Below are 67688 nucleotides of genomic sequence, written 5' to 3' on the forward strand. Positions count from 1 at the left end.
TAAATTATCACTTTGACTTGAATATTCCACGTATATTCATGCAAAGCGAAGCCAGCACTTACCAGACTAGTGACAGTGTAGAATTGGCATGTCATATTGAGAAGAGTATCTGCCTTCAGATGATCATCGTAGGCATAGGCTTGTGAAATGACATCATATAGCTGAAGTAAGTGGATAAAGACTGTAAGTGAAAGTGAAATCGCACTACCTTCTTCCGACTTTCCCTTCCCAAGGACTCACTCGAGTAAATTCAATCGCAAAGATGCGTCGGTGATAGGGCTCTTGCAGCAAGACACTGGCGATCAGTCGAGACGCCGTCTTTCGAACACCTTGAGGAGTAAGAGAAGGCAATCAAGTAAGCGGGGACAATGACTCGAGGATCCACAAGAAGGCTGTTAACATTAGATTGTTATAAGCTTGAGCGAAAAGCTACTGGCAGGTGATGCAAGGTAGCGCTTTGATGTAACCGGAATGAAATATGAAACGCCCTGAGTGTCCGTAAAAGACAGGACAAAAGTAGGTAGTTACGAACCCAGACTTGAATGACATTGACCACAGATTTCGACATATTTATTTTACTGGATGTGTGTATAAACGCTGTTGAATGATTACATGCGAGTCACACACACTGGTATTAAAATGGTTCTGCAGCCCCACGAAAATATTTAAGCTCAATCGGCTCCCACAAAAACACTCGATAGTATCATCAGATAAATCAAACAGCTTGTAGTCCAAAATGCCAGTGACTAACATCATCTTCTGAACTGATAACAAAATTATGCTTGAAGTTGCAGCGGGATGATTTTACCTCGATAAGAGAGAGTTAGCCGATGGAAGATGTGCCAGAGGAGGCTGTTCGGCAGCATCATTTCAGAGGGTGGGAGGATGAAGGAAGCAGAACGCGAGGCTTCCGTACTGGTTAAGAAGCGACCGAGGAGAGCATTGCAGACGAGGGGGCGCAGTGGCAGCACGCGGATAGCCAGCCGCTCAAGCCAGCGTAGGACAGATACAAAGAAGTTCTCCATCGCGTACACGCCCTGCTCCATTACGGCCGCACGCAGAGGACGTACCAGGTGGCGTGACCCCGGAGATTGCTGAAATGCGTTCGGGTAAACCGCTTAGAACATCTAGTAACTGCCCTCTAAAATGTATCTCGATGCCCCGACTGCACATGAAGCAATGTCTTACAACGTTACCGCACCAGTGACATTGGAACCATACATACGTAATTTATAATATACTGAGATTCTCAGAGAAAGAAATCACATGCTTAGGGTTAAGTCTCCCACTGATTCACAAACTAGTTTAAAAGGGGCGAGAAATTTCACCCAGTGATTAAAAGATTAAAAACAAAACAGATGACGGGAATTTTACCATTAACTAGGTTTGTAAGAACTCACCGAAACTCTTGCGGCCTTCTGAGCTGCGGCCTGGAGCGTGAGGTTGGTGAGGAGCGATGTTCTACCGTCACGATTAACAATGATGGCAAAGAGAGTGGCCTGCTTTGAGGTACAGCCATCCACACGTCGGACAATCCTGATGACCTAGGAGTTTACAAGGGAAGGAGTTTTGATTTAACGTTCTTAAAGCGGTGTCTCAGGTCTACCAAATGACTCACATCCTCATAGTTGTGAAATTCATTGTTGTAAAGCACTACAATGTACTGCTTGCTCGAGACCGAAGAGGCAGATTCGGCGGCAGAGGAGGCAGTAATGTCAAACAGAGCAGGATGGAGGCTGTGAGCTCTAGCGAGCTGATCCAAACACCTTTGCTCCATGCTGTGAGCATCGCAGACTCGGGGACACGTGCGGGGAAAGCTACGCAGGCCTAATTGAGTGGCGTCCCATTCGATGGCGGTATTGGAAAGATGATTCAAACCAGGTGGCCAATTGTTATCCTCACTAGGTTTATCAAATTCCTGCTCCACCTCTTTCGTGTCACTGGGGACAGTACTTAATGGCAAACAATCAGTACGAGCTGAGCCCTACCGAGATATACGAGAAAGAAGTCCTAGGAATAAAGCTCACAATGAGAAAGTATAGACTTATATCGCAAATACTGGCCCACCTGAAGGAGCTGAAAGAGCACAAGGGAAGCACTGTTAATGAGGGGTTGAAGGAGGTAGTCACAGCGGCGCACTAGATCTTCGGGAAGTTTGGAGAGAACGGATTGCACGCGCTTCATCTCGAAACTTTGCTCATCGGCGACAGTGCGTAAGACACTCACGTTCGAGGCAGAGGCCTCATCGCCTTCCCCCGAGTGAATTCGACACCAGGCGCCACTTGTCCACGCCTCTTCGTCTCCACAGTCGCAGTAGCCACCACCCGATGCATGCATCTGAATGGTGGTGGGAAGGAAAACCACTTATACGAGATCCATCTTCAGACGCCTCAGCCAACATTATTCATACAAGAGATCATAGTTGTAACAAAATCGAACTATTTCGAGAACGAAGCCATTGAGACTATAGATAAAAATGAGACCCTGTGGTCCTTAATTTTAGCTATAGTGCAAAGGAGGGAATGAGAACCACCAAAAATTCCTTCAGTTGCATTATTTTATTGAACACATAAAGTGTGCAAACGTATGCGAAATCCTATGCACTTCCATCCTAAGTCTATCGCTTCTTTATACATAATGACTGCGACTTTGACAGGCATGAAAATGGACGTGTGCGTGTGCACTTACAAGATAGAAATACAACAAGATGAATTCAAGGGTATCAAATGTGGACTTGTGCAATCAACGTCAATTTCTAGTTGCATCAACATCAGTAAAAAGATTTTGAAAAGTACGACAAGCAGTTTTGAAATAAGCTCACGTTTGGTCGGGAGAAATGGGAACCAAAGACAAAATAACGGTGTGGATAAATCGCATTCCTAGGATGCACTCTAACATCCGACCCTAAGAGACTAATGTCGTGGCGTACCAAGCAGGTAGGCATGCACGTGACCGAAATGCAAAATTCCGGGAAGAAGTCAAGCACACCAGGCAACGCATTCAAATAATCCCAACAATCGAAGATGAATTGAAACGAGAGATCCATATGAACTGGTCAAATGTGCTGGGTAGTACTAACCATCGAGAAAAAACAAACAGTCAAGTTGGAAACACAAAAGCGACTTATTTTAATAGTAAAACTGATACTTTGATAAGAATTTTGAACGTGATTCAGTGATTGGAATTTCAAACCAGTAAGTCAGTTCAAAGTGCACACATTTAGGTGATCTCGGGAGCTCGTGTGTAGTAAAACGCACTTTTTCATATAAAATGGAACCCTATGCCGTAAACAACATTCACTGGTCTTCTGTCAAATCAAGCGAATTTATATAACCTCATTTGTTAAAAACGGAAATTATTTTATAAAGCAAACACCCACAAAAACAAAGATAGCAAATGCCACGAAAGTTATTGCGATACAGAAGAGCAAGAAAGTGAAGCAAAATACCTACCTTGTACCTATGCTTGGCGTGAATACTGGCGAAAAAGCAAGAGCGACAGAAAGCACAGGTTGCATCTGTTGAACAATCCCTAGACAGAATAATGCGGATAAAGGCAAAAACGAATTCGTTTCGTGTGAAAGGATGCCGGGTCTTTTATAGAGACATTTAATGATTGCGTAGAGGTAGTTGGCAAGGTACTACCAGCACCAAGAAAGAAATCACTTATTGAGGAGTAAACAACAAGGTAACAGTAAGGGAATGGAAGGCTTACTTGCAGCGAAATGTCGGTTCCTGTTCCTCAAAGATTCGACCACATGGTGTTCTCACCTTGGGGCATACAGCAGAAAGCCTCTCGGCAAGTCGATCCAAAGTATCATGTCTGCTCGTCGACGGTTTTGGCGCTGATAAAGATCCCGAGACTGAGGCATTGACGTCTCCGCCGGAGTTGGCAATAAAAGCGTTGGCCAGAAAAGCCTCAAAATCAGCAAAGATGGACTCTAAAAGGTGGTTGTATTCCACCAATTCCGCCTCGCTAGAAGTCTCATTGATTGACTGACTGCTGAGAGAGACAGCTGCGTCCTCGGCGGTGGCGACTTTTGGAAGGCAGGTAGTGTAGGCGGCCGACTTGACGGCTGCATAAAGCACATCTTCAAAACTCTTCTGGTCTGATACCGCGAAAGCTTGTTCTAACAGCTTCAAAAGTAAGCAATAAAAATAATCCACTTAGAAATGGTCAGTTTCTAGAGGCTTTCCATCAGGTAAAAAATGTTGGCGTCTATGAATTAAGTGCACAATAATACAGTAATTGTATATTTCCACAATTGACGCCTTAATCCAAATATTTTACAAATAGAATTGCTTTTCTTACACCAAACTTTAGATGTGGAAATAGGAGCAAGTTGAAGAAGACAAAACACTTCAAAATAAAAACTTTTATGTCCGATAAAGGCCAAGCAAAACTATGTTTAACAAAATGCAGATTATTCTGACTAGAAAGGTCCCACAAAAGGCGTATTAGCACCAGCAGAATCAAAGGAAGCGACGTGCCGCAAAAAGAGAAATATTCAGGGCTGATAAGCAATCATATGACTAATATAAACACCTCTGGCGCGACTATCACGAGAGCAAAGTGCCAAATTATTAGGTAAACTCGCCTCCAACACAGATCCCTGCCGGCTCATCACCTTACACTCTGACTTATGTGCAACCAAATTATACACCAAACAACTTCGTTCTCAATGGCTAATTTTTGGGGAATTTTAAGTCATTGTTCGTAAGAGAAGTATGTGTTCATATGAACACCGGAAAGTATACATTTGCCAACTAATTTACTTAGAGAATAAAAATTCATCATGCAGATGCAGCTAAAGAGTGCAAATATCCAAAAAATGTGTAAGCAGTTAAAACATTTACTGTGTGCATGGCATAATAAATACATACAAGAAAAAGAGGGCAAAATCAAAATTGCATTTCTTGCTACTTTAAGAATGTGAAGATATACTGGTTTTGGTTTGATGATTTAATTTTAAAAACTAAGTAGTTGTTAATTAAGGCAATTTTAATTGCTTGAGTAAACTAAGTATTACTCAAATGGCGAGTGAAATCCAAACGGTATTCACAGATCTTGAACATGCTTTGCTCTAACATTTGTAGCCATTTAACAAACTTCAAAGTGTCTTATCAAGGCTTAGTCCGTAGGGCTGAAGCCGCAGCTCCCTGAAACTTCCCTGAAGGCGAAAGAAGTCATAATATTCGGTCAGGATATACATGCTTGACATACAGAAGGCATTCGGGCTGCTGGCATGCTCCGAAGGCCAGCTCAACCCACGTTGCAATATAATAAATTCGAAAGTGGCTCTTCACTAAAACCGAGAGTTAAACAACCACCGCATTACATAGCCCCTCTCCTCTTTTGAGCGTCGTCCCTGGCATCCCTTTGGTCAACCCCCCGCGTCATCCATCACAATTTATTTGGTGCTGTGAGGAACCAACCACCAGCCAGCCCTTCCAGTCATCAAATTTTTTTCTATAAAGTCGGGTAAATCAAACACGCATTACACTAGGTTCATGATGGTGGATATTGTGCAATAGGTTTTGCCCTTATCTCTTCCTCCATGACCTTCGTGCCCTTAAGTAGATGAGTTGGATGAGGACAGGCTTTATTAAGTAGTGATTTAAAGAGGTATAAATTTTGCAAGTCAAGCGCATTCCTGACCTTTTCCCTCTTCGAGAGCTGATGTCGTTCGACCTAGCTCGAGACACGCCCTTAATGCCCGCCTCTTGCCTAAAAGGCACCTTAAAACAAACGCTTGTTACACTAACTTAAAACAAGCCTAACTCGGATTTCCTCCTGACATCTTACTATACCATACCAGTAAGAAAGCTGGATTTCTAATTCACAAAAGTGTTAGTAGGCTGTTGGCTATAGATTAAGGAATTCCTGCAGCTAGTCATATAAATGATCAAGGCAACGGAATACTACATAGTACGCCTCCTTATTAGTGCCGTCCTCGACGCTTCTCCAAATTACTGCTCCTGTTTGGCTACCACGACATCGTTGATAACTTATAAAGCACTCAATAGACCGCAATGGTGCTTAGTGATTTTGCAGAATAGCATGAAGATATTTGCTCTTAATGTCGATGCTACCTCTCTCGCGAACTGCACCAAAGGGTATTCGCTGGCTACATACTACTCAAGGTTAAACCATGCACTTCAGCTAGCACTAGTGGCCATGTGCTGAAAAACTGACCTAAATTTTGAGCCTTTTGACATGAGGGATGAGTTAAAGCTATCAAAAATTATGTACCAAGTCAATCTTGCCAGACTGTTATTGCTTTAATGTCTCTTAAAATGTAGCCTAAATTTTTCAGCTGCTAGGTTATGCAAGGCTTACTGTCTGTTTATGTACGATTATGTGGGTAAGGAGCACAGGTCCGTAGTGGATACCTTCAAATCTTTTAAGTCCTTTAATGCTTTAGCGGTTAATTGTCTTTTTGCTGGGCGCAAGATCACACTAAATATGTAAAGCTAAAAGCAAATCAACCCTTTAGTTAGGGATTTTGTTGATACTGCCAGCTGCAATGGATTATTCGTGTAATAGCAGAGTTCGTATCACCTTAGAAATTCGGATTAAGTCAAACCACTGTGACGCCTTAGTCTTTTCTGCAGTTATGCTGAACTTTACCTATTTGGGATATGATTTTATTAATGTGAAGTTGAACTATGAACTAGTAAGGGTGACCAAAAACAAGACTACTTGAGCGAAGTCCATGTTATGTACACTAAAGGATCCCCGAGAAAATATGTATTTCAAAAAACATAGCAGAACTGCATAAAGTCAATTTATACTGGTATTTGAGGGCATTCTAGGAAATGCATTGCAGTGATTTCCTTCCAAGTGGTAATATTTTCCCCGCATACAGTTCAGTGACCATATGAAGTGAAGGATTGTGTAATACTCATATTGTCTTAATTTTCCTCTCAGAGAGTAGGCGAGCAGACTAATCGAACCTCGTAACTGAGGAGCGGTCAACATCTCACAACCCAGAGGAAAGTTGCATATATAAACCTTCCCAAACTTGTACCCACTCCCCCCATTTACTTTACACAATAAAAATGTCTAAACGAAATCAGCCTTAGTGTTGTAAGATTGTGAGGGTCAGGGAAGAAGACATTCTACAATACTCGTCCTACACTTGCTTTGCTTGAGGGTAGAAGTCACTTTCAATATGTATACTATCACTCTCCAAATATTGGATATTTGGTACCCAAAAAATTATTTAAACTTTTGAAGCATCCTTAGAGAAGTTAGGGAGAAGCCCAGTCCGGCATTTGAAGAATTTTCTCGAAAAATGTTTTTTCTACTTATGTATATCCTTTAATCGATTACAATTTCTTGTTTTGTTAAACTTCGGCAAAAGTTATTTCGCAGTGCTGAGGGTTAGTCGCTGTTGAGCCGTGATGCAGGCTGCGGGCGATTCGGATGGCCTCGGCCATGGGTCTCGTGGTTCTCTGGTCGAGTCTGCTGATTCTGGTACAAATTGATCTATCGTTCATGGTGTGTTTCAAGTTGTATTAGGGGTTGACAGGCAGTCGGAGGATGTGTCGTCCACATTCGCTCCTAAAATTATCCAGTTCGTGAACGAGCCCGCATTAGACCGCCCCGACGGCAGCCTTGAAAGCAGGATACTGCGGCAAATTGAGTTCTACTTCTCCGATGCAAATATATTGAAAGATCAGTTCCTCCTGAAATCTGTCAAAACCAATAAAGAGGGTTGGGTGAAGCTGTCTACAATTGCCGGATTTAGGCGCGTTCAATCACTAACGAAGGACGAAGATACGATTCAAAGGGCTTTAAAAAACTCAACCCAAGTAGAAGTTTCTGAAGACGGTAGTAAATATGCAAGTTTATGCCATATTAGGTACACGTATAAGACGTAGGCATCCACTTCCGGAATGGGACAAATCTATCTACTCAAGAACTATACTCATAACGCGCTTTAAGGAGAAGGACATTATAACTGTGTTTTCCGTTGGTGAATTTTTCGAGGTATGATCATTTTTTTACCCTATTAAATAGTCGATGAATTTAAACGTCAAACTTGTGCGCATCATCGATCCCGGTAAAACCATACCACCAGATCTAATCAAGTCGGCATCACTTATTGGTTTTCTTGGTAAGGAAAGGTGTGCTGTCGTCGAATTTGATTCACGGGAATCGGCTTTGAGGGCTCTCGGTGTTACAAAGAGTGCCTGGCCGTATTCTTACTGTACTTCCCTGCGTAAGTGTTCCATTCGCTTCAAGGATTTTAGTAGAGCGCAGACTAAAACCATCTGAACCATTAAAATCGAGGGAAAATCTCAAGAAAGACGCTGTGTAAGCTTCTTTTTCCCTGTCTAGCGTTATATAACTCATTTTCTGATGCACTTTATCGCCTTGTAGCTCACGACCGGATTTGTCTGCGCGACCTCAAATATCGTTGGCTTCTGGTGTGTATAACAACGTGAAAGTCGAACTTATCCGTGATCCGAGGGCACCACCAAACGAAAATAGCGTTGGTTTTGAACCGAACTGGCGCGAGACGCTGCGCCTCCAACGGCTGAGCATGGCGGACCATAATGAGGACTCTTCCCACTCCAATTCCGTCTCTTCAGATGAATTCTTTACGCCTCAGGCACCCTCTCCTAGAACTCAAATTAACCCTTCTGCTGTGCCCCCTGCATCCTCGCCCGCCCAACCTGCTTCACAACTTATGCTCCTTGATGAAGCCATCGTCTCCGTGATTCCAACTGTTGGCGGTGGCTCAGGATAAAGATGGCCTTTTTGTGGACATATACTTGTCACATCCTTCCATTCGTTTTAGATTACTGTGCTGTTTGCATGTACGTGCAGATGTTCAGAAAAGCAAACTTTTATTCGGTTCATGCACAACTCATTTTCACTACATGTAAGGGTAGGGTACCAATTTGGATATTCACGCGCAATTGGGGCACTTGCTTCTTTTGGTTTTGCGTTTCGACTTGCTCTGTATGCGCTAGTTTGTCCCATATTTCACTTTTTAATGATGCAATGGCTCATATGCGGAATGCATCCTTGCTCAAAAGGTAGTGGAATTTTCGGCCAATTCCATGCGTCTCCTTCTCGACAATAATTATGTTCGGCTTTTTGGTATAGTGCGCCCAACTCTTTTGTGGTATGTATTCTAGAGTATTATGATTCGGTGCGTTCGGATTCGATAGGAGTATATCAGACGGCAATTCTATCTCTCGACTTGTCAGCACTGGCAGGTCTACGCACCTTAGCTCTGCGTGCTGAGCAGCACTGCTCCAAGCATAGCTTAAAATCTTGAGGCTTGAATCCCCTGATGAGTGACGACCCGATTAAAGTGCGGCTGATTCTCTTTACCCGTGCACTGCCCATAGAATGACCAACCCGAGCTTGCACTTATACTATTAAGTTTCTTAATAAAAGTTGCCAGATTGAAACTCGTAAGGTTCCGATTGGTGTAAAGTAGATCCCGTCTTCTCCAGTCAAAGTGTCTGCTTTATCTGCACGCAGTTGCTAAGAGGCAAATTTCGGTGGCTAAGTTTTTACTGAACTGTGCAGAAAATTTCAAGATCATAAAGATAGTGTACACCTCATGGGGTGTAGTCTTTTGAATTTACTGCAGGTGGGTAAGAGCCACCGCTACCAACTGAGGTTTGGGTGCTCCAGCGCAATCTAGGTATCGACAAAACCTTATTCTCTTTCGCTCTCTGTTCGCATAAGGATTGAAGAAACCCTTCTCGCACAAAAGCCGTATTGCGATCGGTATTTTGCGAGTTTTCCTACAGATACCTGGTAGATTCCCTCAAAGAGATGGTCACTGCACTAATATCAATGTTTTCAGGTCTGGTTTGTGAAACCATCACAAAGTGAACACTGTAAAGTGACGAACCGTGACGACTGATTGGTGCAATTCCACCTCATCTAGTCAGTAGGTTGGATACTTATTCGTCCTTCGGTTAGAATACTTCATCTATAACTGTACCGCTAGCATCAGCTGCCCGGATACATGCTTGGGCCGCTGGATCAAATCCAGTAGGCGGCAGAACTGGCGCAGGGAAAAAAATTGGCTTCGGTTCTTCTACAATTTCACAGTGCTTTTTCTTTGGTTGTAAATGTTGGGTCGTTATTCAGCCGGTTTATGCGACAGACCTGCAGTATTGGCAAAAGCTTTAGTAAGCAACCAAACCTATAAGTGTGTGAGGTGCCCTCTGACTAGTTGGCGTTGACTATTTCCTGGCTTGCTATGTGCAGTCCTCTGTCTCAGCTATTTAATTTGACGAAATGGTGTGCAGTAGTAATTTTTTAAATCTATCTTAAAACTGGCATCTTCTTGTAGTAGATATAAAATAATCAAATCTCTTACTTTATTTGTGCATGTATTTATAGAAAATTAGTATGTTGTCTAAATGCCTTAACGGTGTTTCGGAAGTAGTCCATTGACAACCTTTTACAAAAGCCATCGAGATCATACTGCGTTGCAGAGCCCCAAAGGTGCCTATTGAAAGGGCTAAAGTCTGCTGAATAGCAATCGGGGTCATCTTCCTTATCCCATTCGGGCATCTCTACTTACCAAAATCGCTGTTGGGGAAGTAAGGTTGAGAAACACTTTGATCCACGTCAATAATTTATCCAATCCTTGAAAACGGGTGGAAAAAGGGTATCATCAATTGTTACAATCTTTTATTTGCTGTGCTTTACGTACAGTAGAGCGTTCCCCTCCATTCTTTATCACGGTGGGTTTTATGCTATCGTTCGTAAATATGTCACCTCTATTAATGATGTGTGGGGGGGAAAAAAAACACAAGCCTTGGCGATTTCTGGATCAGTTTAGTCCCATCAATATTTATAATGTGTTTGACGATAATTGTTCTTCTAGACCCAGAAACTGCCTAAGGAGATGCATTAGCAAACGAAGTCAAGGGCTCTGAGAACTCTTCACCTTTATTTGAGTTGATTTTAGTTAGATGGCAAACAAGCTGCTAACAGGTACTCCAAGGCCTTGAATAGGTTATTACAGAGACATTCAACAGTTGACTTCAGTAGAAAATGCCCAACAACGTGTCTACTGTCCTGATAAGTAAGGTCCAGAATAGCCTCAGTTACGTCGCACACAAGGATATTCACAGAGCGCGTTTTTTATCAGCGTAAAATCACTTCCATATTTCAAGTCATTTACTCATCTGTTCTGCAGAAAAAGGTGCGCTGGTTCGTGATACTACAGTGGTTTTCGATAAAAGAATATAGAAGCCTTGAAATTTTACAGTAAATAAATAGCAACCACTTTTAAGGGAAATAAACATGGATCTCATGTTGGTTTGCCTATTGACCATGGCAAGATTTAAAAACTATTGAGATACTAGTTTGAATCATAAAGTCATAAACGGGGAATAGGTACCTGGTGTCTGCATTAGGTATTTTGTGCTTAAAGATAAGTCTAGATAGTGACAAGAAGGGAAAAAGGCGTACTGATGCTCTCTGGGTGCTTTAGACGCAAACCTTTTGGGCTTCACTCGACCTTTGATTTTGGTGGGGGAAAGCTCGGGATAACATTCGCCCCTAATGCAAGATGCGGAAGTAATTTAACTTTTTATAAGACCGCTTAAAGTCATTTAATATAGCTATGTTAACTGCTAGTAAAATTAGCAAAAACCATTGGAAAAGTGAGTGCAAGCAGTCTGGATCCTCGCCATCAATGCAAATCATGTGACATACTTAAGCCATCTAAAGCTGTTAATGCCTTGTTTGTGCGCTTCTATATAATTATAGCATAAGTAGTTGTTTTGACTTAGTTATTTCTTCCTATTTCCATGCACTTTTACGAATTTTTCTTTTATGAATCCTCTATTTTAAAGATTTTACCTAATAGTAGCTTAAATTGCTAAAGACCTATTTTAAAAATTCATCTATGACCGGATACTGTCGTTTTCTAAATTTTAAAAAAATCGTGTGAGCTGCCGAAGGGCTGGCCTCTTGTTTAGTTACATCTTTGATGACCGGGTGGTCTAAAACTGGATTGACATGGTATGTCGTTCACTTTCCTAGTAAAAGATGCTGTAGCCGCAAAACGAGCATATTGAGTTGCATCGTAAACGCCATGGTTACAGACTCGACTACTTTGAGAGAAAGTAGGTCCCTCTCTGACGTATATTTTTACAAGAAAATACTGTCATGCACACGCCAAATTTTTGAATGTTAGCGGGCCTATTTGTTATATTGTTGTTTAAAGAGTATTAATTCTATTTAAAGACGGAAGAAAGAGGCTCGCGAGCCTCACGAGAGAGCGCAAAAGGCGAGAAAATTGCGTGGCCTGAAGGCAAAGATTGCAAATAAGGAACGCTTTAAGGAGAAGGTTCAAATGAGGAAAACGATTCGCATGCATGAAATGAGAAATGTAAAGCAGAAGGCAGGCGAAGCAGGTGGACTGGGCGAAAAGCCTGTATTTTTGCTTGATCGCGAAGAGCAAAATATATCTAAGGTCCTTTCAAATACAGTCAAGCAAAAACGTGCTGAGAAGGCTGTAAGTCTCATTTGCCCTATGATTTATGCCTCTATCGACGGACTTCTTGCATTTCTGAATTTTGCTCAGTTTTTGCGCTCATACCTACCTGTAGGGCAAATGGCAAGTTCCCTTGCCGAAGGTTCGCACGGTGTCAGAAGCTGAGGCATTCAGGGTGGTGAAATCGGGGAAATCAAAACGGAAGGCTTGGAAGCGTATGGTGACCAAGATGTGTTACGTTGGTGACAATTTTACAAGAAAGCCACCGAAGTTTGAACGTTTTATCCGTCCCATGGCGTTACGTGCCAAGCGAGCCAACGTTACCCATCCCGAATTGAAATCCACCTTTTGTTTGCCCATCATTGGCGTAAAAAAGAATCCCAGTTCTCCTTTATACACGAGTCTTGGGGTGATAACGAAGGGAACCATCATCGAGGCAAGTGAGACGGAACACTCTTGCCGTGAGGAACTTCCGATCAGATTGCTAATCTGCTATTTACTGTACGTTCCAGGTGAATGTGAGCGACCTTGGTTTGGTAACTCCTGGTGGCAAGGTCGTGTGGGGCAAATACGCTCAAGTGACGAACAATCCCGAGAACGAGGGCTGCGTGAATGCGGTTCTTATCGTCTGAATTAATGCCAACCCTTCTCATATCTGTACAGACGCTTCCCTGAACACAGGATCCAGCAACATAATCGAGCCTTCCATTGCCCAAACGTCTCAGGTGGCGTGGCCATTCGCCAGGAATAATGATTCTTGTTTGATGTCTGTGACCCTGAGATGCCAAATGACCCAAGGGTGGGACCTGCTGGATGGTTGCTATTTGAGCTAGTCGAGCGGCCGGTGCCGTGGGCGACAATCATGCTGCGACTTTAGACCACCTAAGTACGGGGTTCTTCTCTGTCTTTGGTTCATGCTCGAACTAGATTCGAAAGAAGGTTCTGAGGTTTACTAATCCGTGATGTTCTTCGAAGAATGTCGATCAGAGGCCGATGCACTCTAACTAAGCGGGATCTGTTGTTGACAAGTAGGCAGAAAGAGGCGTCGATCAGCTTTGTACAAATTTTATTTAGAACATTCAGGGAAGCCTACTTTGAGGACATGTGTCTCATGAGTAAAGTGGTGAACCTCTCGTACTTCTTGACATCTTGGGCCAGTTCTGCGACGTATTTGAGTGTCTAGAACTCATGAAAGAATTTCGGATCTACATTCTGATTGTCAGAAGCCTTAACCACTAATTTCTGGTCCTTGTGCCGATATTTGGTAACTAATCTAAACTGATAGTTGAAAATGAGCCAATCAAAGCGCCACCTACTCCCATGGGGTCCTTACTGTAAAGCATTTCCGCGTCCTTCGCGAAATCCTCCCAAGTGGCATACAACGTCATCCTAGCCTTTTAATCCAAAGAGGCCGTTTCCGAAAAAGGCTGCACCCGAACGGTATGCCTGGGACATAAACCAGCCAATCAGGGCTTCCATACCCATGGCCTATCGACGATGCTTGATAAATCCACACAGATTGTTAAAATGCATAAATATGACAATTTATTTGATTGGCTCAGAAAAATTCAGAATCAGTTGCAGTGGGGGACGTCAAGGGATAAAGAAAATCGCTGTGGGTAGCAGTTGTACTTATTAATCAACAATGTACATAAGTAACAACACCGATCAAACAATACAGTTCTACGATACAGACGTGGGTACACTAGCCAACTAACTATTCTTTTTTGCACAGATTATTGAACGAGGTTTGCGGCAAAAATTAGACATGTAGATGAGGCTAATGCAGTGAAAAACACAACAGATAAGCCTTCGTTCCAAATTTTACTAGGGACTTAGGCATGTAGTTTGACACATGAAATAGACCCAAACCAGTAAAAAATTTAATCGGTACTTTTCAGACTGAGCGTGTAATACAATGGTTTATCTCTCGGTATTGGCGGTATTGCTCTGTGCTGAACATACATTTGCTCTGTCAAGTTATTACGTCTTCTTTTGTTTTGGAGGAAGTATTTAAACTTTACAAGCGCAATTGTTTGACTTTTCACCTTAAAAATAATTCGGGAGAATTGTCAAAATTATGAATTAAGAAGTAGGGCTAATTTAAGCTGTTTTCAAGTGCCGCATGTAAAAATGGTTAATATAGGCATGCGATGTTATTTTTTTGGCCCGAAAATAAGCTTTAGGAATTCAATGGTAAATTATGTTACGCTCCTAATCTTCTTTTTGTAATGTGCGAATTAAGTGCCTAGGTGCGCACAGCCAAACTGTAATAAAACTGATCTGTGCTTTTTTGTAAAATTTATGGTTGTTTACTATTTTAAAAAAATTGTTTTGTTGGAAATGTTCGATTGGCTTTGTTATAATGCGTTACTCACGTCACAGCACTTTTGTCTTCGCGGTGTTGGGGTGTTTTGCAGTGCGATGATAGAAGTCGCTAACACGACCCCAACCAGCTTACCTCCCCTGTATGATGATGTTTTTCCTGCACTACCACCTGCAGGGACGTCTCAGAGACCCGTTGCTGAGGGACTTACCCCATATAAACCTGCTGATTCTATAGAGGTACTTAATATATGCCTGTCTGACATTTAGGTTGTTAAAATACCTCTTGACGAGAGGAGGTATCAATCGACGGACGAGTCCGTATTGTCAGAGCAGTCACGCGTCTGTGCTGCCATAGGGAAAAGTCTCGGAGTTAAAATTGAATTAACAAACTCAAAGAACAACTCTCTAAATGTCCTCATTTCGGGTCCTGCAGCGCAAGTTGCGAAGGCCAAACTGATGGTAATTCAGGATTTGCAGCAACAGGTGTGTGCATTATTATTGGCTTGACAATGGCTGTTCGCACTTAGGCGCAAAGGGTAGTTAAAATCCCACCTGAATTCCATCGATTTCTCATCGGTTTTGGCGGTCAGAGAAAACGGGAGCTCGAATCTAGCACGCTTACCAAAATATGCGTACCTCCTCCATCTTCGAAATCAAGTGAAGTTGTGATCGTTGGTTCTCCTGACAAACTTAATGATGCGGAGCGAGAAATTCTTCGTATTGTTGAATATCAATCTCAACACGCTGAAGAAAAATTGGCCATACCCAAGGTTTACCACCCATTTATTTGTGGGCCGTAAGCACAGTATCTACGTTGATTCCCCCACTTTATCGGTTGTTTTAAATTGTTAATCCACTTTGTCGTTCATTCCTATGCTTTTATTTCCTATAGTTTTAACCGCACCTTAAATGAAATTATGGAGAAGACGGGTACAAAAATATCTATTCCGTTACTAAAGAAGCCTGGCTGTGAAATTAAGGTGTCAGGAAAAAAAAGTGAAGTCGCAAAAGCGGTTTCCGAAATCAATAATATTTATAAGGCTCGTGAGGAGCGCTGCACCACAATCCCCTGTTTGGTACAACGTGACAAGCATCGCCTTGTTATTGGACATCGTAGAAGTGGTCTGCAGGAGATTTTCGACAAAACAGGTGTTGTAGTCGAACCTTCAGAAGATCCCGAGAGTGAGGAGTTCATACTTCGCGGCTACCCCGAAGACCTTGGACTGGCCACGACCTTGATTTTTAAGCGTGCCTCCAGTTCTACTACCGAAGGAATTGTCGCTCCTCAGCGTCTTCACAAGCTTCTGATTGGAAAGAAAGGAAACGCTTTGGCCTCTATTCTAGACGGTTATGCGGCTGTAGGTCCAATATTGATTCATTGGCTTTTCATATTTTAAGTAGCTTCTTTTGTGCTGTCGGTAAAGCTGATTTTTGGTGTAGGTTCGGGTCGAGTTCCCAAATGGTGAGGACAAGATAACGGTCGAAGGACCTCCAGAAGAGGTTTCAGTAGTTGTTGATCGCCTAAACACACGGGTCGCTGAGCTTACTGCCTCACACCATTTGGATTTCGTAAAGGTGGATCCTAAATACCATTCTAAGCTGCTGGGAAACGGGCCCGATAGTTTAAGTCGGTACATTCGATCCCATCACTTGAGTGTTTGGTTTCCAACTGCTGCAGATTGCGGAAAGGCAGCGAATGAGTTCAACATCTTTATTGAGGGTGAACAGCACTCTGTTGAAATTGTGAAGGAGGAGATCAGTAAACTTGTTAGGAAGTGGGTAAGCAATCATCTTGCTGCGATATTGCATTGTTGAGATATTTTTGCGTTTTAAGGTGCGATATCGGGTTATCATTCCCTTATTATCAGTACTAATGATACCTGCTTTGCGCTGTCTGGATTAAGAATATTTTTGTTGGAAAAGTATTGGTGTTTTTTAGGAGAACGAGAAGATTAAAGATGTGATAGTCGAACCTCGTATTCAAAATTTGTTGCGATCTGGTAATCCTCCTCCGATTCGTCCGATTGAAGAGGCTTTCCCAGAAGTTGAAATTCGGTGGCCTCAGCAAGCTGGTGGTGGGAAGAAACGTCACGGTACATCCACCAGTAATGCGACTTCTACCACCACCGACTACGTGTTGCAGCTCTGCGGGGTCCGAGATAAAGTCGATTCTGCTGCAGAGAAATTGAACAAACTGGTGAAGCAAATCACAGAGGAAAATTATGAACAGGAGGTGAAATTTGCTTGTTGATTTTATGTCACTTCTTCCTTCTTGTCTGTCCAAATGCCAATTACTCTCTTTATAGTTTCGTATTTTCAAGGACTGCTTACCGCGCATTTTGGGCGCAACAATTGTCAATCTCCTGAAAGAGACGCGGACTCGCATCCACTATTTTCCTCCGTCTGATGATGGTTCCCAGCCCGTTAGTATTATCGGTCGTCAAGAAGGCGTTGATGCTGCCGTCACACGCCTTGAAAAATTACAGAAGTCCATGGTACTGATAGTGATGGCATAGCTGACTCTAATTTCGTCATCCATTTTTCGTTGCTATTAGCATTTCCGCTTCGTCTGAGGCTTTTTGTAGTCGCATTACCCGTCAAATCGGTTTTTCATTCTTATTGTTGCTTTTTTAGGCAAACATACAAGAAACCGTCATTACTCTACCCACACTGATGCTTTCTAAACAGCCTGGAGACTCGACCACTCCCGGAGCTCGTCTGCGATCCATCCGTGAGCAATGCGAGGGTGTTCAACTGAAGACGGATCCCGCCCACCCTCGTCAGCTGACCATTTCGGGCCCACCGGAGGCTTTGGAAAAGACCAAAGCTCTTATCGATTCAATGTGCGCGAAGATGCTCGAACGCTGTACTGAGGTATTTTTCATAGTTGTCATTGTTTTCCACTCATTCGTACATGTGTACTTTCTAAATTTACTCGTATTTTGTAGTCGGTGGTATTCGCGAACCCAAAGTTTCACGGCCAGTTGATCGGTCGTGGTGGTGCCACGTTGAAGAAGTTCCGTGAAAAACACAACGTTGAGGTGCTCTTCCCGGATCGTTTAGAGGGCGATCCCACCCGTGCCTCTGCGATCCACATCATTGGTGAGAAGGAAGCCGTGGTGAAGGCGGTAGAAGATTTGGAAAAGACCGTAAAGAACATGGTAATGGTCTTGATGTTTTGCAGTCCCAGTGTTCAATTTGGAATTCCCCCAGCAATTCACTCATTTGCATTGATCTTTTTTCCCATTTCGAATATCTTATTCATATTTTTTTGCCGTGAGGCTATTCATTCTGAGCAGCCATTTACTCTATTAAAACGATGTGGTCATAAGTAGTTACATCGTGAATGTTAGTGTTATCCGAGTTAACCTGAATTTCAACTTTCAGGAGGACGAAACGGATGTTACCGTAAAATGTGAACCCTCTGTTGTTAATGATCTTTGGATCTATCGAAGCGCTTTTCACTACCCGGAATTGGATCGTGTTAAAGTTATCTTCCCGAAATCATCCAACTCCCCCTTTAGTCGTCGCGTTGATCAGAGTGGGAATGGACATCCACCTTCTAGCGAGAATGTAGATACCACAATTCGTATTTTCGGTCCAAAGGGCTGTGTTGAGGTAAAGCTAGTCTTTTCGGATCATTTTGGATTTAGTTTACTTGCCTTTGTCATTTGTTATGATTTATTAATTCTACTCGTAGGATGCACAGCAGTGTATAATGGGTATGATCGAAGACATCAAGAACCAAACGGTGGTCAAACACCCGGTTACTGAGGTTGACCATTTCCAGGTTCTCAGTCGACTTCGTTCAACTATTCCTGATATCCAGAAGCATCATAAAGTCTTGATCAGCTTACAGCTTAATAGAGGTAATTTCATTTATCCTCGATTTACTCATTTATAAGTTCTAACTTAGTTTGGAATACAAGCTTAGGTCGTTTTTGCATCACTGCATAGACGGTTTCCGAGAGGGTGAAGGTGAACGGCTCCTACACGGCCATATTGTTCTCACCGGCACTGCAGAGAGAATTGCTAATGTTTTGAAGAATGAAATTCTTTCACTGCTGCCAGTCTCGCAGGAGGTTGCTTTTCCACGCGAGTTCTACGGCAAACTCTTTATGGTTGAACAACCTCCACAACAACAACAACAACAACAGCTTTCCACTCGCCGAGGACAGAGGGCTCCTCAACGCGGTGGTGGACACCTTCAGCACGAAAGTTCTCGCACCAACATTTTACCTAATCATCAGCCCGAAAATGGGGAAATATCTCCCAAGACAAGATTGAATGCTCTTCGAAGCAAATTCAATGTATATCTGCCTTCTGCTCGTTTTGACTCGGTTTTGCCCTGGTATACGTTTAACAGTCATCGCCTTTTGCTTCGGTAGGTTTCCATTAGCGTTCCGCCAAGGATTCCGCGAGGTGCCGATCGGATCATCATTCGTGGCATTCCAGATGCTGTTGAAGCCTGTAAAGCTGAGTTGGCTGCTCTTGAGGCTCAGCTGCAAGCCGAGAAGGCCGACTGGGAGGCACGAAACTACGAGGATATCCTGAACATTGAGGAGCGTTACCTAAGCCGGATCATATCTGGGGAAAAGGAGCGGCTGTTGAGGCAGTATGGTGTGGCCATCTTCACGCGTGGTCGTCCCGCTGCCACTACTACCACCGCCTCTTCAGGTGCTACGTCTACGCTGATAGGTTCGGAAACAACCACTGGTGGAGATGTGCCAGCAGAGGGACCTAGTACCTCCAACAACTTGGTGGACGGGGGGCGCTATGCTGGTTACCGTCTTGTAAGCTCTGTTAATATCCCTCTGATACTCCAAGGCTACAAGGAGAAAGTCAAGTCGGCTCGTGGTGAGCTGGAAAAATTGCTGGAAAAGTTTTCTTCTTTCACGTGCATTGAGCTTCACATTCCTTCGGAGGTGAGCGTTTACCCCTTTCTACGTTCTCTCTTTAAATACTAGCTTCCTCTCTATAATGCTTTCTTTCTCGATCAGGCTCACGCGCGTTTGATTGGATCCCGCCACTATAACATTCGTCGTTTGGAGGAGTTGTACGATGTTGATGTGGAGTTCCCACCCCGTGGAGCTAACGGAGAAGCAGCTGAGGTCGTCCTCGTCATGGGCTATCCTGATAACGTAGATGAAGCTTGCAATGAATTGATCAACAAAGCCAATGATATTGTAAGTGTTTTCTTAAATGGATAACCGGCTTTTTGTCTAGTGTGCTCAAATCCAGGGCTCCAACGTTTCACAAAAGGCGGACCCTCGAGGTTCACCCAGTCAGGGTGATTTTATGGTGGTCGGTGCTCCTTGGGAATGCAGCCGCAATAGCCCTCCTTCATCCGATTAACTTAATTCTTCCCTTTCATTTCCACGGCCTTTCCCTTCATTTCCTGCCATTATGTGTATTCATTTCCTCTTGTTTGGATTATGATATTAAAAATCGTTCTCAGGCATTAATAGATGGTTGATACAGCTGCACCTGTTGACGTCTTTCTCGCCGGTTTACCTCATCTCCATTCCTTCCTTTCCTCCCCAATTTTCCCCTCTAGTAGCCTCGCAGTTTGAGTTCTCCCTACTGCAGTTTTTGCTATGGGCACATTTGTGTTCACTTCGTCGTTTAGTCTCATGGTTTCAACCATGATCAGCCGACAGATTTCCAGGACCTTTTCCCACCCCCACTCATCGAGCAATGATGTGCCTTTATCTCTTGCTGCCCTCGTCACTCGCCAGCTGGAACTCTTTTGGTTCCCCATATTCTTAATACAATTGACCATTTGTGTAATGCTATTGCTTTTACAAATGAGCGGTGCATTTGCTCACCTAACAGGAAAGTGTTTTGTTAGTGAATTTAGGTGTTTCAAAGACTTCCAAGGGGAAGGTATGTTAAAATTTTTTGAGGTGGTTAGCAGTCATCCCTGAGCTTGACTGGTGAGTCAGTCACCTTTGTAGCTGAGATTGTCTGTGTGGCTTTGGCGTTGTTTTTCTCGTTGATGGTTCGCGCTCTGTCGTAGCCACGACTTCACTTGTGTGTACGATCAGTGAGGTTCTTTTGGATCTGTATTGACGCGATTGGTTTAGAAAGCTGCCATCGTATCTACGAGGAAGATAGTTTTGTGGATGAAGGTACATGACTGTAAGAATGGCAGCTGAAAATGTTGGAAGGAAGCTGAATTTGAGCGTAGATTTGCATCAACACATGCCTCCCGGCTTCGGGTCCGTACGGCGACTTTTCGCATCAGGTGGTCACTGGTAGTGGTGGTGGTTAAAAACTCACAGCTGTAGGAAACTGACGTAGTTCGGTTTGAATTAGTTGGGAAGTTGCGGAAATTTGGATTCTTTTCGGTCCTTGCACGGTTGCACCCGCGCTTTCAGAGCAATATGCGACACCTCAATTCCCTTGCCGAAGTCTATGCATGACACGGTTGTTTAAAGGAGGAAGAATTACCTTGAAAGGGGAGACGAACAATTGATGTTATTTTAGGACAATGAGTTGTGTTGGTGGATTTTTGTGTGGGAGCCTGGTAGTGAATATGCTAGAGGACTTGGAAATTTGTAGGATAGTCTGGTTTGTCAGTGAAATTTTTTGGTCGGTACGGAGGATTGTTTCCTTCATAGTAAAGTCATGCATAGGATGCGTCGACCTCCTTCTCTGTCTGTGCAATAGCGTCGAACTCTTCTGGTGAGAAGTGGTGGGTTTAGTTCACTTGAAGGCGCTTCCATTCTTGGTTATACTCATCGAAGCTAGTTTTTTTTTCTGTTTTTGATTAACTTGCAGGAAGCTACGCGGTTGAACGTTAGATTTGCTATCGCATGAATAAATCTAGGGTAGATACAACGTCTTAGGCTCGGAACTTTGGACTTTTTAGATTATCAACGACGATCAAAAGGGCTGAGGCTTGGTGAATAAACAAATTGCTACTCGGGATGTGCTCACGCCTAGATGGAATCCTGTTCACGGAAATGCTGATATACACTCCCCAGCGTCTTCATAGGTTATCCAAGTAGGCACTCCAAATATGAATGCCTCGATCAACTGGAGTTTGACATGCAAAGGGGTTTCGCATTGAATAAATGCTTTGAGGTGATGGATGTGTCAATCCTCTGGTAGTTCCCGTTGAACTTACGGCTTACCGTGTCATTTGAAGACTACCTCAAAGGGCAGAGGTGTTATAAGCACAATAATTAACTATTGTGCTTTGAACCTTTCCCACCTGGGAAATGTTACATTTCATTCTGTTAGGGAAATTAAATTTCGCAGTTTAGTAGCAAAGGTTGGCAGTGTTTTCAGCAGTCATTCACATAGAACGGTTGTACAGTCTATCTACAGCCGATCCCTCCTGACTTCCATCCCAAGGAAGAGATCCCTTGGTTAAATAGGGTTAGTAATAATTCATGGCGCATACATCATCAAACCCATCCTACACTACCTGGTAAAAGATAACGACAGGTCTGTTGCTGTGATGCATTTCTCGAAGGAGCCAAAGGTCAAACTGCCCTAATTTTACTGTAGCTCGCTTTGAACACCAAATATTGCGTTTACGCCTCTACTGAGCGTATCAAGTGCTGATTGGTCAAGCATTTCCCTTGACCAATGTGTTCTGGGGCCGTTACCATTTTTACTTAGGTTGATACATTATGAAGAAAACCGAGCAATGCTTTCACCGCTGTTTACTCTTGTTTTTCAGTCCCTGTACTTTTGGAATGGGGACAAGCTGTCGTCCGTGCAAAATGTAACGCCTAAGTTGACACATGAGAGAACTGACAGCGTCAGTGAGTGGCCTCAGATGCAAAACAAGTTTAGAGTAGATGATCGGATCGGATACTCCTCCCTGCTCCAGGAATGTAAATTAAGCAGTACGGAATGCGTCTCATCTTTCGAAATCCGAATTAGGATCGCCAAACAAGTTGGAGGCCAAATGAATAAACACTTTTGTTCTCAGATTTTGTCAGCTGTGAGGGGATGTAGTGAAAACATCATGGCTCTTTAGTTGTTAATAAGATCATGAAGTACAGATAATTGAAGCTCCCCTGGGTGGCTTTAACTCCGTTTGAATTTTTTTAATTTAAAAAACGCAAATCTAAAGAAAAGTGGACTTCGGTACTGTTGATATGAGGAATGCTGTTGGATGTAGGTGTAATGCATTCAGTGTTCCCCTCTTCCACCCTTGCTTTCATATCCTCGGAACAAGAAGGCGGCTTAGATGAGGACATCCCTCATTGCTCAGCATTATAAAAAGGGTACAGTGGACCACGGTTGCATGCATTCAGAGATCGGTTCCCTCCCAGGGACCGATAGCGTCACCTCGAATACACTGACCACTTCTGCTCTAAACGGTACATTCAAGTAAACATTTACTATAGTAGGAGCTTGAGGAATTTCAGTCTGTCTAGGGGAAAATGCGAAGAGACCTGTCTAGGATGTCCTGTTGTTGCACAAAATACCCACCCTACGCTATGGTGGTGCCCCTACTCCTCGAATAAACAAAACAGTATCGTACTACGTGCTCATTCAGCAGGTAGATTTAAGTAATCGTTCTGAAGTGAGCAGGCTTATCTGCTTTTCATAGGTTTCAGCAAGTAAGACGGTTTTACTCGAAAAAAAGAAGTACTAAATATCTCGAAATTTATCAAATAAGTCCCACTCATTAGGGCCGGAGTTCCCATTGCTCCAACCCAAATTACAGTAACGACTTTTGATTAACTGGTTGATTAATTCACCTTGCAAACAGCATATCTGCGACTGGCAGGATAATTTTAAATGTTTTGTTAAACAAGCTTAACTATATCACTCCGTCGTAAATAAATTTGCTAAGGTTCCCAGTGGGAAGCTAACTTTCTGAATGGACTTCTGGAGGGAACTGTGTTGAATACACTAGGAAAGTTAAAGGCAGGATAAGGCAAATTTGAATACCTTATTGTCGTATAATCAATTCGAGAGGATGGTTTTCTCCCATTGTTGTTTTGAAGTGGTCCTGACCACAATTGGGCCAATGTGTGTTTCTCAGGTACAACCATTTTAGGCAGTGGTTGCTACAGTGATTGAGTGAGTTAGACCATGGGGGGAAGAAAGGTAATTATAAGGTTTTTGGTTTCTGCCATTTACAAACGTTTTTCTATGCTTAAGTAAGATATGAAAGATATGCAGCAGAAGGTCATGGGTATTACAAAAGGAAGTACACATTTCGATTGCCTTTGCATCTTAATTATACCTCAACTGAATTCATTAATACCCTGGACGCACCTGTCACGCGAGTGACACCCCATGCTCAACTTCCCACGTCAATCATCTCAATTAGTCCATGGTGTAAGGCAAACACCCAAGAACCAAGCGCTGCCGTCCTATATCTACCTAGGTTCAATTCGGCATTACCAACATATTCATACGGGAACGATAGGGAAACTCTGCAACGTAGCTTTTCCGGGTGTTTCATGGCTAATGTCGCTTCAGTTGTTAATAGTTTTTCTGTAAAACACGAGACTAAGGTGGTTGCTGATGCTAGACGACATTTGCAGACCTTCTGCTAGGGGTGGTCACATATTCGCCCACTCGCAGCATACACACGTCTTCCGTTGCGTTGAGGTTTATCACTCAGCAATAGAAATCAGAACAGCTGTCCTTCAAGATAGGGTTCGCCTTCAGTTAGTCCGGAATATGCATTATCGTGGGACAGTAGGGGCTGGAGACTACTGGCGTAGCTCAAGGGCACGCCGCCAAGTGAAATTACAATGGCGGAGCGACTAAGTGATGCGTTACGTAAATTGGGAGTAAAACAACTAAAGTAATACAATAGTTTCGGTTTCTTTGTTCAATAATGCTAGGTGTTTAGGTGCTATCCTTGTGTGCCGACATTTAACGGTTGTTAATTGACAGTGTATTAGCACAATGTCAAGTAAACAAGTTGATGCCATTTTAAAATTAGTATCCAATCTACGTTCCAAATTGCTCCAAGGCTAAGGTGTATTGCGTAATATGCATACCTGACCAATTTAGATGCTCTCTATGCTCGTGTTTTCCATGTCTACTAACTTACGTGGCAACCCGTTTGGAAATTAGAAATTTTGATTTCGGGAAGGCTATTCAGGATTTTAAAATGCATCGTTTTACCGAAAATTTGCTAATACTTATGATCGTCTTAACTTATGTTCTTAATCGAACAGCTTTGATTCCGTACGCCTGATGTGGAAGCACGGAGTTGTGGTTTCTGTAGCAGTTCCATTTCATTGTTTCCCAGAGTTTTATTTGTAGACATTGCATTATTATCTGGAGGAGTCATGCGCCTGTCCAAATCAACTCGAAAACGTATAGGGCAAAATTCCTTTTATAATTTGTAAATTCGTGTAGATCTTAAACAAAATCTTTATCATTAACACTTCTCAGCCAAAGTATAAGAAATGTTACCGATTGCCTAAATGTAAAAGAAGCGTTACAATTTGCACCAGTATCACCAAATATAAAGCGGTATTATTTCTTCCAGCTAAATAGAAATTGTAATTTGTCTTAACTTGTAGTGTTGCCCTTTAAATTACAGAACAGTAGTGTTTCCAATCCTTTAAGAATTACTATGTGAACTGTCACCACTCCCCCAAGGCCCCTGTTAGACCCTCTCTCGTTTAGCCCCCATCTGAATTGAAGGCACCACCCCTACACCTGCGAGAAGCTGCTCGATTAAACGCGATAAGGCACGTCACGCTGGTGAAGATGAATGCTTTTGACAAGTGGGTGATCTTACACAAAACATATCTGATGAGGTTGATCGACCACAGCCTGCTAACAATTCCATTATTTGCTTAGCCATCTGAGTTCTCGGGTCACAAAATATGGGAATGAAAAGTTTATAACCAAGGTAGCGTCAACGAAATGTTTGGTTCTGTGGACTTGGGTTCGGACACGTAAATGGGAGTACTGTATCATCCCTCTGCTGCCTGTTTATTTGACGTCTGTTCGGACACTACATCTGGTCGTGCTCAGTCTATTTCGAGCAACAGTTAACCAAATAACTAACCAATCCTCCTAATCCTGTGTTCTCTAAGGCGTTCATCATGCAAACGCAGGCCATGTGTAAAACCAAAGCGAGGCGCTAACCAAGAAGGTGGAAACAACTAAGTAAGATACTGCAAATACGAGGTAACAGTATTCCAACAACAACAAAATGCAACTTAAATTGGGGACCTTAATGGCGCCTATTGCGTCTCCATTTGGGTATCTCTTCCCTTTGTTTATTGTAGGGGTCGTGTAAAGTCATGTCATCTCTACCCTAGTGAAGGGGAGGAGAAAGAGCCATAGCTAAAAATTGTGGCGTGCAGGTGGTGTGCCGGTTGGTCAGCCATCTTCAGAAGTTGGGTCAGTACCAAGATTGAGACTGAAGATAAGGCCGCAACCACCGCATCCGAGATATTTTACTTAAGCTGAATCCCTTTGGTGATTTTTATGGGATGGAAGCCTTCTCGATGCTATTGAAGTCTAAGGAAGTTATGCCCATTTCTAAAAATGAACGCTGTACAAATCGGATAGGCCTGGAATGGTCACGCAGTTGAATCTTTGTGGCTTGTGGTACGGATTAACAATGAGGCCATACGTCACCGGAACCGGTATGTCCTCAGCATGACCATTAAAACATCACGTGGTAACACAGATGACATAGAACAAGCTGACGAACTAGCTTCGTCGCCACATTTGACACGAACTGGGAGCTGGGAGCTATACTTTATCTCTGAAAGTTTACCTGGGTTCTGAAACGGTTGCATTAATTGTGTATAAATGAGGAAATAATAAATAAAACCTAAGTTATTCTTATTGATAGATATGAGGCTCGATGAACATGATAGAGCTGAAAGTCTATCGCTTGCATTATTTAATAAAGGTTACATCTCAGATTCCCATTGGTGGAATTAATCACTTGACTAGATGAAGTTCATGGGGAGGAGCATCGGAAAGACGGGATTTCGGAATATATAAGCGTTTTTAAGTCAAAACAGTGGAGATTGTGAGTGTCAATCTATCGGAGGAATGGATTATTGATACTGCCGAAACCTTACTAATTACATATGAATGTTTTTTTCCTATAATACAGTCAGATCTCTTTAAACGGCTTGTAAGCTTTCGTGATTCTTCCCGCGAATATGACACCATACATTCCTCTCAGGTTTGCTAATGATTAGATAATGCTGCAAGCATCTCCCATTTCGACTTCTGTTTAAAATATTTTTCAATGTATCCCAAAATAAATGAACGAATAAAAAGAGGTCATTCCTTCAGCAAATTACATTAAATGCAGTAGTTAACATTTTCAGATGATTGGAAAGCAATAATATAGAGCCACGAGACTGCCTTGACTACGAAAGAATACATAATACCAGGGGAGGAAAATATCTATTTCACATAGGGCAGGACTGGGGGACGACTGACGTAGGCTGGAGGCCAGGCCGCCCGGCAGAGCCCCTAACTAGCCCATTACTAAAACCAAGAGTTAGGCGACCATAGTATTACAGTACAACTGCCTACTTCTTTGTATCAGGTTAGCGGAAATGTTGGTGCGGTTCTTGGTGATTTGATGGAATGGTGCATGAAGCTGTTCACATCCAGTACAAAGCATAATTATGCGTGAATCCGTCGCCCCTCTTCATTGTTCTCTCTACCATTTTCCTCTTAATCTGCGTAAGAAAAAAGCGCCTTATTTAAGTCCTCGATTTAATTCTTTACAACCCAAATTTATCTAAGTATGGAAGCTGTAGTTGTCATAGTTGTTGTATAGTATTTGGAGGCGGTATAGCAGTAGAATCTATCGCGCAGAAGTAGTTGAAACAAATTGCTTCCAGAGGTGAATCGCTTAAGGATGCGTCACCTCCAGGAAGACCATTTACCCTCGATTGGAGTGCAAAAGTACGTTTCGGTATCGAAACTCATCCGCGATTAACGTTTGCATCAACAAAAAACCGAGAAAATTGTAGTGAAAGTTGGGAGTAAGTCCTACTCACACACATTACCAAGTGACAATAATTTGCCAATGTTTACAGTTCCTCCTCACTTCTTTTACTAACTAACTTGTATTCCTGCATTAGTTAAGCGCACGATCATAGCACTAATTATCCCCTAGCGCAGGCCCACTGACTAAGCCACAATTCTGAGGCACCACCTCAACCACGAAGGACGTGGATACGTGTTTGGTGAACTTCAGACAGAACTACTCGCTATGAATTTCTTGATGAAGACCTAGCAATCCCGTGTGGCATTTTTATCGAATTAACTGAAGGCGGTGAACTTTTATTGTCGGTCACAACTAGTCTGAGAAGCCGCAATATCCCTAGTGGAATCAATGACTGTACTAAACAACGGAATTAACTTCCCAACCTTAAATGAAGCATCATGAAATTTTAAAGTACTTCAAGCCTCTTGTTCGAATAATTCCTTTAGCTGAATAGAATTAAGGGGAAACTCGACTAGCAGCTCGATTTCAAAGCTTACTACTATCAGTCCTTTCCTTATTAAACATCAGAACAGAAACACTTCTCAATATCTTCCCTATAAAGTGTTATTTATTCCCAATGCTTCCCGCCCTTTTGGATGAGATTTAATTGCTGTTTAATATTTGCTCAAATGAACAATCGGAGCAACTATGGGATTTTAACCCTTCCGCCTGCCCCCCTACTTGACAGGTCACCACTTCGATTGGGTCATAGTTACGGAGGTGTGAGCGCAGGTGGGGAGACTCAAACCAATAAGCGAAACGAAAGAATTGACTTCGCTGCCTCCCCCTTCCACCCTCCAAAGTGATATTAGATACGATGCTATCTCTAATGAGGCTGTTAGTAGGAGGGGGTTAAGGGAAGGGTAGAATGGTATATAAACCACTGTTTTGCTTCCAACCCACTCATACTCAGACTGAAAATGGAAAGCCAAATGACTTCCTTCATCACTTCCACCTCTGTCTCCACCTCTTCCGGTCCACAGTGGTACAATTCAACTCCTCTGCTACTAGAAAAGTGTACGTAACTTATTTTAAAATGTTCTCTACATTTAAAATAACCAAAAATTTGACTTTATGCACTCATGATGGAAGTTAGCACGCAAAAGTTAAGAGGATGGACGAAGTTGAAACCATGCCTTTATTCATGGGCACCGGTGTAAAACGCAGAGTTTGATTTCTTTAGTAAGTAAAGAGATGGGCAAAGGAAATGATAATGAGGTTTAAAAGCATTACTTCGATTTCATGAACATTTGAGAGTTTTGTGATGGGCTTCTTCATTCTTGTTTTATTACTGAAGTGGAATCAAGAACGTAGAGATCAATGCAGTGTGGGGGGTGTTAATGGGCAATAGACAGAAGTGAAATGAGATGGGACGATAGGAGTTCGATAGGAATTTAACCTTTGTGTTCGCAGTACCACCCCAGGTCCATTCGACTCCACGCAACGCTTCGAGTTGCTCCAGTATACCTTCAAGAAGTAGAGACAGTGGTCTGGGGAGTTTGGCATCCGATTCCACCACTTTCTCCTTCACTTCTACCTTCTGCCCTCCGCTTTCCCCTAACGCTACCGCTTTCTCCATTGAAAATCTACTGGGTCTCTCTAAACCGAAACAGGAATCTTCTTCCACAAAGCAAGAGAGGGCACTGCAGCCTCTCAACCTATCGACTAGTGCATTGCCAAGACCTAGAACCTACTCCTGCCGGTACTGCAGTAAGGCCTACTCCTCTAGGTCATCCATGCGGTATGTCTACACACGTTTGTTACTCTCGCCTCTTGGATTCACACCAAGGAAGGATACTCGTCTTTCCATCTAAATATCGCCCAATGCGGAATCCGATTTCTGCGCAATTGTCTCCCTCCTCCTCTTCATTTTTCATCCCCACGTTTTGTGCAGACCAACGTGGAGTAATGATTGACTGAAGACTCCGCTGCGAATGAACGAGCGGAGCAGGCAGTTTTTTTATCATCTAAGTTGTTCGTTTTTATTTCAATGTGTTAATCCGTTTAATCGCATACGGATGTATGCTGCCAAGAGTGAAATAAACAAAATTAGCACGCTGCGGAAGGTGTCGCTTCGATGTGACCCTAAACGCGAAAAATGCTGTTGCCTGTACCCAGCTTAGGTAAAGTGATTTATTTACTTTAGCCGCTATTTCTACTAATGATAAAAGTTTAAAACCTCTCACTTAGTGCGTAGAACAGGAATAGCTTCACGAGAGAGGCTAGCCGGTGCAGAAGTATCCTTACATGTTTATGCATATGAATTGGATTCCAATTAAAAATGTGTGTTTTTCTTTCATCTTCTGCTCTGTAGACTTCATGAGGCAACCCACACAATGCCATTCCAGTGCCCAGAGTGTGGAAGGCGTTTTTCCAGACTCTGGCTGCTGGAGAGTCACCGACGTACCCACACCGGCGAGAGGCCCTTCGTCTGTTCGGTGTGCGAACGGCGCTTCGCTGACCGGTCGAACATGCGTGCGCACAAGCGAACGCATCGGTGCCAGTGATTTTGCTGCTGTCAAGAGTAATGATGGTGACGTAGATGCGATACCGTCACCACGCATACAAGCACATGCTTCAGAATCAGGTGAGTGACGCGATTGTGCTATTATCTGGTGTGACAGAGGTCGGAGATCAGCGAGAATAGCGGCAGAAAGTAATGCTGACATAAAACCTCGATGGTTAGATACTGTCAAGGCCTCATATTTAAGTGTCGACTGTTTAAAGTAATTTAACTCCATTGACCCCAATCCCGCAATTATGAATTTCGCTAATTAATCATTGAAACCATGTCGTTAAAGTTTCAAGTTATGAAATATTGTGAGTGGTTTTTAAAGCTAATTATTCCTTCTTTCAATTTTCCAGATTATTTTGCATGAGAAATATTTCCCAAAGTACTTGCCACAGTAAAAGAATTTGTAAACATCCTTGCTTTCAACACCCAAAGGCAGTTAACTCAAGATCAGGTTTTAACTGGTGCGGCTCCCTTTGGATACTGGAATCCCCGCCTCCTTAGCAATATATGCAAAATTTTTGAATTTCCTGTTCTTGTGTACTGCAACTTGTTAAAAAATTGCATTAAAATCTTTTCCACACACACGCAATATATTTGTCCTGCCTTCTGAGTGCCTTCAATAACTTCCTTTACAATACACTGGATCGACAAGTTACTGCCACGGGAACCCATGTAAGTGGGGGTAAATAAAGGGACTAGGCTCCACCAACTCCGCCCGAATTGCAGTGATAATTTCCTCCTCTAGGAAATTTTGTACGGGCTCTAAATTTTACATCTTAGCGTGGGTGGAAAACATACTCGAAAGTACTAGGAGAAGTTGAGAGAGGTAATAAAAACCATGCGGATTTGTTAGTTCTAGACAATGACATGGCCAATTTTAAAAAAAAAAAATATTTAGAAAATGCTGAAATCGAAATCCATGAAGAAACGCAAATTTGTCAATTTTTTTTGCCGCAGAAATTCTCACTTTTAGAGAACCCAGCCTTCATCGATTCGGTATGAAATTCTTCCACCTGTAGGGGGCCCATTGCAGGTACAAAGTGGCTCTTTGAAGGGAGCGGGAGAAAAGCCACATGGATCTCTAACGCCTGAGTCATAGCATCTGACCTCCAGACGACGATGATTCAGTAAACAGCCTATCCCACGCGCTCTGTGCATGCTCAAATAAATTGGATAAAATCGCATGGTTTGGTAGAACAATATGTGTGGGACAGTCGGTGTTCAGGAGCTGCGCAAAAAAATTAGCATGAGTCCTCTCAACTATACGTAGAGTTAGACCAATCGTAGCATATCTAGAGGATTTCTTATGGAGAGCTCAGAAGTTCAGCACTAAATTTGCTCAAATTTACGCTGTTTGTGATTTTTATATAAATTAACGTGCTTTAGGCCACTTAAGCTTTGGATAGCCTATTAAAATCTTTCTTATTCCATGAAGAGTACTGTGTGATTAGACTGTGTACACCGGAAGTACATCCCTTGAAAGTCACTAGACGAACACAAACCTTGAATCGGTGCTTCACGCGAATGTCTTGGCCATCCTTTTGGTAGATCGAAATTATTAACCTCCGTGCCCGCTCGGTTGTGCACGCATCAATAGGGAGTTTTAATTTATGTGGAAATATGCGGGCCCGATGCTGTGTGCCAAGAAGATGATTGGTCGTTGGGGTTTGGTGATGCGCAGATTGCCAGCGTGGCACGCGCCACGCATTCAGCACGGAAGTAGAGGGCTCCATTTACCTGACCCAAATACAAAGCACCATCACTCTCTTTTACCACCATCTACGTGGGGTGACCAGCCACCTTTGCGCATTCACTCTGGTTCGGTTAAAACAGGCTCCGCCCTGTTTAAGCGACCTGGCCTCTTTAGTCCATTAAAAACACTCAAAAGCAGCAAAAGTTGTAGAAACCCTAAGAATCAAGTCATTGATCAAGCAACTTGCACCACCATGTGCTAAACGTGTAAAGAGAACGCTGTGTTCACCGCAGACCTCCCACGCTTATCATCTATGGTCTTTTTGGGGGCAAAATTGCAGAGTACTGAAGAAATTTGTGGCATTATACTCATTCCTAAGGGTATTTAGTCGAATTTACACAGCTTATTAATAACTTCGGACCCAGAACGTTTGGAAATTCTGAGATTTGGGTGTATTTAAATACCTGGTATTATTGACTATGCAATTTATGCAATCATTCACAAATCCGTTTACCTAGAAGCTGTATCTGCTACGTAAATGTTAGTGCTACTGAAAGAAATTATCTTTTTAAGCATAATAAGGTAAAAATCCGGAGGCGGGGTATAGAAATGCAATTGCTCATTTCAAATTGTTCCATTACCTAGGTAACGGAGGAAACGTGTGAAGTAAGGATGGGTAAAACATCTCCTAGTTGAAGCCAACTAACCAACCGCGCGAGATAATGCATGCGTCGAAATTGCGCGGGACTCTCAAATTACACAGGAACTGTAGAATTTGCATAGGGCAGTCAAGAATGAATTTAAAGGGATGGAAACCATATTTTTTAACATTGCATCTGCTGCACCCAGAAAGGCTTGTCAGTATGGCTGAAGGATTCTGCTACAGCTTACCTATCTTAGCAGTGCTATTAGAAAATGCAAATGTTCGTGAATGATTGTGTTCGGCAATGCCACTCGAAATTTGCCTCTTGTGCGATTCCTTATTATGTTGTGTGTTGGTCCGGAGTCTAGGATCAAGCGAATCAGGCGCTAGCTGCATATTTTATAGGAATGACCATCGAGGCTGTAGGATGTGAACTACGACAGGCGGGATCATTGATGACTGTGGTGCGACTAACGCTAAAACATCAACACAATCCAAGCGGCCTACTGAAGCTAAATGTCTTATCATCGTCCAAAGTGTGTTTGATGTATGCCCTACGGATAGACGTTCGCGGATTCGGGTTTTGTACCTTCATTCACTCGCCCTCTCCCTTCATATGTTAGCCCCATCTTCAATAACGTTGTCTGATCTGGGTCCATTATTAACCATGGAAATGGTCGAACCCTTCACAGATTAATGTGATAAGAAGCTGCTTTCAAGCAATGAGTAAGCCTAATAACCATATCTACCTTTTGAGACAATTGGAGCATAAACTAGGGACAGATTTCTGGAAATGTAGCCAATTTCGTGCCTGTACATTGATTTGTTCAAGGCATTGAATCTATATAAACAATGGACAAAAATGAAGTCACAATGAATCTTAAAGAAGGGTAAAAGCAACGCTCATATAGCTCACCAGTACAGCATGACCTATTCTTCCTTCAGTTAGATAGACGTTTCGTAAACTTTCAAACAGCAGAGTTTTGGGTCTTCACAACCCTAGTTCTTGAAGACCAACATTAACGGGTACACCCATGTGCAAAAGTTGAACCTACCTACTCGAATTCTCTTCTGAGGTGTACTGGCGCAAAGAGTGGTGCCAACGCAAAAAGATGCGTGCCAGAGTGCAATCGTTAACCTAAGACTTCCTAAGTCACGTAAACATCTTTAATCAAGTATGGAAAAACAGTCAATGAGGGTTGTGTCTGAAAGCAAATGACCAATTTATCAAAGTTGAATAATTAGCTTGACTACCTTTATAGTGCTCGTCATAGAGGATAGGGTTAGGCGCCAATATAATGGCCTCCTGAGGGAGTACGAGAGGAAAAATAAATACAAGACTCTTCACAGACATTGCCTTTGTCGCTGCAGTTACAAGTAACCCCATTTAAGCCTACTTCCCATGAGTCTTAATGGTTTCCTCGCTTTACACCTTGGCGCGGTGAGATGTGAAATATGGTGAAGCAGAAAACCAATGAGAAGCTTCCCAAGAATGGAACACATCAAAAATTGCAAGGTAACGATAGGTAACAGCAACAACAACAATACACATGTCTATTCTTGTCAAGCTACCCAGATGCGGAAACTGTGTGCTTAAAGTGGCATGCAGGTCGGGGCGACCATATACAACATTGTTTTCTCTCCCACTTTGCGATTCTGGACAAATAAAGCTCCTGGGATTTAACACGAGTTCAGATGGCGTTGCGTTAGATTCGCCCTACTGAAATGTTATCACTGATACGCCATGCGAGGCTGTGCATGGTAGGAAGGTGACGCAGAGGGTCGCGTCGGTGCTGAAAGGTTTCCTCTATTTCTCTTGCCCTTTAAGCTTAAAACGATATCCGCAAAATTGTAAGGTTGGAAACAGGGCTACCTGTAAGTCTGCCTTTCGTCTTGTGAAAGTATAACACGGCTCTGTTTCGACCATTTACGAGACTATCTGGCACCAGTATTGCTTCATTTCATCAGTAAAATTAAATGCTTTTGACGCGATGAATTGATGCATTCGTTTGCGACGAGGTAATATTTACCTCATTCTAATAGTTACTTCCAACTAATAAAAGGATAGCTCTAAGACTTATAATTCAAATTGAAGAGGCGATTCCGGGTAATCGAGTCTTCCCATCACTTCCCATTCCTTTCAAGTTCTCCACGTAGCATTCCAGAATTTTCAGTGGAATTCACCAAATCAGCATTAACCCTCTTGGCTACATCTGACTTTATTACAATGGAATAAAAACCACTGAAGTATTTGCTTGAGGGTGCCTACACGTTCGAGAGGGGGCGTATTCAAAACCCAGTGATTGCACGAGTGAGTAGATGCGACCTCGGGATGACATTAAATAGAGTGTATTTACTTGAGAAAAACAACGTGACAGAATATATTTAGCAATAATGTACCTTCATCATTCATTGCAGCTGGAAACGTAGTCCAACAGACGAAGGCAAAAGTAACTCACTGAAATGGCGTGAGCTCAATTGTAAAAGCTGTCAATTATTACCAAGACCTTAAATGTAATGGAGGTTTTTCAAAGAAGCCGAATCCTGAAAGTTACAAAAAAAAACCAAAAATTAGATGTCGAAAAAGACCAAATAATGATTGGCCTAACCATAGTGGAAGTCTCCCCTAAACTCTTGAGACCGCGTAGAGCTAAGCTTACCCCAAGACAAGAAATGGACAGCTGTAAGCGGTTTAGTCAAGTTGTACCTGAGTCACCATAGAGTAAATTTTACACATGATTGTGCTCTACTTTTTCAATGGCTTGTGTAAAATCAATGGAACCACCAAGTAGTAAATTTATATTTAGAGGAGCGCTCGACGACTGGAATCATCCAGTCGTATTGTCAAGTTTGCGCACTTTCAATATTTCCCTGCAGTAAGTCCGAAGCTCCATCCTTTTAAAAAATGAATAAGCGAACCATAGAGCACCTAGTTTTAACTTAATAGAGGGTTATTAAATTCGTCCCAAACAAATTATAAGGAATAGCGTGTGGGACCTTATCCATATCTTCACAACACATGCCTCTTCTAACTTCGTTTGCCAATGGTAAATCCCGTAGGGAGAACTGGGGGGGGGGAAGGGTGTGTGCGGTTCAAAGAACTAATCTTCATAATTTCAGCTATCAGGGAAGAGAAGTTGATTCACTTTAATGCGATAGTTTTGTCCGCAAAAGGAAACTCCTGTTATCGTGCCATCGAAGATGTTGAACTCGAGTTTTCCCTTAAATTCGTCTCCTACTGAATACCGACATACGTTGTTATTCATTTCGCGTAGTCCCTATTGCAAAATCAACCCCAAACGGTGAATAATGACCTCCCATGATTACTGTACTACTTTAGTTGCTTCTTTTACACTCGGTTTTGGTAACGGGCTACATAGGGGCTCCTCCCAACTCTCCTGCGCATCGCCAATGCATATTCTTCCTGGTGTTATGCCGTCTTGCGATTTCAGAGAAGTATTGGGGGCGCTACAGTCACTAAATATCCCTTCACACCTTGTTTTTGTCCTCATTTGCTTTCTACATACACCAAAGGGACTTTGATTACCAGGTATTGTAGGAATTATGTTGCTTAGTAGTTTGTAAATGGATTAGCTATTTAAGATCCACCTTCTTGAACCATCACTTTGGAACTTTTATCGTAGTATCCATTTTCCGTGGAAATTCAAAGGACAAGATACAGTTGGAGTACTGGACTTTGTGGTAAAATATGACAAAAATACTACTTTTAGTAGTTAATAATGATGCTTCTATGTCTTACATGATAAAAGGATTAAAAGAAAAAAAGAGTTTTAACTCCTCAACATAGTTTAATTAGATATGGAAGAGTGAATCTGTCCATACTTAAAAAAAGAATTTCCACTGAATACGTCTGAATATGCGTTTATTCGAAGGAAACCCCCACGACTGACCATATTACTTAAATGGACTTGATGGAGCTCCACAAACGTGGCCAAGTGGCAAATGGGATTTTGCAGCAAAGTTACCACTTTATTAACAGCAAGTCAGCATAAATGAAGAAACTCGTGCACGACCTCTGCAGACGCCTAATTTAAGGCGACGCGAATAAAAAAGTGACGGCCCAGCCCACTCGTCTCCTCGCCTTATGACGAACGAGCGATTGCACTTGGAACACACGCGTATGTAACTTTTCTGACGTAGGATGCTGCCTCTTTCAATTTTATAGTTAAGATGCGAGCGTTTCGCCCCCACATTTTGGCTACTGCTTTACGTCATGACTGAAATCATCTAAACCCTAAATCTCTTAGCAATAAACGTCCTTCCATAGCGCCATGCCTCCAGCAGGGATGGTTGGAGGTACTGCAATTTTCGATGGCAGATTTGATTAGCGATCCTTGAAGACAGGATTAGGAGCATCCTAGAAAAAATAATGTTCTTGTAGGATATTGAAACGGATTTTGACATCTAACTCTGTGTTAGTTTTACATCAGTGGCTAAGTTGAAGAGTTCTCTGTTCCAGCATTGATTTTTTCTAAAACAAGGAACCTTTATGTTACGGACCTTCTTCAAATTTATCAAATATTAATACTTACAGAAAACAAGCAACTCTACTACACTATCTGTTTGTTTAACTCTCGGTTTCAGTAATGGGCCAATTAGTGACTCCGCCATTGTACCTCCACCGAGTGACCTGGCCTCCAGCCCATCCCAGTAGCCCCCTCTCAGCCCTCCTAAGCGTCAACAATACATACTCTGCCCAACTATCATGACCTCTTTTATATCCAGGGAAGTCTCGAGGTGCTGCAATACATTTAATAATTTTTAAAGCAGACGAAGACACTTTTCGCGAGTGATGCGTTACTACTTCTTGCAATTTATTAAGTTGTTTTTCCAGAACCAACGAGGTAATTTTATGTAACAATTTTGTTCGCGTACACCTTTAAGGTGGCAAGGGGGCAGTTTGGGAAGGCATTAATGATCCTCGAGGAAAAGAGAAACTCGGATTCCTCAATAAAACGTTGATCACTTTTATAAGCCAATGTTAACATAATAGGTGACGGCTTTCCCTAGTCAGCCTTCCCAAGTCGAGGACCTGAAACCGGCGGTAGAAGGTAGAACAAAACAGCAACCCACATGGCGTGAAGCAATGCTGAAAAATCTTCTCAACCCACATGCAATTCCCAATGCTGTGTAGCCTTATTTTGTTACTGGTGGTTGGATTTGCGATTTCGGTCTGGGCGGCACGAAATAATGTTTGCATCCATCGAATCCCACTGGCGTCCTCTACAGAGACGCGATTTAGCAAATCTTGCTGCGTGGTAAACTTTGCAAAGGCTACAGCAGTACCAACCTGTCCATATGCATTAAAGTTAAACGCCTATCGAGGATTTGGCATTGGGGTTTTGCATACCTAATTTATCATTTTGTATAAAATTTATCCACTACGATAAGAGTACAGAGAAAAAAATAAAAATGGAATATCGAAGCAAGTGAAATTGTACCGAAATTGCTTTATGAGAGAAGCAGCTAAGCTGGGTTTCAAAAAAAATAGGTAGTCTCAGGAGCCAAGCTGCATTTGGGAAGCTAAATTACTGGAATGCAGTCGCTATAGGGGTTCGGAATTAGTATGTATTCCATTGAAAAGTAGAATAGAGCACATATTATGCTTATAAATCTACGACATTTGCTGCGCATTGAATCGCTTGAATAGATGTGGCGTGCACAAATTGGGACAAGATACAAGGATCCCAACGGACTCCCACGATAATAGCGAATAACACATTATGCAGCTTGGCATAAGAATTCCCGGCGATTATCACCAGTAAAGTGGGAACTTTTGCCGATTTTAAAAAGGCAAACCCTTACGTATGTAGCCCAGAGTGAAATAAAGATCGAGAAGAGACCGCCATTCCCACATCACTCCGCGACTGCCTAGGTATCTATGCTTTTACACCTTTTGTTAATGTTAAGCCGTCGGTTTGAAGTTACCACAACTCTGGTTAAACAATGAGCAATGTGACTTCAAAAGAGTCGAAAATCTATGTATCTAGTTGGACGACGTTAATAACCAATGGCAATCGGATTCCAGTGATATTCTCAATTAATGAATACGTTTTCCTTCCCAAATACAGGCATTTTATAAGTGCTGGAAAAAACGATTTGGCTCATTAGCAGGCGTTGGTGTATTGTAGCGCACAGCGTCTTCGCTGAATTTGTAATAAGCTAAAGTAGCATAGAAGTACATGTCACCAAATTAAAAAACGAAGGAAATGGTAGATGACCAATGAGATGCACTTTAGTTAATAGATAAAGATCCGTAATAATCTGATGTTTGCTAATTTTATGCGCTGAGTTACGCTGACACTCCACTCGCAGCTGCCTCCACTATGCGGCATGGCCTATATACTATATCAATTGTTACCCAATTCTTATGTGCGCTTATAATGCATGACCCGCCATGTCACTGGCCTTTTACGAGCCTGGACAGGATAGGGGCTCCACACTGACTACACACATGTGAAATATTTTGCCATGAAAAAGAACCAACGAATTTCTAAATATATGGCAACTCAGCCCCTAATTGCTAAGAAGTTTGGTCTTCCTGAGTAGAAAACCTGGCTTCTTTATTGCACAGTGCACATCTTAGTTTGGAGACAAATTTAATAATATACGTTATTGTAATGCTTCCGGACAGTTTCACCCACCCATTACTTTGCAAAAACTATAAACGAGAGAAAATCCTCGTACCGTATACAATCCTATGGATGAGAAAACTGTAATAGATACAGCATTCGAATTCACTAACTACTTCATAAGATCTAGCCTAGTCGACGGCTTTGACCCGGGTGTTCACCCGTGTTTCGTGGATGGATGAGACGGCAAATGTTACGAATTGGAGACTGAGGGGTAGGAAATCATTTCTCTCACTTCTTAGATATTTGGTGGAAAGTATTTTTGTGGGGAGCAGCTTGTAATGGTGTTATATATGGGGTTGCTATGATAATTGCAATTGTTAACCTCCGAGCACATAAGCTTGCGCGGATATATGCGCCTGTGTTGATGCTTGTCATGGGACTGCTTAGCACTTTTACGGTGTTGCTCGTATCATGTAGGTGTTTCCACTTTTGGACCTCGTTTCTCCTTCTATAAACGCACTATTGAAGGCACTTTGGCTTGCTAAAGGTGGTAAAATCTGCTCCTGACTTGTTCGATCCATTGGCGAACTGAGTATTTAGTGTTATCATCCGTACGTCTGTATGATCGAACAAACCAATCAGTTTTTAAGGTGCTTACGTCCTGATAATTTAGTAGGGGATGTTTCTTGCAGCTCGTTTTTATCCGGTCTTCAGCCTTTCGAACGTATTCTAAGTATTTCAAACCTGGAAAACAGTTAAATAACCAATTTGGCGTGTTTGGATGACTCAAAAATTGCTCCCTAACCTGCTGTATTTGTAAAAGTGTTGATAACGCTACCACAACAACTCTCTACTTTATGTTAAGTAAACTTTATAGATTCCTAGTGTGCAATTTGATTGTTTACTTCTCATCTCTCTAGTCTACTTTTATATGACAAAATAATTGCTTCGTTAGATTTTTTTACGTCTTAGGCATCATTTACAAAGTGTTATATCTGTCATAATAGCTTTAATGTACTTCTGTTAGCATACATGTTGGCAATACTTCTACCATCCTTTTCAGTAAATTGTAATGGTAAAGTACATCTGATACATGCATTGCAAATTGCGAATCCACGAAATAGGTAGGTAATAATATACGACCAACGCCTAATTTACGTTGCTTCTAATACTTTAATATACATAAGCTGTATTTCAAATTTCTTAAGGCCTAGATTAGTGTGATTGAGCTCCACAAACCTAATCTACTGCCTCTCAACCACAACCCACAAAGTTAGTAAGTGTTGAAGTCATCGAAAGATCGTAGATAAGGAAAAAGTTTAGTTGAAGAAGTGCCGACAGGGTCGTCCATTTCAGTGATACTAGATAGAAATGAAGGTTGGCGTCTTTTTTCACTTTACTGTTCTCAAGGCGTTGTTCTACTTCACATTACGAAGGTTTTTCTGTTTTCTCACCTGGTAAATCAATTACTCAGCTTACCAACCATGATTATACCGATTACTTGCGTTTTTTGCTAACCTCTCAATACTTTTGAGTGTTTCATCTATTTCCTTTCAGCCCTCATCGTTGCCTTCATTTTCGATTCAATGGCGCTGTCCTTCAATCAGCTCTACGCATTTGTCTCTGGCTTTGTCTGCTCCATCATCCTCTTCATCTTTTCCATAATTCGCTTCCCTGCAACGCTTTAGGCCCTCCTATTTTTTGTACAATTGATTTCAATTTAATGCATTGGTTTTTCAAATAAACTGCACTGCGGAAGTTTTCTCATCCAAAAAGTGGAGGAGATGGGGGCTAACTGTGTTTCTGTCTTCTTTAGAATGTGCCGTGGGCTCTCCTTGACCTTCACCAGTCTCCTCGCCATCTACCTGGCCTTCTCCCTCAATCGGTTCCTCTTCACCGATACCCAAGATCACGTCCTCTACGGGGTGATTTTTGATGCCGGAAGCACGGGGTCAAGGGCACGGGTCTACAAGGTGCTTCAAAATGCCTCAGGGGGGTTGTGAGTTCCATCTTTCTTGCACTCCAATTTCACATAGGGGTGGTTTTAGGAATATTTTGAGGAAGTGGGCATCTGGAATTCCTTTTATCTGTTAATTTCGTGAGACTTCATTAAAACAAAGCCTTAGATACCTAGTGCGTAGGCTTACCACTTATTGGAGATGATTTTAATACTAAATTATATACGAACTTTAATCGACTCAGCAGAGCTAAGTAGTTTCTTTGAATGTACGCTTTGAAGGATTACAAATAAATGGCAGTAGAGCTTTAGATCACACTTCTTTACGAATGCGTTTCGTTGTGTTCGGAATCCGTTAATTTTGGTAACAATTTTAACATGAGCTAATGAGACGAATATTCATGGAACAGGAAGATTTAGCCACTTTTTGATATCTGAATGTTCCTCGTGAATAAAGTCTAATCATGCACTTTTTCACAAGAAATGATCGTATGCGGTTTACAAGGTGAAAGTCGATAAGAATTCCTCAAATTTGACATATTATGACCTAATAAAGCAAATATCAATTGTATCACTAACTTAATAATATGCGCTACTTTACGAATCTCTTTACCCTAATCCCAGATGTCTCCCGTTGTGCTTAATTGTTTTGAGTTGAACATAATATTTGATAAGCCGAATACCATTTATGATAGTAGATGTTGTAACAATTCCGAAACTCTTTCGACTGCCCATTCATATCGCATTTTCATTGTTTTTTAATTGTCTTGAATGCTGGTCATTTAAATCCTTATGCGACTGCTTAAGTCATATGGTTGGATATTAATTTTCATTAATCAACTCAAGCAACGAAGTAAGTTAGGTACCGCTGCATCACAGACGCACTTTTACGTAATCGTTCTCCTCATTTTGGATGCAGAAAGGTGTCGGTACAAGTTGGTGAGTGAGGAGGCTTTTACAGTGGAACCGGGTCTTTCGGAGTTTGCGCGTTTCCCCCACGCCTCGGTGGCCTACTTGCGCCCACTGCTAGATCAGGCGAGGGCCTGTATACCCAAACACAAGCGAGCCCTCACCCCTCTGGTGTTGCGCGCCACCGCAGGTCTCCGACTGCTGCCTGAACGAATTGCCAATACCCTTCTCCAGTCTGTGAGTTGTCCCATTGGTCCCTCTTCTCTCCTTTCCTTTTCTTTATTTTATCCCTCATTCTTCATTCCAAATTAACCCCTGGCTTAACTCTGAATACGTTAAAAGGCATATCTGTTTAGAGGTATCTTTGTTTTGAACATACTTAAGGACTGAGAGCTAAATGGAATTGTTGTGAAGGCCAAACCGTGAGTGAATGGAGGGGTCCGTGTCCTTCGTCATATGAACTATTGAGCTATCTTTGAGAGAGTTGTGAATGGTAGAAGTCGGGAAGTGGCTCTACGGCAAAGGTGTAGGCTAACTGGCAGACGATTAGTTTTGGTGTTGAGGATCCAATCAGGAGGACTTTTCAAATTTGCTTAGTCAATTACACAAAACGAATGTAACTCGGCTTCAGTGTGATTAATGACCTGTAAAAATGATTGACATGTAACCCCAATGCTCTAGCTGCCTTCACCAGTATGGAGGGAACTTCGTTATAAATGTAAGAGCTAGGAGACTAATAGCAGAGCTGCAGGCTATCAGCATAAAGGCAGAATCGCAAGAGATTGAACAAATTCGCATAGTTACATACTCGATAGAAAAGCACCATTTCACTACGTAATTCTCGTCTTTTCTAACCTTCTCATCGACTCTCTTCTGCTTCGGTCGCTAAAACAGCTTAGATAGATTGAAGTAGGTCACGAAATAAGAACGAATATATTATGATAAATAGGTTTTATGGAGAAAAGGCTCCTAAATTTACCAGCGCCAGTGAATCTGGTGGATTTGGACCGACTCCAGAGTACCACGTCTTCAGTGCACCAGTCGTTTTCCGTGATAACATTTGCCATTTCGCGGAAATATTTTATCAAATGGAAAATATAACGTCTCACTACGGTGCCTTGTTTTTCTCATTCCTCTCTTTCACTGTATTGTTTCCTTATTGCTATCTAGGTGAATATTTGGATTTGCCTCTGCGATCCTTAATGTGGATGTAGATGTTAACCTTCAGTTATTGTCATATTTCGCCTTATTAATTTTCTAAACAGCTCCTCCATGAACGATTTCAATTTGCATAGATCTGGTCTCACTACGCTACTAGTCGTTTGATTGGACTCTAGATCAGGTTGGTTGCAGATATTTAACGCGCCCTCATTAGTCCTTCTGCTGTGATTCTGCGCAGATTTATTCATCCGCAAAAGATACATTTAATCCCATTTGTAGCCTGTTGAGAATGAGCCCTTTAAAACTGCTATCAATTTTGAGGGATCGAAACAGACATTCCTAAATGGGCTAGAGCATTGCTAATTGCCATTGCGACCGACAATGGAAGCTGTTCATCATTATTATTACCCTTGCCCCAATCTACCAAGAAGACTTTTCTGGTGGTAAATTAAGTTTGCTTGACTTCTCGATATCAGTTTGCTGAAAATTACGTAGGGGTTAGTGTTTCTGCCGAACTGAAGAATAGCATGTGGTAAAATAAGGTGGAAAAGAACATTCGAAGTTTTCAAATGAACAATCCTGTCACGAAGGTTGCGATCCACACCATGCGTTGAATGTTTATCGGGGCATATGTAAGTGGAAAATATCGGATTGGTTGTTGTTAAGTGATGGTGTAATTCTCCAGAAAAGTGGCAATTTCGAGCAAGAAAGTGAAAAATAAATTTGTGAATACCAAGGAGGGAACGTTTAAACAGTATTTAATTAGTAACCAATGGCGTCCGTGCGTACTGCGCGATTGCTCCCTAGAAAAACCAGCTTTTCTTCCAGACTACCATGAAAGTCGAATTCTACTGTGAGAATCACTAAATTTGAACGGAGTTTCTTCAATAAAAACGAAGTATTTGTCACTCACTGTTTATCAAGATGAATTGGAACATTTTCATCTCTGCATGAACATTTAACTTGGGAATAAGGCCTTCATTCTTACAGTCATCTATGAGTGGAGTGGATAGCTCGAAAATCGCCGTATTGTTCCGAGTTACGTCGAACTCATCAAGTCTACCCGCAATCACAATCATTAGCAACGGAGGTAGGACCCCGAACTAATTCACGTGAGCAGTTGAAAAGTTTGAAATGGAAATGCGTATGGTTGATGGATCCCTCCAAACCCTTATTAAACGACTTGTGAAACTAGGCTCATGGCTCTCAAATTGCCTTTATCTACCATGCACTTTTTTTCCTAACTTTGATTCAGAAACAGTACGCTTTTGAAGAAGTAATAAGCAAATGCGGACTGCTATTAATATTCCCTGTAATTCTTATTCTTCATGACCACCAAATGATTGATGTTTGAATTCAGAGATGCCTTCTTATCCTTCATTTTCCCCACCGTTGGTATTTTTGACGTTGGAAATTGCAGTTTGGAATTTTTAATGGAAGAATGCTCCAATTTTTTCGTGCTTCGCCCTTTGAGGTTCACAATCTCCTCAACACCTCCGGGTTCCATCTGGCCTCACAGGAAGTGGTGAGCATCATGGACGGCATCGATGAGGGCTTCTTTGCATGGATCTCCCTCCTATTCCTTAATCAGCAGTCTTGCCTCGCATCCTACCACCCCCAGTCGCCTTTTACCGAAGCAGTTATCCACCACCAGGCCATCTTCGACCTAGGTGGTGCCTCATTCCAACTCACTTTCGGTGTTACCACCGATGCCGGGCCAAGCGAATATGTTCACAACATCCCAAGTGTTTATTTGGGTACCCAGTTCTCTCCTCCTAGCGGCAAGGTATCCATCCAGATTTCCTACTGTTCTTATAAACAGAAAAGCTCAAACTAGTCGTCAATCTTTAGCGCTTGGTATTGTAAGGCGTGAAAATTTAGAAGTAACTTTTAATCGAAGCATGTAAGACCTAGTGGACTAGCGGGATGGGTGTTGCAAGTATGGCTCTATGCTGTCGTAATAGAGAACGGGTAGGTGTGACTGAAGGTAAAATTGCAACAAATGTTACTCTGCTACATATCTCTCCTTCGTGTCTTGTGCGTCGTCCCTGGAGAATTTCGTGATCACTCTTCTGCCTACTCCGCGAACAGGAACGAGAATAATGACGAATTTGCATTATAGTGAAAACACTTCCCGTTTTGTCGTGAAATTAAGGGGTGAAGAGTTTTATTGGGTTGCTAGTGCTGAAGAATGGACGGTGCTCTACAGCGGGCGGGTTCGATTTCTTCATATCTGGTTCGACTCCATTACGCAGAACTCAAGTTCGGGATAACTCTCAAAAGTCGATGGGATTTTGACAGGTCTTTTCTGAGTCTTCCTAGATTCCTAGGTATTCTCCCTGTGACGCTTTGGGGTAGTAACCGATATGGAAAAAGGCGCGATCGTTCCCTCATAAGAGTGAATCTGTCAGCACCATCTCCGATGTAACACCTGAATCCTCCTCGAAGGCTTTATTGGGCGCTGTTAAGTGTAGAGGGTTAGGAGCCTATTAGTTCTCTTCTTACACTGCGCATAAAAGGAGGGCTTTACCTCCACTCCGCTTTATAACACGAGCGGCTCAACGGCGGCCAATCGTTTAAACTAGCCTCTTCCTTTCTTTTGTAGTTTTTTGCGCGCAGCTATTTGGGTCTTGGACTGGTAACGGCAATGCATTCAATGTTTTTGCACTCCTCCAATCGATCTACAGCGAGCATCTCTAATCACCTCCTTTCACCCTGCTTCCCAACGAATTTCACAGTACGTTTAACGTGACCATCTCCTTCGACTTCATCTCCAGATCAATGTCTATGACCAACCAATACACCGGGCAATACTTATATGGGCTATGATTCCTCTCCCCCTATTTCTCTTTTCGTTAAGGGTAGCTGGAACCACGGCGGCAAGAAGTGGACGGTCTCGCACGGTTTTGAAGGTCGCCAGTCTCTTCCCGGGAATGTTTTCAACGAGTGCTTTGAAACAGCTGTGAATGTGATAACTGAACGCGAATTAGGCGGTAGGCTTGGCACTAAATTGCTTTTTAACCTTTGATGCCAGTAAACCAAGAGTTTAGGTATTTTAAATGTACATAAACATTGCAGCACGTGCTGCTGCATAGGGAATTTGCTTGGTGCCTAAGTGTTTTTCACCAATCGCGGCCACTGCAGAAAGATGATACACTTCTGTCTCTTAAACTAATCAAGAGTACACAAGGAAGCATTCAGATTTTTACCACGTACTTGCTCGTCTATTTATCCACCATAAGCAAAAGGCCTATTATTTGAACGCCCATTAAGCATAAATTGTTGTGTTCTCCATAAGTATTATCGCAACAGCATTCATTTCGCCAACAGAAGAACTCCAATGAGTTACTCCTGGTACTTAAGACATCCACTCGCATGGTATAGGTACGTGTCCACTTAAAGCTGATACGTCACGCTGCAAAGTAACCTGCTAACACAGCGAGCACTCAGGCAACACTAGGCGGAGGCCCTCTACACATCCCGTCATCATTTATCCACGCGTGTCGTTAGCCTAACGCGCCCATCCCATTATCAAACCAGACAGTAAACCCACTTCCGTATTTTATCAAAATACATGAAAAGCTGTTATTCCGTTTATCATCAAAAAAGAAAATGTCTCTTCGTATGTGATTAGGTTAAACTAATTGATCTCCATTCTTCTAGCCAACCGGGTAAAGGATCTTGAGGGCCTAAAACAACTTGAGATACAGGCAACTTCCTTCATGTGCTCGAAGACAGAAGAGGCGGCTAAATTGCTCATAAGCGGGCCAGCTGACGGTCGAGTTCCAGTCCAGTGGTACTTCGACGCCGCTAGGAAGGGTAATTTCCGCTCCACCATTCTTCGCCATACATACATCCAAGTGTTAGGCTTATTTTTCCTTTCCGTTTCAGCCTGTTCCACACCACTGCTTGAGCGACCGTTCCTGTGCACGGAATTAACTTACATATCTGCTCTCCTCTCACATGGATTCGGCCTACCGGTGGATAAGTGTCTTAATGTGAGTTTCGTTCTCTTAACAAGTCATTCATCCATTCAGTCTTCCCAAGTTCTAACATTTGTATTTTTTTTAGTTGAATCGGACAATTGGAGACATTGAGATCGGATGGCCCGTAGGTTTCTTGGTAGATATACTTCTTCGATGTTTTTTGACAGGGTAGAGGAACTTTTTCCTCTTTTGGCTTTTTTAATCTTCTGTACACCCCAGATGTATCATAAATAGGCTTTTCCTTTTTGTACAATGAGCTTGATGCGAAATCAGAAAATTCCAGTACCGAGAATTATGCAGCTTCGTATCAAGGTGTACGCTTTGGTTTTAAAAAGATTTAAGATAGCGTATGCATCGTAATCATAATTCTACCAGTGTAATCGAACGAAATATAGGCATAGTATTGTGATTTTGTGCGCGAGATGTACGCTGGAGTTTAAGAACACGTCAGATTGGGTTCACTTATAAGAGGAACATAATCTAGCGGAATAAATGAGCGTTGTCCTTAGGAGGCTTTCATCTTGGGTCTTTAGATAAAAACAGTGAGTCCGTTATGAACGACGTAATTCCGTACACACTTCATGCATAGAAATAACCGTGCCGACAGGGGTGGTTTTATTAAAAAGCGGGTTTAAGAACGTAGATTTTGAGTAGGGCTTACGCAGTTCGTTTAATAAGATGCACACCGGAGTCAGTCTCCACCGGCCCGCACATCTCCCCAACGTGAAGACCAAAAGCAGCATCCTCGAAAGGCTTCTGCATTTGATGGCGACCGAAGAAACCGAGATCACCACCACTGCGAGCTGAGCTGCAGTCACTGTACTGAGAGGCCAACTCCTCAAATGTCTTCCTTCCCGACACGATGTCGTCCTTGTAGCCTATACAAACGAAAGATGTTCTATAGTTTTGAAGTAAAAAACTAACCTGGATGTAGTTTCTAAAGACGAGCAATAAAGATTCCAACCATTGAGAATACAAAGAGCGTCCTCTTTGCTGCGTGTGATGTTCTCTTCCCGCCACGAAGATGGACGTCTTGAAGCAGCGTGCTTAACCAAGAGGTGACTGCACCGAATTTTCCCATCATCACCGGTTGGCTTTTCCCACTGAGATATTTTTGTTACAGTGTTGACATAGTATGTACGTCCTAAATAAAAATTTAGTGTGATAGAAGAAGCCACAAAGGCGGACCTGTTGATGAAGACACGCAAGATATCCAACCTTCAGGTAGATCGGACATACTGAGTTCCTGAGCTGAGAAGAAAGGAGGTAAAATGTCATCAAAGCATTTATATCCTCCTCTTGTTTCCAAAACACTTTTGTCGACAAAACAAGAGAGGTGGGGAAAGTAAACTAACCCGGAAAACAAATGAATAGCTAAATGCGTGGTGTTTTTTTGAACGCAGTGAAGCTTATAAAGGGTACAAATCAGTGACAAAGTACCCATTAACTGACATATAAATGAGCCATGTGCGATTACTTCTATTATTTGCCTTAAAACGGAAACCGAGAATAGTGACGCGATCCAAATTGCAAGCTACAAGTTCCCACGAGAACTCGAAAAGTTTCCGGAAAAAGAAGACAGGTCACATAGCAAGAAAGCTTCCGTAGTATCAGTTACATTAAAGAACAAGTTGTAATATGCGAAAAGGCGGCTAGTATCCCACTATATCACTTGCATTCCAAAATGCAGACAACAAGATGATGAAACCAACATTTAAAGTGGCATGTACGCAGAGCATCGACGGTACAAAGAAAAAGAATTCCCTGCTAGCAACGTTTGCAAGTCACAGCGATTGGGCTAGCAGACTCACTTCCTACATAATTAGAAGTCACAACATTGGCTTAAATAAGTTTCGACTGTAGTTGCATATTTTGGTGAGTTACGCATTTTTGGCAGCCTGATATCCTGTACTTTAACGTTGAGCTCAAAAATGCGCGTAGTGAAACATCACAATTGTGGGAATGTATTCATGGGTTCTACCTTGGTAACTGTCAACGTGTGTCTGGGTATTGTGAGGCGCCAATTTGAAAACATTCCACTGAGGTCTCAAAGACTTTATTTGCAAAATAATTTAACGCATTTAAGTAGTTTCGATGATGATGGAGACGGCGCAAATAGCAACGCAACTGAATGCAAAAATCCATCTTTCAAAGCTATAATTTAAAAATATCTTTGCGCCTCGTAAACAATTATCTCTAGGCCTATATGCTCGTTTTCCGGTTCAGTCTTTTTGTTTTACTACTCGACTATGCCAACGCCATTATCTTTGTTAACGCGCGCGTTTGGGGCAAACTACCGATTTGTTCTCTCGTGATGACGGAGGCGTTGCAGCTTCAGTTGTTGAACCACAAGCTTCAGCTTCAACAGGTCGAAGCTGCCCTAGAGCTTGATAAAGACAATGAGGAATTGCAGAAATTAAAGGAGGACTTACAAGAAGTCATTAACCTTACACTCCAACTTATTGACAAACCGACTTCTAATGATGAGTGCTCCTGGAAGGTTGGCGACATGTGTATGGCCCAGTGCTCTAGAGATAAATTGTATGTTTGCTCCCTTTAGTAGTGACGCTCTATTCAGATTTTACAAGGCGAAGGTGCTTGAAATTCTGGGGAATAGTACGTGTGTCGTTAACTTCGTTGACTATGATACAACAGATATCTGTCAGGTAATTTAATGAGACCCTTGCATTGTATTGTTGATTAGTCACTGATGAGTGCGTCTGTTAGTTGCCTGCCTGCATTGATCGTGTCCGTTAGTATCGTCGTCACTGTAGTTGCTAGTACCATGTATTGAGACGTTAGATTTGAGGAAACACTTATGCCACTTTCCAAAGGAATTGATCGGTACTTCTTAGATGCATACGTATTCTAGACCTAGAACAATTTGCGCTATTCCGGAAAATAGTTTTATTTAAATGTTGCAAGGCTCTTGTAGCCTCTGGCATTTGTACCCCTAAATTTTTTCAGTGAGATGTCGTTTCGCCGTGAATTTTGGTGATTGTTAGCAAAAATGGCCTCACCGTAACCAGAGGACCTTACAATCCAATTCAATAGTGGAAACGGATTTCTTTTAGATCTCTCGATTTCGTTCACATCGGAAATGGTATTCAAACTTTTTGTTTTTCGTCGATTGTGAATCTACACAAGCTTGTCTTTTATTTTGACTGATTTTACTCGTAATGGTGATCATTATTCATCGGGTTTCATGTCATCTATTTTGATTTTAGATTGCACAAATGAAGCCAGTTACAAATGTGTCCGCTCCTATCCAAAGGACGAAGTAAGCTTAGCTTTTTGTTGAAACAGTATTCTATGTGTTAGGAAAGAGGTTAGACATCGATTAATTGAAAAAAAGAAGCTGAAGAAGCAGAAATTAGCCGAGCGGCATGCTGAGATTGAAAAAGCATGTGAAAAGGAGAAAAATCAGTGGCTTAATTTCAGCAAGAAGATGAATAAGCACAATAAGACGAAGAGGAGTATATTTGCTTCGCCAGAGACTGTTGATGGACGAGTTGGGGTTGGCACTTGCGGCATCGCAGGGCGACCAATGACGAAACTCCCGAGTCATCACAGACTGATGCGCAAATGAGTCTGCCTCTTGCTCTGTATATATCCTGGTCTTATTCTATGTTCTCGTTGATGTTTACCCCCCTCCAGCTAATGATGTACATATCGTTTTCTATCAATGACTTTTTTAACGTGTCCGTCAGGTCTATACGCACCATTTGGGTAGAAAATCTACCTCATAGCGAGAAATACTTATTATTAACTTGGGAAATAGGTAGGCTCACAAACTAATTCGTGGGGAGGTGGGAGAAGACAATTTAGTTGACCTCTTACATCGACCACGATTTGTCGGGACGAGCGGAGCGGCGATTGGAGTTTGTTTTCCGGTCTGGAAAAGAAGGAATCTTTTTTTAAGCGACTTTGCGATACTAGTTGCATCTTAGGTTATTTGGTGGGGTAGTTGGGTCGTGTGCGGTTCACCTCAACCTCTCACTGTATTAGGGATTAGGAGAAGTGGGTAACCTTTTGGGCGGATGCGTGGGGCCACTGGTTAAAAGTATGGCGTTGCTTTGAATACGTGCCGCAAGATGGCACCATCTGGACAGGAGCGCGTTGTGTCAAATGACCAATGGCACATAAATCGAAAAAAAAGGTATGACCCAAGTGTTATCGACTTTGAACGGGTCCAACGTGGGACAAGCCTAACTTGATTAGCGTTCGGGGCATACGCACGAACTGCTATCTTGATAAGCTAAATTAAACCACGTCGACTTGTGATCCAGATTCTGGAAAATTCGTTATCCATTAAAAGGCAACATCTCTGGCACGTTCACTGTGGGATGAGTGATGGAGACACAGCAAGTTTCTCAAGACGATGAAATGCCATTCATAGATAACTTTTAATTTGGGACGTAAGCACTTAATGAATCTTCTAACTGTTTGATGATGGACAGGACACAACATTTAAAACTGAGCGCGTAAATGCACATTATTATTTGATAATTTGATTTATACCGACAGTTTCTTCCAAAGCACTGTTACTCTAGTAATGATTGCAATGCAAATGATAATAATTTCTATTCAAGGCATTCTTCGATGGACTTTGCAGTGGGTGAAAGTATGGGAGTAAATGAAGCATGACTCGACAGACGATAATCAAAGTTCTGATTTCATTAATCAGCCGATAGATCAGAATTGATTATCCAGTCACAAATAGAGGTGATTCAGGTCTCCCAACCCCTCCAATATGGAAACTACAGCAATTTCAATGATCTAGATATCGAGGGTAATGGAACTTTAGATTGAAGAACTTTTACCTCACAGAAATGGAACAAAGTCGCCTCAGATATGATCATTCGTCCAACAGACCGTTTGTCACATTTTAGACTAGTACCATGCCTAGATGCAAGAAACAGCAAGACGATCACGGATCAGTGTTCCAATCACACTCAAAAAAGACCTCTTTTTCCTTTTGACAGACCCAACACAGTAAAATGGGTTCAAGTGACCTGGCTAATCGCTTAAAGGGAAAGACAGGAGAACAGGTTACCCAGCAAATAAGTTTCTTTCTAGTTACCTATGCCCAATCAGTCAAATACAGAGACACTGTCCTGTTGATCCGCGAACCTAGCTGAGAAGTCCAGGTACCTAGATTAATGCTCATTAAACAACAGATAGCAAAGCTGTATTGTCGATATCGACGTCATTTAAAAAAATTAAGCTTCGGCTTGATAAAAGAGCATTGTCTGCCTCGAAAGAAAACTGCGGCTGCAATAGTTGCCAATCTTGGCTATTTAGCCTCCACACTGGTTGCATGGCAAACTGTTTATGCAGCCTAGTTCTGCCAGCTTCCCAGTTTCTGTTGGTCGATAAAAAGCCGCCTATTTTGATGACTTTGGGCACTCGATTGCTAGCGGCTGTTGAATGTATATTCTAAGGGAATGATGCAAGCTCTACTTTCTTGGATAAATAAAATAAAGAGTCGTAGAAATTGGCCACCTGATTTGGGTGGTTAAATATGTGGAGAGACACAACAGCAGAGCTATTGAAACCGCGTTGAACTTTCGCAACTACTCCAATATCTAATTTTTAAACAAAATGAGTGGAGCCAAAACAAGCAAGAATGACTCAAACTCTGCACAAAATCGCTTCTTAAACAAACATTCAGTGATGGAAGGAAAATAGATGCCCCTTAATTACAAGATTCCAAGATATGCAACCGAATACTATTGATATGGCAACAAGTTTGAGAGGAGGAATGAAAATGAAGTGCTGCTTAAAAAACCTATTTTCTGTTTTGAAATTCACCCAGCGATAGCGTTTACAAGGCTAAGTGGCTACACTACCTTGGGTGGAAAGCGGTGATATGTGGCTAGCGCGGGAAGAGGCGGTGCCAGAGGCGGAGGTGGAGGCACAGCTGGCGGAGAACGGGGAGGAAGAGGCGCTGCGCGAAGCGGAAGATTGACAACACGAGGAAGCGCCCGAGGAGTGATTGCGGCGATCTTGATGAGGGTGTTCACTCGCCGATACCAAACAACGCGTCATCTTTGCCAGCTGCTCATTCAGCTCGCGGTTCTTGCGCTGCAAAACTTCCTCATTAGGCTGACGAAAATAAGAAGGAATTACAATTGGACTACCAGAAACTCAATTACACAGGCGGACTTTAAGAATTTTGGAAAATCTCTAACATGCAATATGTATGTGTTGTTGCTTTAAAAATGTTATGAAGTTGCTGTTAATTAAAGCGTTTTGATTAAATAGAAGAAATTTACAGAATAATTTTTTTACGACCAAAAAAAGGGAAGAACAACTGGGAAATTCCCAAGAAATTTGACAGAAATTGCATAATATCTCCGAATACATCACGCAAGGACCCGCAATTCAACCAAAAATAAAGGTAAGCTGAGTAAAACCCGACCGAATTATCTTAATAACTGTTGCTTAAAAATTCTGTTTTATAAATACTCCCAAAATAACGGTCCTATGTATTTTAAAAAAGCGATGGGAAAAAATTTGTGGGCCGTTTTTTCAAAAGGGATTCACCAAAGTGTACCTTCTGCTGCGACTCAAAGGATCCTGGATTCTTCCTAACAATTTCATCAGGTGATTGATCTTAAAATATGTTAGAAAAAATTAACAGATAGGCTACCGCTAATATGAAATGGATAAAATTAGTAGAGTCTCATTGCCAGTACTTCGGGTAGCAGATAGCTGATCAAGGCGGTGAACAAGTTCTTCGTTTTGCCGCTGCAGAGCAGTTAGAGCCAACTTAGTTCTACGCAATTCTTCCCTCAGTTGGTTTCGCTCATCCCGAACGCAGGACCACTTTTCACGCCAATTCGTCGTACAGTCCGACCACCAACGAACCGTCTTTTCCAACTGTGCGCAGCGCCCACGTAACTGTAGCAATCATAATTTTGATAAACTATTTATTCAAAATCGGGTTTACTAAGTAGAAATGGGCAGTTCGAAAGGTCATATCAGAGGGAACACTGAACATTGCAAACAACCTAAAATGTTTATCACTATTAAAAAGAAGCAGGATAGGCAACGAATCTAAATAAGGATATTTTCCAATAAAAGTAGGCGTGTTAAATTTCTTAAGAGACTAAAACTTAGTAACATTAAAAATACAAGTCCATTTTTGGACGAAATCCAAAAGCGGTGGGAGATTCCATAAACGACTTAAAATGAAGAGTAAAAAATGGTAAGCTGAATGAGCAATCTTCATTCAAAAATGCCAAGTGTACACAAACCAATTTTTTAAAAAAAACCAAAACCTACACTCAAAAATGTTTCACACATTGTTTAACCGCAAGAAAAGTAGTAGCTCACTTCAATCAAATCACGATCCCTTCTACGGTCGTATGGCTGACGCTGCTCATGTCTAGTCACCACAGCACGACGAGTTTCTGGGTGACTAGCACCAAAACCTTCTAGAACGACAAATCTTGATAATGATTATAACTTACCGCTGGTAATTGGAGATCGGTGGTTTTGAGCAGGCTGATTAGCACCACAATGAACAGTGCCGGTGTTCGTGGCGATATTTTGAGTCCACATGGTGTAAAAGTATGAAAATATTTGGCCTAACCAATAAATACGTGCAATAAACAATAGCGCGGAATAAGCAGCACAAATGCCAATTTCAAATCATTTGATCCCAGTTGGTAATCAATATGAAGCGATAGTGATTAAATAAAACGTTTGGAAAACCATTGTCTGACGTTGTCTATGAACCCTATTAAAAGACAAAGTTAAAAGACAAAGTAAACTTATCAGGGTGATTTAAAACAGTTGCCAGAGGGAAAAAAGGGGCTAGATTTAAAATATGAGGAAGCTAGGTTTTTTAGTAATGTATGCGTCAAGCCCCGCCAAAGTACAGCACTATTTGTTCCGAAAGGTTCTTTCTGTTCAGTCAATCGGATTAGTTCTGTTTTATCATAGTGAAGCAATGAAATGTTGCCAAAACCTATTTTGGGTGTTGCTAAGAAAGTCTTTGTTTTTTTATTAAAATTTCGTCATCTGTCACGTAGCTTTCTTAGTTCCCTGTTATTGAATTAGCAAATTACAACGCACATACTTCACAGCATATTTTTGTTATGACTTGCATTTTTTTTATAAATTATAAGATTTCTGAAAAAATCTGTTGTTTGAATTAGTGCGGGTCGACAGCATTAATGGGATGAATTTGACTACTGTCTTTTTGTTTCTTTTGCTGCCGTACTTTGCCTTTACGGGTGAAATGATAGTTATTAAATATAATAAGTTACAAGGCCAGCAACTGAAGCTTTTCACAAAAACAAATAACTTGTGGAAGCGAACTCAGTCGTCCTTTTTGAGGGAAGGTGATCTTGTGGAAATACGATGCCAAATCCGTCGGAGCACCATTCGTGGGCATGGCTTACTTGAACTAAGAAGGAAGGCGTATATTAAAAAAGATTGGGTTATTGGTTCTTGCTAGTCGAAGTAATAGCAGCCTTTATTACTCTTTAATAGTGGAATCCGGTGACTCTGATGTAATATTTTGCTATTTTCGTGGCCAAGCGGCACTAATGACCCTTAATGTTGCCTCCGGTGAGCTGTCAGCTGTCTTTTTTTATTTTTTGCTTGTGAAATCACCTCTGCCATTGGTAATTTACCTCTCCACTGCTTGATGCCTGAGCAATTTTGGTTAGATCCGACTGAGAATTGATCTTTGATTGGTAATACGTTGAATGTTTTGTCTCTTTACGTGACTAGGCGATATTTTACTGTTGCTTTTTATAGGATTTTCTAAGAATGGCTCCAAATTATGGCCGTTTTGCCCGATATTGCGTATGCCATCTTTCTTATTCCGAACTGTACGAGCACATTGCAAATTTATGTTTTTGTTGTTTTGTAGATGACGTTAGAATCGAATTTTTCTGTTCAGTCATATACCTGAAGTAAATATTTGATATTTTACAGGAATTGGAGTGCGAAACGGCACAGCTCCTTCCGTTGTCACAGCAAAAGACCCCTTTTCGACAATATTTCCCCACCGAATCCCATCTGTTCGACCGAACGTTGAGGAAGGGTTCATGATTTGCGAGTGCTAATTTGATATCTTTGTTCATCTTGGCGTGGTTTCTACCTTCTGGAGGACTCCAAATGCTCAAAACGTAGATAATCTCAACCAGTGACACCTAGAATCCTGGCGTGACGAAAAGCTCCACACTGTCGGGACAAGATTGGCTCTCCGCTCCCAGAGTATACTTTTTATCTAAGTTTGTCGTTTTGCACTTAGGTCTCAAGAAAGAATCCTATGGAAGATACACTTGCGTACTCGACTACTTGGGTACTGGACGTGTGGAATGGAATGTATACCCGAATGGTAATGGTTCATTGCCATTATCAGCAACAGTAATGACAATTTTTACCAATGAACTATCAGACTCTACTCTATTCTTTCGAGATAAATTGCACTCAAATATGAATGTGGCTTTCTTATTTGTCTAAGTCTACTACTTTAGAAATATGTTTGTGCGTAAAATGGATTATTACAGTAATTTTACTTTTGTTTGTCTGCCAATTCATTTGTTGGTTGTTGTTTGTTTTATAGAGGTCGTTAAATATCTTTGAATCCAGCATTCTGCATACAATCGCTCTTCCGTACTCCTTCCTTGCTTGCTGTGAATCTTCTACTTATGTACAATTCAGTGGCACCCATTCTCATCCTACTACTGATTCCGCCTCCACCGCCATTGCTTAAGTCGGGGTTGGCAAATCCACGCTGTTTGCAGGGGTCAGCGGTAGCCAACCTCACGGAACAGTGGCACCACGCCTGCAAGGTGTTGGCCTATCCACAGGTGGTGCCGTCGCATCACGTTTAAAACTGGAGCAACGCGGAAAATGCGATTGCTGTCATCCGCTCCACATTAGTCCAGCACTCGCCGCGAGCCGTGGTGGCGCTTGACCGATTGCTTCACTTGGTAGAGGATGAGCGGCGCGAAGGTAGTGGTTGTTCCAGCCTCCTTGTCCCACAAAATGCCTCTGCCTCGGTTGATAGGTCCACGCCCTTCTGGTGCTACGCAAAAAATGAAATCAGCGTGTCGGGCGTTTGGTGGCCACAGGATCGTGATGCACCTGAGTGTGAGTTTTATTTCATTTATCAAGCATGACATATTCCATTTCAGAAGCTTTGTGTATACTGTACGTTATTTTAGTGGCAGTTATTTAACAGACCAGTAGTGAAGTAGCAGGGAGGTTATGGGAACATGGCTATCCTTTCTCACAGCTCGTAGGGGTGTTCCATGTTTCTAACGTCGTGTTTTATGGGATCAAACTTTTAACAGCTCTCTTTTTGATTTTGGCAGTGTATGGTTCTTTAAGTGACAGCTGTGCTCGCCGTGGCTTAGTTAGCAATTTGAGGCCTACAGGAAGCAAGAAATTCAACGGAGCTCCTTATGTGGTTATTCGGGTAAAACAGAACAAATGCGGAAGAAGGGAATTGTGAAGGAAATACTTCATTGTTATTTATAAAATTACGCTAACGGTATCTTTCCTGTTCGTCGGTGATGAACAGGTCTTCAGACTATCACATCGCGCAAGCTCTTTCTCAGAGCTTGCAAGAAATTGTATCGTACCTGGTCTACCTCTTGACTTTACCAGCATGGAAGAACATTAATTAGGAATGTAATGAAAGGCTGAGCGGCTTGTCGACCTGGTGCCACGAAAAGAGTCGCAGTCCACCAGCGTTGTGGTCGAATTGCAAATAAAATTAATAAAAAATTTTATGCTTTTCTTCACCAGCAGAAGTGATGCTTCAGTATGATTCTTAATTAAAACTGAACAATGTGGATGTCTCCCTGTTAACTCAGGCCTGATTTGAGACGCAGCATCCGGCCAATCACCATACGCCTTGGTCTTCATTTATTCACGCCATACAGCAAATTTCCTACCCACTATTTCTAACTGTCTACACCATAGGGGCTTCGTGACAAGGGAAAATGGCATGGTTTTTTGACTTGAACCTGATTTCGAACGAAAAGCGTCAGTATTCACAAACCATTGCATGGACAATCAAGGTGAAAATCCAGGATAGCGATTCCCGAACTTAGAAATAGAATCAAGTTTCAATTCCACATTGAGCAACAAAGCAGTTCATCTGTCAACTAGCCACATTTTGAATGTAGGCGTTTTCGTGTTCAGGCAGTTGTTAACTCTTCTCCCACCATCTCATACTCCTATCGGTCTGGTACCTCTCCTTTGCTTGAATGCAGAAATCATTCTAAAGTAAGTTAGTTTATTGTACTGAGAGCCTAAATTCAGGTCCTTTCGATCGTAAAATGCTTAGTAGGCAGTGACGGTCTGTTCTAAAACAGTCGGCTTGGCATTCCCGCTACTCCGGCTGCATTGTGCTTCTCGGTAGCCCTGATGATCTCGCTTAAAATTAATGCCTTTTGCTGAACAAGGTTGCTTCTCCAACTAACGGCTACGCTTTGGGTGTTTGTCTCGCATAGTTGGATTTTTTTATGAGCCTGTAGGCTTCGATCTGAGTAACGTTGTAGTAACTGGGAGTTTGGATAGCTGTTTGTTACTAATGCTTTTTCCACAATAACTTTTCGTGTTCATTGGACTTATTAAAACCTATTTTTGCTCAAATTTACTTGCTTTAGCCTACGTAATTGTTGGGAACCCTTAGTGTTATTTACTTTAAGTGTAGGATGATCCATTTCTGTAAGAGTTTCTCGTATTGATGAAGCCCCGCGAACGTTCCCTTTCCATGTAGTCACCAATTTTTCTGCCAATGGAACCATTTAACAATTTATTTGGAAGAATGGTGTGAGTTCGTTTGACAAACTTGACAAACGGGAAGATAAGTCCCATGTTAGCTTGTTGGACAGGGTTATTATTACTCTGCATTGCTTCCAGAGTTAGACCAAATTCAGAGCTACAGCTATAATTATTTGATTTCTCATATTGCTCATTAATTCATTAATTTTACGACTACCGGAGTACTTGTTACATTTATCAAACCCTATTTTTGACACCATAATGCGCTACTTGCCAAACGCCTAATTCTGGGATATTTCGCCACACTAACTACTGGATCACCTCAGATTTAGCCATTCTTTTAACACGATCGTCATATTTTCCAAAAAATCAAGAAAAAAGTAAAATTAACCTCATGCACAGGAAATCCCACTCTGCAACATACAAGTTGCGCGATAAAGGGCACGTGTCACATATATGTGACATGAGCAGATATATTAAGCAGGTGAAGTTCCTTGTTAAGGAAGTATATTTTCCCATGGATCAAGAGATAGTCAGCATTTTTTCTACATGAATTGTGCATAGTCCCTAAACTCCAATTCGTCTTGTGGAGCACTTTTCCGCTACTTGAGGCAACGAATGCATGAGGAGTCCCGGCAATCATTTAGCTGTCCTTGACCAAAGTAACGATCTCATTTGTATTTGCGCGTTTTTTTAAATAATTTTTACAAACTACTAGCTTCCTTCAAACAAAAATTTTCTTACATCTGCTAAAATACAATTGTGGTCAAGGGGTGCTGTTAAAGTATTCACTTAGGCTAAGTTAAAACAGTGCAAAATGCAGGTCTTTGCAGCAAATACGATTGCCTAAGCGATGGGAAGAAATTTACAGTTAAAATACATCAGTTAAATTGCAAAGGATTAAATCCACTTAAGCAAAATAATTACTGTAAAGAAAGCTAAATTCTGACACGTAATGGGTTTTATTTAAGCATCACTGATTTTCTCCAATGGATATATCCTTCCTTAATAAGCCGGTGTTCCCCTTCCTTTACCCTGCTTTGAACGCAATCCACCATCTCACGTTGATGGGTTAGCTTAATCGGTTCTAGTCGGCAGGTAAATAGTCTGCTATTTTTCTAGTGGAATTAATTGGTTTCAGCCTCGCGAATTCCTCCCGGCCCAGAGCCATTGTTATTAATCGAGGAGAAATTGCACTGCACCTCAGAGGGGATTAATCACTAAAAACGCTTACGCAAGGCAAGCGTTTGTACAACGCAGTGTAATACAATTGTTCAAGTCCAAACTGGACTTCCCATTTTTTTACCCTTATAATGGAAAGAAATACTTCCGTAGAGAGTACTCCACGTAGTAGTAAGTGCGACCTATTACACATTAATGGTAGTGACTCGTACTGCGGACCAGTCCGGGCCAAACAATTAATCAGGCTGGTAGACAACTATGTTAGTTGATGAATGCGTGAAACACGTAGCGGGTGGTGATGAACGAAATTTTTTTGTCAAATGAGGCACATGGCACAGTAATTGAAAGCTTCTCTGCTTGGCCACAGTTTCAGAGACGATCGGGCGCCTATCAGTGATGATGCCACTTATAGTGGTTCTGCTGCCAGCTCGCTGTGCCACACGCCTTCCTGTAAAAGCGTCTGGTCCTGGACGTCTGTCATGAAACTGCACGAGAGACTAGTATTTTTGTGGAAATGGCGGACACACTTATTCACGAATACGAGCATTATATGGAACTTTGAGAAGTTAATGCACCAATGGTAGAGAAGAGAGAAAATGTCTTGGGACAATTCAGTTAGGATGACACAACTCCATAAGTAAACGCTCTTTGATTGTTGATTAAATGTTTGTACAGGCACGTGAGCGTAGCGGAGGACTATTTCAAGGGAAAAATGCAGTGTAGACATTTTGTAACCTGTTTTAGTGCGGTGTAAGTCGGGATTGTCTGTTGGATTTAGCACAATATCATTAATACTTTTCCGCAATAGAATTAGTGTTCCTGCTCTGAAGATAAGTTTGATGAGAGGACGTTTAATGTAGTATAGGTAAACACTGATAATGTTGCCCCAGTACCAACTTGGGTGGTGTGGCTACTGGTGCTACAGGCGCTGGGCATGGCGGTGGCGGCAACGCTGGTGTGGTGCTACTGTCGCCACTCACACCATCGGCGTGTCCTCCTCGATCGCGTCTTGCGCTTGGCTTCAAACCATCTACCGCTATTTGCGTCTCCCGCTGAGAGCTAGGGCCTCGTTGCTGTCGGTCCTGATGACGGCCATCATGGGAATGCTACTCGCTCCTCTTGATTTTACAAACATGAGCGAAAAGGTGTAACATCTCCTTCGTCTTATATCCATGATGCAATCCGGGAAGAGAGGCAAGTAAGAAGGTTGTGCGGTCTTTTGGAACGAAGTTTAGCTGAGTTTGGTCGCACTGTTAATTATAACGATTGAGAATGACGAACTAGCTGTGTAGCTGTGTATCTAAATGCAAGTCAGTAAGGGGTGTAAGGCTTGGAGTTATCTGGTCGAGCGAGGGCCGTGCTTTTTTTGGCCTGGAGCTGTCCTAAACATTTTTGTCCCTTTTTTACATCCCTCAAAGCCTATGTTGCAAAAACTCTCTATGTACGATTCATTGCAGCTGTTGTGCTTACTAACCTCGGAACTTGCTCTGCGTTTATTCAAAAACCGCTTCTTACTCTGATTTATCCTGTTTTGATTTTGATTTGTTCGCTTTTGCTTGGTTTGTATTTAATGAAATGGTAGTCGGGATTCAAACTAGTCTGCAGAATTTCCGAGTATTCATCGGTGGCAGTCAGGGTAGATCCCAGCGGCACCGATGCACCAGCTGCATTTCGCAGTGGGGTTCATGAACCCCAGAAAGCAGAATAAGATGTGAATAAATAACTTAAGAATTTAAAAACCAGGGTATTGAGTAGTGTGGTTGGGTCACTCTGTTTGGCTCATTCCCGAAATTCATGCATGTTACAAGGGCTGCAGCAAACGGATAGATATGTACTATAAAAGCTAAACTGAGGGTCGCTCCTAGCATCAAAAAACTTTAAAAATGTGGTGCTAGTTGTTTGTTATGTTAGCAACTTGTCGTATATGTTTTATATCAAAAGCTAAATCACAACTTTGTATTGATCAAATCACCAAGGTCTACCATGAGGCTGATTTCTGACTTTAGATAACTTGTGTGTGAAGTTAGAGGTTGATTCATGAGGGCGTGGATGAGAAGTTAATGGATAAAAGCAATTTTGAGGTCCTTCTCGTAAATAATTTGAAGATTTTGGGGGCAAATTTTGATAACCTCAAGCTGCCAACAGACCCGAATCAAATAGAGTACAATGTTAAGATTCTGGTTTAGTTTAGGGCTACTTTGGGGTCATTTCCTAAACCAGCACTTGGTAAATTGTTTGGTTTCTTGTTAAGCAGACTTGATAACAAACGATTTGAGAGATCAATCAGGTAACGTTTAAAGCTATTATTGACTTCTAGACCACTTCTAATATGCTATAATAGGGCAGTTGATAACCAACTTAAGAACCTATTCTTTCTGTGGATCAAGGAATTGCCAATGGTTGTCCCATGTTTTTTTTATTGATTTTACAGGATTTGGGGCTTTCTATGGATTTTTCCCGGGTCTGGAGTTGTCCATCCCCAAAAAAGTCCGCCAGATTCTTTGCTGTTTTGTCTATGTATGTGCTGGAGAAATGCATGAGAATTGGTTGTCCCGTTTATTTTATTGTATTTTCAGATTTTTGTGTAAACTTGGATGTAAATGATGTGGTTGATGACAAAGTGAACGAATTTCTGCGCAACATTTCCTTTTTGCAGTTCAAATCTATCTCAATTGACAAGTAGTTTTTATCGCGTCAGAAGGCATCGATTTTTAGGTTGATCACTGCTAAAGAATCGTGTTCTGTTATTGAAGATTCAAATATCCTTTTTGATTGCCTGAATCATGCTAATTTACCAAAGTAAGGCCCTTCTATTTTTCGCAGGTGTGTTTTCCTAGATCCGGTGGTGATGTTCTACATAGGCTTTCCTTCTTTCAAAGAAATCGTTGGGCTGAACTTCAGGGTCTGAAAAACGCGTTTTCACTTCACTATTCTGAATGGCTTGCTATGAGGCCCCTTTATCTGGATATGTCTATATTATCTAGTGCCTCTCCATTAATTCGAGCAAAAGACGTAAATGGTTCTACGGACATGGTACACATTATTTATTTTATATAAATAATTTCTTACTCATTGAACATTTCTGCACCTGTTATTTTTAGACGTCAGATATCGACAAGTTATCTTCTCTTTCTCGGTATGTGAATATTTCCTTTATTGGCTTTTTTCTCTGAGACGCTATCCGATGTCACATATCACTCGTCTAGGCTAATGGAAAGAACTGGCGATTTATTCAGTGCAATAGGAAATTCACTGACCCGATCCAGTGAGGTTAGGCAGTCTTTGGAGACAGGGCCATCATCAGAGCTGTCTTGGTGTTCGCGATCCCTAAGTAGAATTGCTGAATCGAGTAAATTTTCCATACAACGAGGACTTACAAATGATACTCAGGCCCTCTTGTCACGATTGGATAGCATTCTTACTACTCTCAGTGATTTGATAGCAGAGGAGAGTGATTTATTGTAAGTTATTTTATAGTTTATCATTACCATACATTATCTACCATTAAGCGAAGTGATTTTTAAAGTTTAGCTAATTACTACTTACTATTATGTTTGCTACTAATATCTCCCACTGTAAGTTTATTACTCATAAGATTCAATCGTTCTCTTTGGGTAAGTCACTTTTCTCGCGTTTCGTTAAAGGTCGTTTTCCATTAGTCGGAGTTTTGGTAGACTTTCCGGACTCTACGTAGATAGCTCAGTGGATTCTAAAACCAGGCTATTGTCACAGGATGTTCCTTTAAACAACTCTTCTTTGCTCTCCAAGAGTCAAGCCTCTTGCTATTCTGCACCTGCCAAGAGCCGTAAGTCACTAATGAAACATCGCAGCCATGATACTTTAAGCTTTACATTTGCCTTTTTAATGTTTCCAAAGAAAATTCTTTAGTTTTAACACGTATTGCTTTTCGTTGTATTGGTTCTTTCACTGATGAATTGAATAAGGAATGTTTACTCATTCAGCGTAGGTAGTAAATTATAAGGTTCTGCTTAAAATATGTCAGCACTGATCTGAACGTTCCCTAATTGAAATTTAGCCTTTGACTGGATGCAGATGCAAAAAAACCTACAAATTTACGTGCGAAGTTTGCTCACCAGCACTATGTTAGCTTACTTGGTTCCAAAGTTAGGACTTGCTAAAATTACGTCATTAGTTACTGGTAGAAATGAATATAAGATAAAATGAAACGCTAAGCTAAAAGTTTTATTTTACTTCCTTTGTTGCCAACGTTTGTATTTTTGAGGCAACTCATCTGTTCGACATGTACAGTTATCCAAAGTTTTTGGCAGCGCCTGGCACACCATCCTCCACCTCCGTTTCCCTTGACGTCATGACCCATTTTACCCTTTTCAGTCGGTCTTCTGCTGATTATAAAATGATCAAACAATTCTTTTTCTTTCAATAAGCTATTTAAACTTTACATAAAACAATGAGCCTCATTGTGCCAATGGATTAGCTATTTCATTAACTGGAGGGAATAATAAGCTGGATTGAAGGGTGACTTTTTATGCTCTGGAAGTAGGAAATTGTTACACCAATCGTATCTCTTTGTTTTTTTTTCGCATATTTAAATTACATGAGTGTTAAATAAAAGTGGGTGCTGGAAGTTTTTACATCGTGTTCCTTACATCGCCTCTCCACCACCATTCGTTCTGTGTTTGTTGACATAGATGTCTCTCTCGGAGTCTTTTGCTCCACCATTGCGTGCAGCTTGTGAGTTTGGGAGCAAAGGGACAATAAGAGTCTATTCAATGAGTTACTTCATCGTAACAGATTAGGAGGGGAGGTTTTGTTTAATTTGAGGATGTTTTTTAGTTTTAATAACACCATTCTGGTCCTATTAACACTATTATGTAAGTTTTGGCGGCTCCTAGTTCTCTTCCATCGGATTGGCGGTTTCAAAGTAGTTTATTGTCGATTCTAGTAGTTGGATTGGATGGATACCCTTTTTCGACTTGTGTTGATTTCGTGCCCGAATATGGCTCATGCTGGATTGCATATTTTTTACTCAAAATAAGTGTTTTTTTAGAAGTTTCATTTGATTTACCAGCTAGTCAGTTAGTTCCACTGTCAGCAAATCGCGCTTATTTTGTTCTTTCCCAGCAGCTCCATTTGATCATGTCCAGTATCGCCATATCCGTTTATCTGAACCACTTGAATTTATGCTTTTTCATTCCTCTTTCATAGCCGAATTGGTCAGCGGTAAAAGCGATGAAATTGGCGAAGTCACGAGAAAGTCAAAGCGGCCTTTTTCTAACGAGGCTGCTGACCTTACTGAATTTGGCACAAGTGGTGAGTTTAGCTTTCTTTCCCTCCCCCCTTCCCCCCTACGTCTCAGATCTTTAATCCCCGTACTAGTGAAGATAAACTCACTACCGTCCTTTAATCTTAGGCGTTAATGGTAAAGTGTTTTTCATCCATAGCTTGGTCTGAATCTGGACAAATTCATAGCTCGGACCGTTTTTGGCTTAGGTGACAATTCATTTCCCTCTATGGAATTAAAGCGGTCTATTAATTCTGCAACTGTTTCAATTCTCATTTTACATCACTCTGAAGTCGCTTCCGTGTGCTTGTTATTATTCAGATGAATTAAGGGCTATTGTTTGACTCGATCGAGCCCTCTCAGCACAGCATAAATGTCCTATTGTTCCCATGGGGCATCATTGGTCGCTAGGTTTTTTGGCCAAGAATCAACAAGCATAATTATCCTCAGACCAAGGCATTTCCCACTGCGCTCTTCAATCCTAAGTTGTATCGATAAGGAATAAGTAAGGGGCGTCCTTCATCTCACGTGAATACGAAAATGAGAAAATATTTTTCCCTTTTCCTACTCATTCCTACTTACCTGAATGGTACATACTAGTTAGATCTGATGGCAAGGGCGAGGTGGGTTTAGACTTTGGGGCAAAAGAAGACCGATTTATTTCGTTGATAAATGAACAGAGTGATGCTTACCTTTACTAGAGTTGTACACTCCATCGTCAGAATCACCCACGAAAATGTTACAAGACATAAAGTTTGGTGAGTAGTTTTGTTACCACCAATGTAAGTGAGAATTGATAAACTGGCAAAATGGGTAGCACGAGCGGACCTCCAGCCCACCCGCGTGAAAGGGCAAAAGTAACGCCTAAAATGCATTTGATTTTAGAAAGTCCACACTGTATTGCTCATTGAGGTCATCCGTGCTGTTCAATTGTTTATTTACAGATGACCTGTTCAACGATATCAATGTTCAACTCGCTTCGCTTCTGCAAACAACCACCTTGAGCGCCCACCGCAACTCCATCGAAAATGAGAGTTCGTTTTGCTTTCACTGAAGCACTTGTTTTCCATGTCTTTGTGAATGTTTTTAGCTTTCCTTTTTTCTTAAAGAATAGGTTATTTTTGTTCATTATCTCATCTCCAGTTAGGCTATGGAGTCATCTATTTCTGTGTTTTCCCACGATAACTGTTTATTATCGTAGCGGCTAGGAGGGAGGAAGAATGCATGGGTCGGCAAACAGGCTGATTTTGCCACGGCTTTAAGGTACCGAGGGAAAGAGTATGTAAATAATATATTTTTTATTACTATTTTGATGCCTAGTGGTTGTGGCAATGCTGTTAGTGCTCAGGTTGCGCGCTCTGCAGGCGCCACGGCCGCCTTTACAGCGGTCGTAGGGACAAACTTGTACTGATAATAAACCAGTCTTTTCGAAGATGATATCACTGCATAGACGCACCAGATTCATTGCTACAATATTCATTTGAGAGCATGGCTCGCCTCCACTGCTCCGAACGCCCGTTGCTCGTCCTCTCATCTGCTTTCTTTGTAAAATAAAACAAACTTGAGCTCTAAATGGATCAGTTTTATTGTGATAAAGTGCATTGAATGAACGGAAGTGGACACTGCCGTGGTGTGTGTATGTGTGTGCTTTTTTGTGGCACTCTCGTGGAGCGAATTTACCGCATTGAAGGCCAAACCCAACCGCCACTCGTGTTTGATCATTAATCCCACTCCCGCCTCTTAGAGTGCTTGCCTAGCCTGTCCTAGCCTAGTTCCGCGACTTAACAGCGCTTCTGTTTCCTGCCTCATTACAGTCGCCCGCCCACTGTTCGTTGGTGGGATTTAGCTTGATTTGGAGAGGGTTTTGTGACCTTCTGTAGTCAACGCCTTTCCTAAATTGACGATGAAGTAGTTGCCGTCCCATTGACTTTCATCTTTTCGCACCATCATCACTCGTCAAATGAGTTGGAATGATGACCTGAGGGATTGTAATGTCAAGGCGGTTGAGTTAGGTTGAAACTTTTGGTTTTAAGTGCTTTCGGTAACACGGATAATGCACAGCTGTAGGTGGCGGTTGTAATAGTCGGCAAGCATTATTTGACGTGGACCGATGCTAGCGAATGGTGACAGTGAGTGGGGTCATGAACGCACTTTCTTGTCAACGAAGACCTCAAATCCCAACCTGCGGTTACCTACTCGTATCTGCAAAACGGCTGAAGCACAGTGCAG

General features: G+C 41.9%; 11 protein-coding genes across 11 annotated transcripts; 7 read left to right on the forward strand and 4 right to left on the reverse strand. All coding sequences in view use genetic code 11, as the record gives it.

Annotated features, from left to right (window-relative positions):
• Positions 1-7: 7 nt before the first annotated feature.
• Positions 8-5247, reverse strand: EGR_01093 (E3 ubiquitin-protein ligase ubr-1; the record flags this gene model as incomplete). The annotated part of the gene is made up of 10 exons (XM_024490342.1): positions 8-16; positions 63-161; positions 241-329; positions 809-1094; positions 1401-1544; positions 1619-1984; positions 2068-2337; positions 3453-3531; positions 3715-4136; positions 5224-5247. 10 exons carry the CDS (start codon positions 5245-5247, stop codon positions 8-10), a joined length of 1788 nt encoding a protein of 595 aa, XP_024355161.1.
• A 2159-nt stretch (positions 5248-7406) lies between these two features.
• EGR_01094 (Ribosome biogenesis protein NSA2) lies at positions 7407-13122 on the forward strand (the record flags this gene model as incomplete). The annotated part of the gene is made up of 10 exons (XM_024490343.1): positions 7407-7479; positions 7525-7836; positions 7868-7995; positions 8026-8227; positions 8262-8322; positions 8389-8737; positions 12052-12119; positions 12241-12511; positions 12606-12899; positions 13003-13122. The coding sequence occupies 10 exons, from the start codon at positions 7407-7409 to the stop codon at positions 13120-13122; spliced, it is 1878 nt and encodes a 625-aa protein (XP_024355162.1).
• Positions 13123-13579: 457 nt separating this feature from the next.
• Positions 13580-13878, reverse strand: EGR_01095 (Signal recognition particle; the record flags this gene model as incomplete). The annotated part of the gene is made up of 3 exons (XM_024490344.1): positions 13580-13669; positions 13700-13768; positions 13807-13878. 3 exons carry the CDS (start codon positions 13876-13878, stop codon positions 13580-13582), a joined length of 231 nt encoding a protein of 76 aa, XP_024355163.1.
• A 955-nt stretch (positions 13879-14833) lies between these two features.
• EGR_01096 (Vigilin) lies at positions 14834-21719 on the forward strand (the record flags this gene model as incomplete). Its single annotated transcript, XM_024490345.1, has 15 exons — positions 14834-15055; positions 15086-15301; positions 15346-15614; positions 15711-16176; positions 16259-16597; positions 16758-17051; positions 17125-17313; positions 17453-17692; positions 17767-17979; positions 18206-18436; positions 18519-18687; positions 18776-19128; positions 19207-19743; positions 19819-20004; positions 21693-21719. The coding sequence occupies 15 exons, from the start codon at positions 14834-14836 to the stop codon at positions 21717-21719; spliced, it is 3951 nt and encodes a 1316-aa protein (XP_024355164.1).
• A 7004-nt stretch (positions 21720-28723) lies between these two features.
• On the forward strand, positions 28724-31325 carry EGR_01097 (hypothetical protein; the record flags this gene model as incomplete). The annotated part of the gene is made up of 4 exons (XM_024490346.1): positions 28724-28808; positions 29205-29532; positions 30140-30378; positions 31264-31325. The coding sequence occupies 4 exons, from the start codon at positions 28724-28726 to the stop codon at positions 31323-31325; spliced, it is 714 nt and encodes a 237-aa protein (XP_024355165.1).
• Positions 31326-39469: 8144 nt separating this feature from the next.
• On the forward strand, positions 39470-40926 carry EGR_01098 (hypothetical protein; the record flags this gene model as incomplete). Its single annotated transcript, XM_024490347.1, has 3 exons — positions 39470-39509; positions 39538-39711; positions 40796-40926. 3 exons carry the CDS (start codon positions 39470-39472, stop codon positions 40924-40926), a joined length of 345 nt encoding a protein of 114 aa, XP_024355166.1.
• A 129-nt stretch (positions 40927-41055) lies between these two features.
• Positions 41056-47423, forward strand: EGR_01099 (Ectonucleoside triphosphate diphosphohydrolase; the record flags this gene model as incomplete). The annotated part of the gene is made up of 8 exons (XM_024490348.1): positions 41056-41237; positions 42119-42341; positions 44740-45051; positions 45871-46002; positions 46126-46258; positions 46929-47084; positions 47157-47263; positions 47337-47423. The coding sequence occupies 8 exons, from the start codon at positions 41056-41058 to the stop codon at positions 47421-47423; spliced, it is 1332 nt and encodes a 443-aa protein (XP_024355167.1).
• Positions 47424-47908: 485 nt separating this feature from the next.
• Positions 47909-48488, reverse strand: EGR_01100 (Peptidyl-prolyl cis-trans isomerase NIMA-interacting; the record flags this gene model as incomplete). Its single annotated transcript, XM_024490349.1, has 3 exons — positions 47909-48129; positions 48216-48395; positions 48440-48488. 3 exons carry the CDS (start codon positions 48486-48488, stop codon positions 47909-47911), a joined length of 450 nt encoding a protein of 149 aa, XP_024355168.1.
• A 969-nt stretch (positions 48489-49457) lies between these two features.
• Positions 49458-50840, forward strand: EGR_01101 (Survival of motor neuron-related-splicing factor; the record flags this gene model as incomplete). Its single annotated transcript, XM_024490350.1, has 5 exons — positions 49458-49792; positions 49830-49917; positions 50283-50354; positions 50479-50531; positions 50573-50840. The coding sequence occupies 5 exons, from the start codon at positions 49458-49460 to the stop codon at positions 50838-50840; spliced, it is 816 nt and encodes a 271-aa protein (XP_024355169.1).
• Positions 50841-53086: 2246 nt separating this feature from the next.
• EGR_01102 (Coiled-coil domain-containing protein) lies at positions 53087-54820 on the reverse strand (the record flags this gene model as incomplete). Its single annotated transcript, XM_024490351.1, has 5 exons — positions 53087-53359; positions 53811-53869; positions 53953-54157; positions 54593-54693; positions 54730-54820. 5 exons carry the CDS (start codon positions 54818-54820, stop codon positions 53087-53089), a joined length of 729 nt encoding a protein of 242 aa, XP_024355170.1.
• A 3407-nt stretch (positions 54821-58227) lies between these two features.
• EGR_01103 (hypothetical protein) lies at positions 58228-63253 on the forward strand (the record flags this gene model as incomplete). The annotated part of the gene is made up of 7 exons (XM_024490352.1): positions 58228-58305; positions 59733-59798; positions 62383-62483; positions 62514-62595; positions 62628-62816; positions 62880-62995; positions 63034-63253. The coding sequence occupies 7 exons, from the start codon at positions 58228-58230 to the stop codon at positions 63251-63253; spliced, it is 852 nt and encodes a 283-aa protein (XP_024355171.1).
• Positions 63254-67688: the final 4435 nt, after the last annotated feature.

Source organism: Echinococcus granulosus, assembly GCF_000524195.1.
Source record: "Echinococcus granulosus chromosome Unknown EG_S00004, whole genome shotgun sequence".
NCBI classification, from domain to species: Eukaryota; Metazoa; Platyhelminthes; class Cestoda; order Cyclophyllidea; family Taeniidae; genus Echinococcus; species Echinococcus granulosus.